General features: G+C 31.8%; 1 protein-coding gene and 1 long non-coding RNA gene across 4 annotated transcripts; one reads left to right on the forward strand and one right to left on the reverse strand.

Moving 5' to 3' along the window:
• Positions 1-2,788: 2,788 nt before the first annotated feature.
• On the forward strand, positions 2,789-3,912 carry LOC114748095 (uncharacterized). The gene is made up of 3 exons (XR_003740431.1): positions 2,789-2,904; positions 3,018-3,246; positions 3,857-3,912. It is a non-coding gene; the product is annotated as an uncharacterized LOC114748095 (long non-coding RNA).
• Positions 3,913-37,833: 33,921 nt separating this feature from the next.
• On the reverse strand, positions 37,834-42,682 carry LOC114748109 (transcription factor bHLH112-like). 3 transcript variants are annotated; one of them, XR_003740432.1, is made up of 8 exons: positions 42,073-42,679; positions 41,421-41,901; positions 41,227-41,328; positions 40,728-40,793; positions 40,493-40,558; positions 40,281-40,334; positions 38,533-39,095; positions 37,834-37,928 (listed from the first exon to the last, which is right to left on the reverse strand). XR_003740432.1 is itself a non-coding variant. In XM_028936466.1 (7 exons), the coding sequence occupies exons 1-7, from the start codon at positions 42,495-42,497 to the stop codon at positions 38,943-38,945; spliced, it is 1,341 nt and encodes a 446-aa protein (XP_028792299.1). In that variant the 5' UTR covers positions 42,498-42,682; the 3' UTR covers positions 38,131-38,942. The 3 variants fall into 3 exon arrangements, 2 of the variants coding, with proteins under 2 accessions (XP_028792299.1, XP_028792298.1); XM_028936466.1 differs by lacking the exon at positions 37,834-37,928 and having other exon boundaries at positions 38,131-39,095; positions 40,499-40,558; positions 42,073-42,682; XM_028936465.1 differs by lacking the exon at positions 37,834-37,928 and having other exon boundaries at positions 38,131-39,095.
• Positions 42,683-72,089: the final 29,407 nt, after the last annotated feature.

The following is a 72,089-nucleotide window of genomic DNA, read 5'->3' on the forward strand; positions in this document are numbered from 1 at the left end:
GGAGGAAAGGCCACGATCAAATAAACCACCTTCTCAGTTCTAGCATAATCGTGGAAATCCATATCATTTCAGAACCAGGGATGATAAGATCACAAAATTTCTTGCGGTGGCCTAACTCTCTGAGTTATTCAAATGATATACTATAATAGTCAATGCCACAACCAGAATTTGAAAACAAAACACATCTCCAGCCACAACCAAGATTTTTCCTACATTCGTATACACACACAAATGCTCTGTCTCTCATTCTCAATTGATGAACAGATTACCATGAAATAAAAGCAACTAACAAAATCAATCGGTGTCAACTAAGCAAGCAACATATAAAGGTGGGAGGAAGGGAAAAAAAGAGAAGCCAGTAGAAGCAAACATAGCATGGTCACCCGGTGAAACCAACCTCTGTTTGGGGGGAAAAAAGCCGATGGTGGGAGGAATTTTGAAATGGAGGGATGGAATCGAAAATGGAGACCTGAGACGAGATGAAGGGAGAACATGCATTGGTGGAGACAATAATGACTGAAGAGGGACTTACTTGAGTTCTGGATCTGAGCAATGGAACCAAACACGGAGACTTGAGATGAGCTGAACAGCGAAGATATCAGAAATGGAGGGATGGATCGAGTAGAAATGGAGCAAAGATCTTCTCCTAGCAAGCTGAGAAACACCTTACTGGCACTGAAATTCCTGAGCAACGGCACAAGACGAATGTGGTGACAGCATAGGACGAATGGGGTGACGGCATAGGACGGTAAAAGATCTCGGTGGCAAGAAATTTTCACAATTTCTTCATAGGGGCCGACAGTCAGGATGACAATGGGAGAAAAGGCGAGTAATTCTTGCTTTATCATGACTGGGAGCCACTGACAGTAAGAAATTTTCACAATTTCTTCACAGGGGGTGATGGCCAAGACGACAGTGGGAGAAGAGGCAAGTAATTCTTGCTTTTTCACGATTGGGAGCCACTAATAGGCGTAATTATTACTCCAACGGCCATCTTTCCTTCCTCAAAAGCCACACCCGGTATGCTTATTTCAAAACTATGGTTTTCTTGGACAAAACCAAGGTTTTGCCTAAAACCTTGGTTTTTAAAAAAAAGTGGGTGGTTGGCCATTTGGATCCCTAAACTATGGTTTGGGGTCCAAAAGCGCTTTTGGAGAAATTGCCAAACACTCCCTTATCAGTCATATTAAAATAATATAATTCAATTAAAAATAACAAAATACATTGACATTAATAACAAAATACAAGAAAATATAATAATAGTTTGATTGTAACAATAACAAAATACAACAATATTGAGAATTTTAATCTTTACAATTAATCAATAACTAAAATTAATAATTATTGATGCTAAAATTATCATTAAAATTCATTTAAATCTACAGTGACTAAGATATTAGGAGTTGAGTGAGAAAAAATAGAATTAATAGCAACATAATTATTTAAACCCATTCTTCATCGGTTCACACAGATTTTTACCAGTTCATCCTGGTTTGACCAGTTCAACTCCTAACTGGTTTAATGCTTAGACCAAATCAGATCACCGGAAGATTCATTGATTTTGTGATTGGACCAGCCGATTTGGTCTATTTTTTTACTTTGCTTTTTAGTATAGAAAAGTTGAAAAATAACAAAAGAATTGAAAATCTATTCGTTGTTGTTCACTTGTTAATTGGAGTGATTTTTTTTGGATGAATCTCAAAAATATACCTTTAAATTTTAAAATTTCAAATCAGTTTTATTTATTAAACTTTAATAATAATTGATAATATTTAAAAATAAAAGACAGCATATTTTTATAGTCTTTTCTTGTTTGAAATTTTAAACTTTTGGAAGCATTTTTTTTTAAATTTTTTTCTTTTTTATTCTTTAGTAAAAATCAATATTCCTTTGACACCATCTAATATTCCTACGGTCAAAAGATCAACTCTTTTCCTATAATTTCATTCTTTAACGTAAGTATCCAACCCTAGTCTGTTAACTGTGCTTCCAGGCTTTAGCAACCTCTTCTTTTCGCAATGCAGTCTTTGCGCTCTTATTTTATTTTAGAGAGTTAAAAATATAAAATGCTTTTACATAAAATATTTTTATATAAATCAAGATAAAACTTCTTTTATATACTTACTTTATATACTTTAAAGTTATTAAAATTTTAGTTTGAAATCAAGTTATGATTTTAAGAGTTTAAATTTTTTAAACAATAAAACAAAATGTCTTGGGCTTTGTAAAAGGTGGAAAGTGGTACCGTAATTTAAAAATTTGTTTGGTCTCCTTTCCTTTTTTTTTTTTTTTTAAAAAAAACAGAGTCTTCCTTGCTTTATCAGGTATTCAGGGGCTACCTCACTATCACAGTTCGAAAGCTTACCTTGTGTCTCCGTCGCAAGTACCCTCCCTGCATTTTTCCCCTCTACCCCGAGGCTCTCTGCTTTCTCATGTCGTGATCCCCCTTGTGCCTCCCGTCCTTACCTCGCCACACCTCAGATTCAAAATTCAAAATCTTTCCCTCCAAAAAGAGAAAGTGATATAAATTAGTACCATGATGTGGCGGTGGGGAATAGGGATGCCGACTATGGCAGCTACGGAGAGGGAAGAGCGAGGAGCTTTACGGTTCTTCTTTTGATAGGAGTGAACTCATCTTCTCTACAATGCTGAAGAGATTTGTAATCTTCCCCCATTCTTTCCTTCGTTTCTGTTCTCTCTACCCTCTGTTTTCATTTTTGTAATGGCATCTTAAAAAAAAAAAATGTTCCAGCTGTTTCCTTTTTGTCCCCATTTTTCATTAGATTGGAGATGCCTCGGCTGAAATTGGAGAAGCAAAGGAAGGCTAAGCAAGATTATGAGAATTAAAGGGATGCCATTGAAGCTGTTCAAAACCGTATTGATGCAGCTAAAGCATAACCAAAGGTACCCCTTTCTTTCTCAACTCATCCTTCTCGACTACCCTAAATTGTTATTTTCCAATCGTTGATTTCACCTTTGTTTATTGTTCTTCAAATTGACTTTTGCGTTTGATCAAGTAAGGAAGAAATATCGGAGAAAGGAATGGCAGAAAGGTTAATCTTTTGATAATAGTAGGAGGACAACTACCGTCTTCAGTTCAAATCCTGGTGGAATCTTCATTCAAAGTTGCGATTTTCGTTCTGCTGCACTTTCTCAAACTCACATCTTTGCAGCTATAGCAGAGCCCTTCACTCCTCGATGTATTATTTTGAATGAAGACCAAGCTCATGTCTCTTATTTGAACAGGTATAATTGTTTTCTCATTACACCGTTAAAAAACATCTATTTGCATCTCTGTAATCGTAAAACGCTTACGTGAAGCGGCCCATGTAATGTATGAGCATCCACTTGGTTGATTTTTATCTCAGATGTAGAGATAATTTAATCTGCTATAGGGCATACCTATAGCTCCTTTATTGGGTTTTCACAAGAGCCCGTTTTTTGTTTTTTGATACATTTCAGAACAGCCATTTTGTTGAAGTGCTTAGTGCTATAGACTTCAACCTAATATTGAAAGAGGTTGAGGGGATCAAAACTTTTATGCGACACTGTTGTGCTAACTTCTTGGAGTTGTCATAATCTGCATGATACATGATAATTTATTAAATTGCATGTTTAAGGTACTTGCAATAGCCACATACATGTTTGTGTGTGTGTGTTTCTAGATTGAAGCAGCATCATTGTCCCCGCCATATTTTGAAGTTTAAAAGGTTTTTATTTTTGGCTCTAACAGATGATGATACGTGGTCTCCAAAATTTCAAGTTGATCATTAATTTCATGCATTTTTTATTCTTAGAATGAGGCATCATGAGAAATAGTAAAAACATTGATATAAGATTTGTTTGAATGTTGCAGCAAATTTCCACAGCATTGATGGATCTATATGTGTGCATGTTTCTTGATGCCATCAACATTGTGGGGTCATATTTGAGTTTTGTGCTTTTATTCAAGATGGGTCATATGAGCCTTTTGTATCATTCAGCTTTATGATTTCAATTGAAATTAACAAATCAATTCTAGCATATATGTCATGTTCATGAATAATGAACGCTGCATCAGATCAGAGAGATGACCCTGAGGTATTACGTTCCTGATGCAAGCCATCTACCAAAAAAGTGTCCTTTAAGCATTAGCTGAACGAAGAAGAGATGTTCAAGGTTTGATAGGAAGCAGTAAATATCACAAGTGGACACATAGGTTCAACATGTCGAGTGAAAAGAATTCAATGGAACAGTAAAAGAAATCAATTCAATGGAAAGCCTTGAAGTTGAAATTTTTGTCACTATATCAGAGCTTATTGCAACTTCTCAAAACCTGTCAACTGTTCTGCCTTTATCCACCTTTGCTATTCAATTCTTTGCTTGACAAGCTCTTATTGGAATTTGACTTTTCCAGCTAAACATGGCTACTAGAGTGTAGGCTTGGTTCCCTTTACTCCCTTATTTTGAAAACGTCAAGTTGTCACTAAAGGGACAGCACATGAGAATCAAATTAGAATGCCACTTCATTGTCTTATTGTTTTGCTTTGTTGTTTCAAATTTCCTGAAGCTCAATCCCGTTGATTTTGTCTTTTTGATTAAAAATGATGGATAAAGATATGAAATTGGAATTGAGGGAAGTATGAATTAATGCACCTTCGAAAAATTGGGTTGTCCTTGTTTAAGATGATCTGGTTGTTAATCATTCACTAAGTTAAAAGCATAACTTTAACCAACTGATTAAATCTAGCATCCTTGGTCAATGTTTTTCCTAGTATTCTAATTAACAATCATCAATTAATACTATTAAAGATGAGAGAATTACCATGAGGTCTTAAGAAAAAAATTTAATTATCAAAATGTCTTAACAACAAGTGACTAGCTTGAATTTATTGTCATTTCTTATTTTTGAACTTGTCATTGTATACTCTTTACTTGTCAATAAATTTTAGTTTATTAAATCCCTTTCTTGGGACCTAACTGTAATTCTCTCATTGAAGACCATTTAGTGTGTAATGAGGCTCAGATCAATACAATTTGATCTTTTATGCAGTAGACATTTAACTTGAGATATTGAACAAGCTCAGTATAGATAAAATTCATTCAAACTCTGAAAGAACAATACAACCGTAATGAACTTAAATAGGATATATATATATATATTTATATAAATCAGTCTCAAACTACACATTCCAATTTAAATCATAAAAGATCAATCCCAAACTAAGAAATACAACTGGTAATCTTAGTAAATTAACTCTATAACATCGGTCCTAATTCAGGAATTCAATTGCAGAGCTTAAAGAAAGGATTAAACTAAATAACTCCTCTAAATGTAGCTCTGGAACTCAAACCCATTCATCCATCTCCACTAGGCAATCAAGTCAGCCACGCATAGCTTCAGAGTTAACTCAAACGAACTGCAGCAGCCAAGCGGCCATGGAAGCTTATGGGAATTGACGAAAATGGAAGGAGAGGTGAGGTAAATGTCGAAAATAGATGAAGAATAGAGTGGGTGTGTGATAGAAGTGGTGAAACGATGAAGGCAGTAGTGAACAGAGACAAAGGCCAACGGTGATAATGGAAAGAGAGGAATCAACGATGATGGCTGGTGGAATGCTGACGGGGGTGATGAAAAGGGGACGAAATGATGAAGGGTGTTGTTTAGTGGAAGTGAGGATGGAATGGCGTCGGTGAGGGTTGGAGGGAATTAATATGGAGGCCGTGGATTCTTGAAGATGATGGTGAATCAATATATCAAATTAAGGAGAGAACCCCTGAGGAGAGGAAGTCTGGTGCTAAACCTTATGGATCTCCATCACCTTTTCTCAATTTTTTGGGGGGTCCTTTTGCTCTCCTTTTGCTTGGTTCTTCAGCAGAATTTTCTTGGACCTTTTACTTTCTGTTTTACTGTAATTTCACCCAAGTTTTTTGCAATCAAAATTTATTAAATGTAATACCAATATTCCACCAATCAGTTATTTAAAGATAAACACAAAAAGATCAAGTTTTTACCCTGTTAGCATTATTTTTATGAAATCACATTTAATTCAAATGAATCACAATAATGCATTTTGAGCCCAATAAACATGATAAAATCCCCAAATAAGATGTAAGATGCTATAATAAAATAAGGGCTTATCATGGTTCACGTGTTCTAAGTATATAAGTTCCATTCTCCTAACTAATCTTCATACTCGCATTTGTACTCACAATTGGTTGCACGGATTTACGTATAGAGGTAATTTATTAATTTATATACTACCTCTAATTCTTAACATAAAAAATAAATAATTAATTTGTGAATATTAAAAAAATTATTTAAGTTAATTATTTGTAATAAATAAGTGTTATTTTTTTTAAATACTCTTGTTATTCATGTGCATTATAATGAAAACCTATTAATATTTATAATTAGCATGGGGATTATTTTGAAAAATAAAAATAAAAATGAGGGACAAAATGGATTGGGTTTTATATTTTGAACCAAATTGAATCTTCAATAACTCCTATATTTAGGCCTACAAGTAGTATACTTTATTAGAGTTATTTATGCTTTTAATTGCACAAACAACAAACATAATAACTGTGCTATTTGTCTATAATTTTGGTATATTATTTGTTGCAGATAATATATGTGATATTGATTATGAAGAAGAAATCATTAATATTTTTAGTGTTATAGAGGAACTTATTAACAGTGAAACACAATCAAATGTCCTTGAAATTGATGATAGTGTTGATGAAGTTCAAAATGATCAGAATGTTGATGTGGCTGAATGTTGACTTTGTGTTTATGTTTATTGTCTTTCACCTAGTGTTTTTGTCTGCTAACTCTTGGATGTTTAGATATATGTGTATGTGATGTTATATTTAACTGTTGGATGTTTAGATATATGTGTATGTGATGTTATATATGTATATATATATCACCTAAAGAAGTTAAGTTCATCATACTCCTTTTAGTCTTTTTTAGAAGAGTCTCATAACTAAATTACACAGGTTAAGAAAACAGTTAAAATTAGTTAAAAGTAATAAATAGATAAAAAATGAATTTTCTTTTCTAAGGACGCCCTTATTTATAAGAGGCAAGTAAGAGAGAGAAAATATGAAAGAGAATGTAGTAAACCTTTTAATTAATGTAATATACTCTTCTACTCTTATTTATAAGCCACTTTTAACATATTTCATACAAACGAAGGAAAAAACTTTAAATTTCATTAACTCTCATGTAAAATTCAACAACTTTTCAACTTTATCCCTATTTAATATACATTATATCTCCTGTAAACAAAGTCAACACGATAATAAATGAAGGGTGAAATTGTACATTTATACAAAAAATGTTTCTTAGTGCCTATAAATAGGATCAAAAAATGTCCTCTCTTTATCCTATAAATAAGACCAAAGGAATATAAAATTAATTAGGGACAAAAATAGTAAAAATACATTAAATGTTCAAATAATCACAAGTAGGACCTTATAAAAATGACCAAGACAATTCAAATTTTAGATTCTTATAAAAAGAATTGGAGAGAGTAGCACATATAGCAAGAGGCTTGACACTAACAAAGACGACAATGGTTAAAATCTTGGGGGAGGAAGTTGTGAAGCCTCTTGTCATGTGAGTTGTGATGAATTTGTATTGAAATTATCACTGAAAGTTTTTGCCCCCCTTGTAATGATGCCTCTTTTTATTATATATAAAATGGATTCTTAACTTCACTAAAAAAAAAAAGGATTCTTAACATTATGATAAATTTTAGTTAAAGCCCTTAGGAATAAAAAATCACTAGTGTGACAATATTTTATCGCTAACATGACAATGATATTTTGTAATGCTATCTTTAATCTTTAATATAAGAACTATATAATTAATTTAAAAATATTAAAAAATAATTAATTTAATTATTTGGAATAAATATATGTTGACTTTCCTCGACTAACATCTCTAATCATATACATTGAAAATAACCCCCAGCAGGAACCTCTTGAATATGTAATATGAATATGAATACTTGGAGGGAAAATTATAAATTTGAGGGACAAAGTCAATTGAAATGTTATATTTAAAACCAAATCTAATAATCAAATAACTTTTATATTAAGAACATGATACAGAAATTAATGAGAACTTTCTTTGAAATTAACCATAACTTAAAGGATTGATTTCTTAATAAAAAGTATAGCAATCTACCAATCTTGACTCAAGTTGATCACAAATCTAACTAGTAAAAACTACTTGATCTTCAAGTGTTCATTATTGTTAACCAATCTTTACACATACATACAGGATGCTCCTATGGTCCTATCTATAATATTAAATTATGAATATATCATTTTGTCTTTCATTTCTTATAGTATAGATAATTATTTTTTTTTAAAAGATGTATATATTAAATAGAAGTAAAGTTTGAAAGTTGTTATATTTTAATAGAGAGTTAATACAGTTTAAAGTTTTTTTTAATTTGTAGAAACATAATAAAAGTGCCTTATAAATATGATCAAAGGAGTACATTATATGAAAATTGGGACAAATACAAAATTTGCAAAATCAACTGTATTAGTTATGCCATCTAATTATGCAACTTGATGCTGTAAATGTCATAAATTGATGTTAATACTACTAGAAAAATGCCTTTTTACACCAACTAATATACGTCAATTATTGCACTAATGGTGTAATAAATGAGGTGTTGGCATTTTTGTAAATAACAATACAATATTTATACAAGTTATTATCACAATCGGTGTTATTATTACCTTTTACATCAAATATTAACCCAACCAGTACAAGGGTACTTAAATGACATTGATAATTGTAAACAATAGGGATTACTAATCGTTACATCAGCCTATCTCTAACCTTTTCATTTACCTCAAAGTAATCTAAACTCGAACAGTCACTAGCCATATCCTATCATCGTCTATTTAAGCTCGAAACCTAATTGTTCTTCTTATTCTCCATCATTTTTGTCTACTATTGTCAGCAGCCCCACAATGGTGAAACGACAGAAAATCATCCTAACCAATCCTCCATCTTTCCCTCCTCCCCCTCTCCACTACCCTTCCTCACTGCCCCCACCTCCCCCTCCTCGTCCTCCTCTTCTCAACCAGCTACTTCAAAGAGTAGTGGTAATTAATCACGGCCTCCACCATATAGTGTCTTATTTCTATGCTCTTAACAGCAAGGTTAACCTCTAACTCGATCATAGGCACATTGGGTATGATGACATGGATGACCTTGTTGCCACCTTCTTCTTATTGTCTGATGAAGAAGCTTCCTCATCCTCTAACTATTAGTTTTTTTTATTGTAAAAATGTAGTCTTTATTTTAAAAACTATTTTGCAAAAGCGGCCTCCATACCCGCACCAAATATAAATAAATATATATGATATTTTGTGATGATCATCTACTCTTGTATTTGTTCCTTTTAATGCATTTTTTTGTTCTCGATCTTTAACAATGAACCTTAAAACTAGTAAAAATTTCATCTTTTTTTTTTTTGCCAGTTTGAAGAAAGAGAAGAACTGCTAATTAGTTACTTTTCTGGGAGTCTTTATGTCGAGCTTTGTCAAGTTCGAGGTAACATTTTAAATTTACATTGGTTATCTTGTGTTCCATGTAAAATGAGTCTTGAACACTAGTTTCCAAGTCAACTGGTGTTCACTCTTTGCCCTAGCAATGAATAAGTCCCTCCTGCCTTTAGCTTGTGGTCTCATCAAAATACTAAGAGGCACGCTCTCAAAAAGAAAGATGGAGATGGCATAGGGTGCTCAAGCTGTCTTCTGTTGCTCGGTATTATCATCACCATTAGTCAATACCCAAAAAAAAGGTAATTTATAGCAGTTAAAAAGTGATTTGTAGCGGTTTTAACCGCTACAAGTGACAATTATAGCGGCTATGAAAATAGCTACAAAAACCACCAATGCAAACGGTTTTGTAGTGGTTTTTATGAATTGCTGCTCAAGATAGACAACCGCTACAGACCGCTAGTAATGACACGATGAATGAGACAACTTTTTGGCAATTTGTAGTAGTAAAAAAACTACTATAAAGTCAAGTACGAAGGCAGGAGATGAAATTTGAAAATTTGTCATGGTTCAATGAACTGCTACTAATGATGGGTATAAATTTTCGTCTAGCGAGAACCAAAAAATTTAATTTGACGACAAAATTTGTAGTGGTTATTGAGGAAATTTTCAAAAAATGGCGTTAGTTAGCAACAATTTTGTAGCGATTGGTGGTAAAATATTATTAAATTTTGTTCATTGTAGCGGTTTTCAAACCGCTACAAATGTTACTTTGAAATTAAAAAAAAAAAAAGAAATTTGTTATTAGATTCGCAATTAATTAAAATTTAAAGATAAAATATAGTAAATTAAGTATTATTTACATATATAATTTTGCAATTAAATTTGTTTTCAGATTTGTAATTAAATTTTATTAAATTTTTTTATATAAGAAAATTGTACTAACATTTTAAATATTAAATAAAGATTACTTATTAGAAGATCTACCATGTTATAATTATCAAAGTTAAAAAAGTTTTTGAAATGTTATTTATGTAGATAAGAAATAAATTAAAAAGAGTAGAAGATAGAAGTAAATAAGTCCTACATGAAAAAATGGAAAAAAATATTAGCAAATATAAATTAAATAATGTGAGAAAATAAAAATAAATTAACAACTGACAAAACTTACAATTTGATAAAATTGTAACAGAGGAGAGGGGAAATGAGTAACAGAGGAGAGGAGGAGAGAAGGAGAGGAGGAGGAGGTGTGAAAAACGAGAGGGAGGGTGAGGGTATTTATAGAGGGCAAGTGACATTTGTAGCAGTTTAAGTCATTTTGTAGCAGTTATAACTTGTAACGGTTTATTTACACTTTGTAGTGGTTAAGAACAGCTATAAATATTGAAATTTTGTATAAAAAAAAATACCAGTTTTAAAAAAATGGTTTGGAATGAACTGTTAAAAATTTAGTCTTCATTACCTTGCCTAAAAAGAGATATATAAAGTCAAATAATAAGAAAGAATTATAACACATTAAAATTAAAACATCTATTGTTAATTAATGTAACAAAAATGAACGAAAATTATATGTAAAAAAGAAATACCTAACAATTGGTAATTTGTTATCTCATTCGGAGAAGAAATTTTCAAAATTCGTTAGTTGGAAGGGTTCACTGTCATAAGTGATGTCATCACCATCATCATCCATGTCATAAAGATCTTACAGCTTGAGGTGAACCACTATACTTTAATCTTTATGTTTCTCGTCCTCAACATAATAAACCTGGTGTGCTTGAGAGGCAAGAATGCATGGCTTATAATTTTCAGATTCTCCCATATGAATGAGCTTGGAGAAATTAACAGATGTGATGCCCAATTTGTCAATAGTGAGTCCACATGAAGTTGTCGTATTTGCCCAGCAACACTTGAACAGAGTGATAGTGAAAAGTCCTTGATAATCTAACTCAACAATATCAATCAGCTTGCCATAGTAAGGAATGTAACAACGGTTATCTCTAACCTATTACTAACATTTTTACTATCCAAAATTTAATAATATTAACCATGGTAGAAAAGAATCTTGGTATAATTTTTGAAAAGACTACCATGGTTATAAAAAGAAATTTGATTAGTTAGAAATGTTAACCATACCTAATAGTATTTTACAACAATTGGGTCATGGACTTTACGAAGTCCAGAACATCACTTTTAACTCTAAACCCATAACATGATATTTCTTAATAAAAGTCTTTCAAACCAACAGTGATTAACTATTTTTGAAAGTCAGTGTGGATCCACAACTTACCAACACAAGCAACCCAGTATCAAAAGTAACTAAGATCATCAGTTTTAGACAAATTAGAGTACATAAAAAGAGCTATATGTGGCAATATACAATATTCATCACACAGTAAAAAGGAGGCTATACAAGATAAACTTGATAGCTAAGCCTCTGACGCCTTCCCTGACGGACCAGCCCTAGAGCTATTACCTGAAAATGTTAAACCACCTGGTGAGACAAAAGCCTCAGTAAACAACAATCCTACTCATCAAGCATAAAAGTAAGTGCTTGAGAGGTGTCAAGTGGAACAGTTACAAAGATCATAACATTCACAATTGTCAAATGGTTATATATATATATATATATATATAGACACACACACACACACAAACAAATCCAAAATACAATATCTCACTCTTTAGACCTTAACAAGGTGGGTGGTCTTGTTCCACAATTATTTGCCCTTAGCATCTAAAATCTACTGTGGTTTCACTTGATACGTCAAATTTTTTCACAGCTCCACCTCTACGGTCTGAATAATATAAGATGGATCCATATGATACTTCTTTAACGGTGACACGTGGAACATGTCGTGTAAACTAGATAGATATGGTAGCAGTGCAATCTGATATACAACATGTAATGTCCCCAAGTTCCAGAGTGCAACCGTAGCCACCCCAGGGTGTTGCTCGTAGATATTGTCCGTTTGGGTGCAGCCGTAGCCACCTCACAGTTTTGTTTCCATGGATGCAGTCATAGCTACCCAGAAAACGTATCTACGAGGGAGAGGTATTCACAACTTTTTAAGGCATGCTTCGTTCTCTTCGCCATTCAATATGGGACTTCACACAACAGGTCCAATCTGCTCCAAAATCTCATAAGGATTCATGAATTAGGGTGTAAGCTTTTTGCCTTTGATGGATCTATTGACACCTATGATAGGAAAAACCCTTAGAAAGACATGATCACCCATTTTAAACTCTAAAAGTCTTCTCTAATGATCCGCATAACTCTTCTGTTGACTTTGGGCCATCAACAACTTCTACTTGCTAAACTCAATCTTTCTGGTGGTGATGTCCAATAAATTTGGACCGATAACTGTCCTTTCACTTAATTTAGTCCAACAAAGTAGAGACATATACTTGTTCTTGTATAAAGCCTCTTTCAAAAATGGTCTTCTTAATCTTATCATCATTCTGCAAAATTTCTTTTTGTATTTTTAGATTTCTTCTTCTCTAATGTTATAGTCTGGCACATCCCCATTTTCTAATGCCTCTTGAATACTTAATAATTGGTCATCTTTTATTTGTACTACCTTCGACTCCCTGAAGAATTTAGAGTCAACCAAAATTGACTGTAGAGTAGCTAATGTCTTAGGCACTACCTAGAGATCTTTCAATTTTCCCAAATATGAATACTCCTTCAAGCTCATATAGATCACATGCATTGTCTTCCTACTCAATGCATCAGCGATTGGGTGAGTGATACTTAAGTTTAAAGTCGTAGTCTTTAAGGAATTCCATCTATCTACATTGTCGATATTCAACTTTTTTGTCTATTTGATACTTTAAACTTTTATGATCACTACAGGTCTTAAATTGGGTACCATAAGGATAGTATTTCTAAATCTTTAAGAAAAACACTATTAATACAAGCTCAAGCCCTCATATCTCACAATCCACAATAACTCCAAATATTTAACTATCAATCCTATTTCAAGTCCTTAATCAAAGGGTATAATAATTATTTTCTCTACTTAAATAGCCCATTAAATCCATTAGTCAACCTTAATAATAATCATTCATAACAATCCCCAATTTATATTTAGAACTATTAACTTCGAGCATACCAAATCCTAAAATATTTGGTCAAACAAACATAAATTAATCCTTAAACTTTATTTCAAAATATCATATTGCCAATTTCCAATAAAGACTTTCTTCTAACAACAAACCATAACTCCAAATCACCAAAAACCTAAATCACAACAAAACTAAATTGACTAAATATTTTTATACAAGCCAGGTAACTACTTTAAATCCATTAAAATTTTCATATTCCAAGACTACTCTAAATGTTAAAAGATATAACCTCAAATCATCATTCGTAATATCGCTAATCCTCAAATAATCATTTTCATTATCACTAATCCTTGAATAACCTTAATCAAGAGTCATAACCCTTAATTTTCACACAAATCTAAAATTTAAAACACTACTATGTTCATTATAATTGAACCTTATGATACTACAGTAATCAATACCTAACCTCAAACTATTATCTTTCTTCTTCACAACAACTCCTATGAACCACATGGAAAGACCAGAGGTATGATAAACACTTTTTTTTTTTAAAAAAAAAAGGTAGATCCTCAATCTCTTTTTCCAACTTTTCCAACTTGGATGGTGACATTTCATAGAGAGCTTTTCAATATGCCCTATTCCTTCACCTAACTCAATAGAGGACTCCACCTCATGTCTTAGGAGTACACTTAGCATTTCATCTACAATTACATCTATAAATCTATCTAAAATATCCATTTGGTCACTTTTCGAATCACGACTGTCAATACACAATTGTATGTTATAGTCCTCCTTTCTTACTAATAGTACTAGTGAATCCTGTGATTTAACACTTAGTTGAATGAATTTCTTCACCTTTATCTATTCAATAATAATCCCATTGTCTCTACTAACAGAGAAGAATGTCATACGTGTTGGCAAATTCCTTAAATACACTTACAGTTATTCACTTGAGTAGGCAACCAGGGTGTGAAACCTATAACAACCTCAATAGACATAGTATAAAAGGAAATCACAAATCTCTTACACTTGAGGATGACATCATTAGCTAACAACTAATCCATGCCCATAATCACACTGATGCCCTTAAGCGGCAAACAGAACAAATCAATCACACATAAATTAAACTTTTAGTACACTCAACAGATAAAAAGGAATACCTAGCACCCGAATCACCAAGATAATGATATCATGTCTTTGGAGTGAGTTATACCTTTAATCAGATTAGGGGATTCCTCGACCTCCTCTTGTGTCATCCTAAAGACATGTCCTGAAATAGTAGAATGATTATTCTGAGGAATCTACCTAGCCTCTAGGCAGTTACGGACAATGTGCCCTAACTTGTGGCATCAATAACACTCTCAGCATTGCCCTGAATGCATTTTTCCACAATTCTGGTAGGGTCCACTAACACTAGAATGGGACGTAGAAAAATAATGATAGGGGTTCTGACTTCTCCCAGCGTAGCACTTCTTAAGCTGCTTCCTTTGAAAGCAACCTTGTTGTGCAGATTGTTTCAAGCTCTTATGGCTCTTCTGAGTCTGCTTCCTCTGTAAGTAACCCCATCGTGCAGATTCTTTTTTGCTCTCACTACTATTCCTCTGTGAGCTTCTTGAGTTCTGATTTACCCTCTTACCAACTCCTCTAGTAGGCCCCATATGAGCAGAGCATTATCCCTGAGCATCTCTCCACTCAGTCTTTTTGGTACTTACTCCATCATGACTAGTCCACCTCCCCGAGTTTTCAACACTCACAACCTCTTGTCCATTTTTATTAGGGCTTCCATTATTGCTGTTTGCATCCTCTTCTTTCTTCCTAGCCTTGTCTTCTTCAAATTTTCTTCTCCATTTGTCCTCTCCGATAGTCCTCATCTCTTTTATTTGAGTCAAAGGAGTCTCTCCTCTTTGGTGTTGAGATTGTTCAAGTGAAGGTGATGCCCGATTTTTAGTATGATCAATCCTTTCAGACCTTACCATCTGTCCTCACCTAAGAATACAAGCCACCATAAAAGATAAGCACTACAACACAAAACAAAGAACTACAGCTAATAAGGAAAGATATGTGTGAACCTTGTTTATTGCCACTACATGTAATGTAACACAGATTACAAAATCTTCAGCTTTGATTTCAAAATTGTAACAACGGTTATCTCCAACCTGTTACTAACCTTTTTACTATCCAAAATTTAATAATATTAATTATGGTAGAAAAGAATCTTGGTATAATTTTTGAAAAGGCTACCATGATTATAAAAAGAAATTTGATTCATTAAAAATGTTAACCATACCTAATAGTATTTTATAATAATTGGGTTATTGACTTTACAAAGTCCAGAACATCGCCTTTGACTCTAAACCCATAACATGATATTTCTTAATAAAATTCTTCCAAACAAACAGTGATTAACTATTTTCAAAAGTCATTATGGATCCACAACTCCCTAACACAAGCAACCCAGCATCAAAAGTAACTAAGGTCATCAGTCTTAGACAAATTAGAGTACACAAAATCACTCACAAATATCATACAAGCATACATAATAAGTGAAAAGTGGTTACTTTTCACCAAGGCTATAAAAAGGATTACGATAAAGTCAACCCCATGTTCAAACCAATAATCCAATAATTAATCTACACAACTAATAGAACCATAAATTAATATATGTTAATTAATTGCATATATATATAGTTAAATTTCTAATTTAATTTTGATTCTAAATTCTCAGACTCTCATAACCCAAAATTAAGCATTTTTAGAAATAACTTATAATTCTCTAACAACCCAAATTATTTATTTACATCCTCCGAATTATTTAATCTAATAAAATTTTTTCTAAAATTTCTAAATATGAACTTATTATATTTTAAACTGTAAAAATCCCATTTAAAATTTAAACCTCAAAATCAAACCATCAAAAATTTAGTAGTAACTTAAATATTTAGAGATACATAATCTACTTAAAATTCTAATAGTATAGCTATCAAATTTCTTTTTCTTCACAAATAATAAATTCTTTTAGTTAAAATAATTATTTTAAAACCTCCAGTCACTTGATAAAATAAAACTAAACCGATTAAAAATTCAATAATATGTTAAACAACTCAAATAAATTATTTAACTTAATTTTGATTGGTATAAGTATGATATATTTCGTAAATAATAGATTTTTTTAACTAAATAAATTAATTTAAATACTAAAAACTAATAAATGGGCAAATCTAAACCGATAAAAAATGATCTACTATAATAGATTTACAATACTATGGTTAACACTCATCAAAACTCAAAACTTATCCCATATATAAGTTTCAAAATTTTCTCTAATGACTATAATAATACTGCCATTAGGAAGCTTAAAATATATAGGAAATATTTATGAAGAAAGTTTGATAAAAAGAAGTAATTTTATGTACCTAAATTATCTCCAAAACTTGTCTTCTCCCTTACAATGACCGCATCTATGTCTTTCTCTTCCTCTCGCTCTCTCTTTCTTTCTTTCCTTCTTTGCCTCTCGCGCCCTCATCTTCTGCCTCCTACTTCCTCTTTTATTTTCCATTTTCCAACCACCCTCTTCCATTTTTTCTTCACTCAACAAATGACCCTTCCTCAAATGACCCATGCCAGCCCCTACAAGATCTCAGTCCAATAGAAAATAGAATCCCTTTCCCTTTAGCTTTGGGTATGAGAAAAGCTAGTCCTCAAGCCCCTCCGCAGTACCTCAAATTTCTTTCTTCCCCAAGTCAATGCCCCATCTTTCCACTAAATTCGGTGGAAAGATGACATGATCCCCTTTTCTTTAATTAAAATATTATTATTTTATATTACATATATTTTTTACTTTCTCTTCTTTTTTTCTTTTAAATCCTAAAATAAAATTTAGGATATTACAAGGAATGCCTCCAAATCACATGTCACTGTCACTGGTACTAGCATAACTCCTCATTCCAAACATGCCAAAATCTTTAGAGTTTTGTGTGAGTAAACCTTGATCACATGCTACTATACGAAACTTGAAACTATTCACATTATATGCAGTAAACATCCTGGCATCATCAAACAGACCATATGCAAGACTTTGGAGTTCAGCTATGTGGGGATTGTTGTCATTACATATTTAGCATGTAAACCAACTCGAAAATTTTCTGTGGACTCTCTTGTCAACCTTAACAAATGTTTTTAAACGAACCCGTAGTTGTCGCCTGACACATCTTCTAAATTCCCTATGGTGTTATTTGTTAGAGAAGGTAAGGATGAAAAAAATTTAAATATAAGAAAGAAAATCAATGTACAACTTACTAGATAAAAGATTCAACTTGAGTACAATTTATCAAGACATGTCTGTGTGCTTGTAACTTCTTAGTAGGAGTCAGTTTGAAGTATTCAAATGCTCTAACTGGTTTCCCAACAGGAGGGAAGAAGTTGCTTGAATTGGAAGGCCTCGGTGGAGAATCGTCAATGTGTGGGAGGTGATTGAAAGATATCTCGATGTTGTCAAAGTATTTAGAACAGAAAGTCAGGACCTCATCTCTAGCATAACCTTTTGCTATTGTTCCCTCTGGCCACGCCTTATTCCTGACATAGGATTTTAATTTTCCTAAATATTTGCATGTTTAATTAATTAATAATTGTCTATAATTGAGATTAAAATGGGGAGAATGGAAATAGATAATACAATGCACCTTGTAATAGGGTACATCCATTGATATTGAATTGGGCCAGCAAGTTTTACTTCTTGAACAAGATGGACTGTAAGATGAACCATAACAGTGGATAAGGATGAAGGAAATATCATCTCCAAATTACAAAGCGTCAAAATTATTTTATTCTGCGGTTGATCTATCTCCCCAGGTATCAAAACCTTCGCACATAACTTTTTAAAAAAGAAACACAACTCCACCAAAATCATAGAGACATCAGGAGGGAGTATGTTTCTAAGTGTCAAAGGAAGTAATTGTTGCATCAAAACATGCGAGCCATGACTCTTCAACCCAGTAACCTTTCGAGCCTGCAGATCAATACACCTTGAGACATTGCTGGAATATCCATGAGGGATTTTTATTTTCTTTAATGTTAACAGGAAGATATCCTTGTTTTGCTTCGTCAATGTGAATTTAGCTGGTTGAAACTTTTCTTTATCATCAGGCCAAGCATCTGGACGAATTCTAAGGGCCCTTAAATCTTTCCTAGCAGAGAGGTGGTCTTTCGACTTTCCAGGTTCATTGAGCAACATGTATAGCACATTATCACACATATGCTTTTTGATGTGCATGACATCAAAACTGTGACGACTCAAATTAAATTTCCAATAAAGAAGGGTAAAGAAGATACTTCTTTTCTACCATTGTATTAGCTGACCATCAGATGTGCCATGAGAACGTTGTCTGGCTACCGTGGAAAGTTAGATTTCCACGGCGGTTACAAAAAAAAAACCGCCGTGGAAATTTAACTTTCCATGGCGGTTTTTTGTTAACCGCCATGAAAAATGTTTTTAACGGTGGTTATACATATAACCACCGTTAACATTTTTTTTTCTTAAATTCTGCTCAGTTTTCATTTTCACCACTCTGCAGTTTACAGTTCCAAATAAATGTAGGCAGTGCAGAATACGCAGAACAAGATCAATTAGCTAGTTAATATATATACAACATTGAAATTTCTTTTACATAAAGCGAAAATAGAGAAACCGGCCAATAGAACTAAGGGGTTAAGACCAAAGAACACGTATAGTCTAGGACCAGCAATTCTGAAAAAGAAGTAACTACTTCTCTGTACAATAGAAATTATGAACATGTATAAGAGGGAACCAAGAGAAAACATCTAACAATGAATTTTTTGAGAAATGACCTAACTATTTGAAAGCTAAATTTCAATAGTTTGTACCAATGTTGTTGACAAAGTGTCGCTTATCAAGTTGATGTCATCCATGAGATATGGCGCAGTATTTTGAAATACCTGTTAATCAAAAATAACATAGTAAACTTAGTCAAAAATGTGAAATGAATTGAAGAACGTCATGCAACGTAACTCATCTTTGCCTCGTCTAATTTCTCAGTCGTTCCTGTCTCAATGATGTCATTCATGTAGCGGATGACATAATATCCACATTCAACATGTCCTTGTTGACAACGGTACTAATAAAATGAGATATAAAATTGAATATTAGACATTATTGATTATAAACTTTAACTTTAATTCATCTAAAAATGTTTAAAAGTTAGTTCAAAACAACATATACCTTTGGAAGAATCCATCTTGGTGCTTGTCTATTTTGTTTAATCGCCACAACATTAAAACTATGAAAAGCCCTATCAATAGTATAAAAGAAAATGATATTAGAGCATGTTTTTATAAACTTCACAAGTAATAAATATATAAACATAAACTAACGTGTCGATGACATCTTTGGTTTCTTCGGATGGACTTCCACAGAGTGAATCGAACCAGTAAACTTTGTTATCAAAAGGGACACAAACAATTAGAGTCCAATGATAACTGCAAAAGACAAACCATGTTAATTATAATCCGACACATACAACTTGTGTATTTCAAATACAATAATACACTTACCCTTCCGCGTAAGGTGCAAAATATATTGACTTTCTGGTCTGAGTCATTGTGGTCATCATGTAGATTGATCTCGCTTCCACAGTATTAAACTCTTTATGCACCCTTTGAGGACACATAAAACCATATGTTCCTTCAAGTCCTCCGTTTCGACAGATTTGAAATAAGAAAATGATATTGTAACTTACAAAATAGCGAGCTGCATGAAGACTATATCAAGCTCCTCAAAGTTGAGGAACTGAACGAGGTCCCTCTTGTCAATGGTAAAGTCGTATGTTATATCTAAACCCACAATCCCCAACGACATCTTGAAAGCAACAGGCTTATCCATGTTTGGTACCATGGAATGAAGAACCTCCAAACTGGAATACATAAGCGCAACATCACCAGGAAGAGGCAAGAGTACAGGATCTGATGATGCACTCGTTGTGGCCTTCTTCACTGCCGCCTTCTTCACCATTGGCTTTGCAATAAGTCTCTTTGGCCACAAAATGGAATGTCCTTTAGCTTGGGCCAAGAGTCGAACCTCATCAGTAGGATTGGGTACTGGTGTACCCCCTTGACCACGAATAATTCTCTCTACTGTCACCCTTGCTTGATTGCTCAGAATTTTGTTACCGTGAATCGTTGTGCCCATGAATGCTCGACCACTAGCAACATGAATAGGTGAATTTTCATAATCCACATAGAGAGTACACAGCATCCTATTGTCTTCGACAGGGTCAGGGCTAGGGTTAGGGTCAGACACTGTCAGTTACTGTGTCTGATTATTACTGCCCTTCTCGCTTTTTATCACAGGGGAACCCTAAAATATAATATGAAATTAGTTAAGGAACATCAAATAAGTTTAAATGGATCAAATGAACTTTTAGAAGATTTAAAAAGATGTGTGATTATTACCTGGGAAGGTTCAAATGCCGGGGCATCTGGAATCCGCTCGTGCCCATCATCATCAAAGTCTGTTGAAACTTGGCATCGCATTCGTCACGTATCTTTTGCATCTCTGCCATGTGTTGTTGACTTAGTTAAGCTCGAACTCTCCTGTTTCTTCCTTTAGTTGTTGGTCGAGCTCCTCTTTAGATACCATGTTAGCGGAGGATGATCTAGTGCTTCTTCGTGAAGTAGAGCCAAAAAATTCTTTAATACCAATCCCTTTAGGGGTCCCTCTGACTCTGCTGGGATGGTCAGCCTTTCCAATAGCAATGGCCAAGATATCCATCCATCCTTGAGGGATGAATGTACCCTGGGATAATTGCTCCTCAAGTGTATCCTGTAACATTAAAGCAAAAAATTCAATTTAAGATAATTGAAAAAAAACAATTAATGAAGCATAATTCTTAAATATTACTTACAATCCTCTCAGCAACAGCAGCAGACTGTAGAGTAATGTATTGACCCTTTTTAATCCTCGCCACCTTCCATTTTTCTTGGCGAGAAGGATGCTCAATGGGTGGAATGTAGCTAGTAGGATCTAAAGCAGCAGCCATCTGTACATTCTTCATTCGTTCCTCCATCATACTTCTTTCCAACCCACCATACCCTGCACAAGACATGGTATGTGGGTATACATTCTGCTCAGATATTTGTTTGTTCTTCTGACTCAATGCCTATGACAATGAAACAAATTCAACAAAGTTAGTTTAGTTAAATAAAATATGACCTGATTAAAAACTAAGTTTGAAGAAACCAAACCTGAAATGCAGGGTCTTCACGTTGCTTCACAAAACTCTCCCATGCCTCGTTACTAATAAACGAATATCGTTCCTTAGGATGCTCACCTTTTCTTTTTCCACGAATATAATGTTTTGTAAGAGTAGCCTTAAAATCCCTCCACCGTTCATCAAGTTGCTTAAACAGACGGTCTCTCATTTGCTCAGTGGCAGGAATATCAAATGTCAGCTGCAATACAATAATAGTATAGAGTTATAAAGTAAATAAGCAACTATAATTGAAACAAGTAGAGAAAAAAAATTCACAATATACCAATATATCCTCCTAAATGTTTTGCTTCAAATCTTTGTCCACCTTCTTCCAGCTAGGAATGTCAATGCCAATCTTACTGCGTGCGACATAACCCACATAACTAGTAAATTGAGCCCCAGTCTTTCCTATAGGCTTCAAATCATCATCAAACTCCATTGTAATCCCCATAGGTTGTATGGTCTCATCATGTAAAGCTAAATGCCTCATACGGGTTGGCCCTCTACCCTTTCTCCGGCTAGTAAAAGAGCTGTCGTCACCAGAACCCTGTTAACCGGATCCGTCCATTTCCTGTTTAAAGAACAACGAATTAATAAATGTAAGAATAAGAAATATCAAGTTGATATAAAACATTATTAAGTATATTTAGCAAAAAAAATCAAATAATTCATTTAAGCCTTACAACAATTATCCTCCCAAATTCCTTCACAATAATCATCTCTAACAGCATAGTCATCATCTACCAAATCTAATTCAACTGTTTTAGGTTGAGTAGCTGTGAAAGGCGGGGTTTCATCAAGATTAAGCTCTAAGTCACTATCATCTCCACCAACTCCTTGCCTTTTACCTTGAAGCACGATAGACAATTTCTTTTTTGCTAGATCGGGAATGAAGAACACTTGTTTTGCTTGACTTGCCAAAATAAATGGCTCGTCTCCATATCCAAACCTCTCAAGATCGACCGAAACAAATCCAAATTCTTCATCCACTTGCACAGCATTACTATTAACCCACTTACATTTGAAGACGGGAACTTTAAACTTGGTATAACTAACCTCCCATATCTCTTCTATTATTCCATAATAGGACATTGCCGCCAACATTGGGTTTCTGTCTTTAGAACTAGCAAAATGCATAGCTTCTGCTACTACCATCACCCTACTATTCTGTATAGTACTCTTATCGTCTTGGGTTTTGTGTAAAAAGAATAACCATTTATATCATATCCACCCAACACAAAACCTCAAAAGAAGGCCCTGCAGCTAGCCTCTGTATTGTCTCAGAAGGATTGCCATCTTTTAACACTTCTCGCTTGAACCACTCTGCAAATGACTTATTATGTTCATTAGCTAGTTGCATATCATTCTTTCTTGGATTCAAGTTCTTCAGCATATTCTTGTGAGCATTCAAGTAAGGCAAAACTTCATCCGTGTTGTTTAAAATGTATAGATGTGCCTGCATTACAACTTCTCTTGACATAGACCTCACTATGACACCCCATGTTCCCTTGCTTCTTCTCCCCTGATCATGTCGAGATTGAGGAAGACCAACTGCCTTTACCCTATCAAGATATGCGTTACAAAACTCAACTGCCTCCTCAGCTACATATCTCTCAACAATTGATGCCTCAGGCTGATAAGGATTCTTAGAGTACCTTTTTAGGATTTTCATGTATCTCTCAAAAGGGTACATCTATCTTAAACACACAGGGCCACAAAGTCTTATCTCTCGCACAAGATGAGCTATCAAGTGGACTATAATATCAAAAAATGATGGAGGAAAATGCATTTCCAATTGAGAGAGGATCACATAACCTTCATTTTCTAATTCATCCAACTCAGCAGGATCAATGACTTTGTTGCAAATGGCACTAAAAAACATACAAAGTCTTGTAATAGTATTTCTCACATCGGTTTTCATAATGCCTCAAATAGCAAGTGGAAGTAATTGTTGCATCAACACATGACAATCATGAGACTTCATTCCCGTTATCTTCAAATCTTGCATTGAAACAAGTTTGCTTAAATTAGAAGAATAACCTTGTGTCATCTTAATACTATTGACAAAACCATAGAAACTTCTTTTCTCTTCTTTTGATAATGTGTGTGCAGCTGGATATAAATAAGCCCTCTTACCATCTCTTTCTTGTGGGTGGAGGACATTTCTTATTCCAATTTCGACTAAGTCTTGTCTTGTATTGATTCCATCTTTAGTCTTTCCACTTATATGCAAAAGTGTACCAATAGGCTCTCACTCATATTCTTCTCCACATGCATCACATCTAGACTATGCCTCACATCAAGACTTTGCCAATATGGAAGATAAAAAAAGATAGATCTTTTTTTCCATATATTCCTCTCACCGGCAGTCTTCTTCTTCTTCTTACCAAAGACCGTATTAATTCCCTCCACCCGCTGATAAACTTCTTCTCCAATTAATGGTCTTGGAGCCATTTCATATTCTTGTGAGCCATTAAATGCCTTTTTCAATCTACAGTAAGGGTGATACCGACTAAGAAACCTTCTGTGACCAAGGTATACCGTCTTCCTGCCATGTTTAAGTTGCATATAGTGGGTGCCTTCTTCACATATTGGGCATGCTTTATGCCCCTTAACACTGTATCCTGACAGATTTCCATATGCCGGAAAGTCATTTATCGTGGTGAAGATCATGGCACGTAAATTGAAGGTCTCTTGTTTATATGCATCAAACACATCAACACCTTCCTCCCATAATTTCTTCAGATCCTCAATCAAAGGTGCCAAATACACATCGATATTGTTTCCCGGTTGTTTTGGCCCTGAGATCATCAAAGATAGCATTATATACTTTCTTTTCATACATAACCAAGGAGGCAAGTTGTGAATTACGAGGAGTACTGGCCAAGCACTGTGTGTGCTACTAAGATTACCATATGGGTTAATTCTGTCCGTACAAAGCCCTAGCCGAAGGTTTCTTGGCTCGCCACCAAATTAAGGAAATTTTTGGTCTATTGTTTTCCATTGAGGAGAATCTGCCAGGTGAGGAAGCTTTCCATCACATATTTTTTCATCAAATGCCATCTCAAGTTCTTTGCATCTGTGGCATTAGCAAATAGACGCTTAAATCGTGGTATTATTGGAAGATACCACAGAACCTTCAAAGGAGAACCTTTGGTCATCTCATTATAATCACCATCATCTTTCTTCATTTTGTATCTTGAAGTCCCACATTTAGGGCACTTATTCAACCCTTCATAATCATTTCTGAATAATATGCAGTCATTAGGACACGCATGTATCTTCTCATATTCCAAACCCATCGGACACAAAATCTTTTTGCCTCATACATTCGTTTCGGAAGTGAATTCCCTTTGGGAAGAATATCACTCAGCAATTCAAGCAATTCCGTAAAACTAGCATCGGTCCAACCATTTCTTGCCTTCAAATTCATCAGTTTCAATACGGTTGTCAACCTTGTGTAATCATCTTTGCATCCTGGGTATAAAGGCGTCTCTGCATCACTACACAAAGTTTCAAAGGTGGGAGAGAACCGTGTAGAGGATTCATACCTTATATCACGAAATATATCCGAAATTCTATCACCAAAGTCTTCATTCACAACCTTCTCATTTGCAAACAGTGTAGTCTTTCTAATTTCTCCATGCCATATCCAATTTGTATACCTCAAATTTATCCCATCACAGATAAGATGCTCTTTTATCTCAGAAATACTCCGTCGACTATTGTTTAAACATTTGACACAAGGACAATAGTACAATCCATCTCTTTTGCTAGGGGCATTTCTCTGAGCAAACTCAAGAAACCTTTCAACTCCATCCTCATATTCCTTGCTAATTCTCTTAGCTTTCATCCAACTACAATCCATTGTTCTACAGAGTCAATGAATATAGTTGTCAAGCTCAATTCTAATTCCTTAATTCAAATATTGAAATAATAAAATCATTAAATGTTAGTCAATAAATTAAAATTGACTAACACTTAATTACAAATTAAAAGGAATTTCTCTTTTTTAAAAATAAAAAATTTGACAAAATTTCCCCTTAACAACTATGTACAAATTAAACACCAAATTAGAAAAAAAAAAGCTCAAAACTTTAATCAACATGAATCCAAAAATATAACAAATGAAACAAAAGTAAAAATAACATATTTCAATGTTGAAATAGTTAAACAAAAATTATTTTAATAAACAAAAAAATATTGTTCATAACATATTTCAACACGATAAATTTGAAAAAATATAACAAAAAAACAAAAAAAAAAATTCAATTTCAAACCAATTCAATTAATAAAGATTTTTAAAGCTAAAACTTCTGAATCAAAAAACGGGAACACAAATGATATTTATTTACAGTGAAATTTTAAACAACACTTTACTATCAATCAAAGTTCATAACGAAGGAAAAAAAAACACAAAAAACAAACAAATTATTATTACTAAATTCTTATATTTATTACAAAAAAATTACTAAAAATTCGAAATAAATATCAAAAAATTATAAAAAAATTAAAAAACTTCACAACTAATCAACTTCAACCATTTAAACATGTTTCTAATACGGTATATAAGAAGGAATTAAGGTTTTCTCACATCCAATGCCCACCAACCAACGGTTCAACCGCATAAAAAAGCAAAATGAACAATACAAGCCAACCACAATGTAAAACTAACAAACCCATTTCAAATACAACAGATTTTCATGGCCAAAACATTCAACAAACCAAGAAAAATTGAAAAGGATGAAAGAAGAGGATACTCACAGAGTAGAGAATATTCAAATGCGAAATGAGGGGCGTTCGAACGGTGGCGGACGGCGGACAAGACACCAAAGCTCAATGGAGGAGTTTAAACGGTGGGGTAGTGGGGGGAATGGCCGGTAATGGCAGTTTCTTGGTGGTGGAACAGAGGGGGACCACGGCACACGACTGAAGAACCGAGAAAGAACCGAGAAAGAATGACCCGAAAGCGAGAGGCATAGGGTAAATGAACACACTTTCCACAGTGGTTTTCTTAAAAATTGTCATGGAAAATAACGAGACATTCAACTTATTTACAAAAATGCCATCGCCTTTTTTTCCACGTCGTTTTTTCTGCTTAACCGTCGTTATTTTGCGATGTTAAAAGTTTTTTTCTAGTAGTGCAAGTTCTATAGAAAGTTCTTGATATGCTCTTTAGAAGAAAAATACTCATTGATATCCATATCTCACACATCAATCCCAGCTTTCGTTCAAAGTAGTACTATTTATTTTGTCATTTTTCAATTTTTCAGGATTTATACCCAACTTTGAAAGGGCATATCTTTCTGTATAAAACTCCAAATTTAATAAATTATCACTTGTTTTAAAACTAAAAATAAGATCTATAAGCATGTCAAATTTCAGATCCAAATTCATCCAACTGCTCAAAATCACATTAGTCAAACTTTGCTCCTGTCAACTTTTATCCTTTTTTTCATACCATTCTTGCCTTTTCTCTTTTTCTTTTCCTTTCATCTAGCTTTTCTCAATCATGTGACATGTACTCACACATAATCTTTGGTCAATTACTCACATGTAATTATCCTTAATCATTGACATAATAATTCAACATAGTTTACAACAATACATAACAACATATAATTACAAAACATTATTTCAATAACCATAAACTCCCTCATCCTCCAAGTGAATTCCTTTCTTTTCTCCTTGCCCTTAGTAACGCCACCTAGGCTTCCTATTATTGTTTATATATATAGGGGAGGGAGATTTTATTGAAATCTCAGTAGTAATAAATTACAATCATCATATAAATCAAGCAAGGTATAATGTGCATGTTGTAAAACTTCAAGATATCCTCAAGGTACATAAAATCATATTTTGCATCAAATCAAAAGAGGAATATCAACACTTTCACATTGACATGTTTCTATGCATTTGGCCAAAGCACATTCAAATGTCATCAAATCAACAATTACCACAACATAAGTTTCTCAATTCAAGTAATCAACATAATCACATTAAACAAGCAAGATAAACAATCAAATTATAATTCAAAGCTACCTCTTAATCCTTGATACAATTTGGCCTCTTCAAGGGCTTAATGTTCTTCTTGTTTCTTCTCCACAAAACCTATCAATTTATGCATAAACACATTTCAATTTATCAATAATTCAAGCATAAACACCAATGCTTGACATTAAGCTTTATTAAACCCTTTTTTCCTTGATTTTTTACATAATTATTCCCTCTTTGCTTTCATCAATATTATGGCTCATTCCTACACAATTTTTGGTGTAGAATCCAAATATCAATTCAAATTTATCAAAATCACACTTCTCCCCTTTCATTTTAGCTTGGCCAAATAGGGGTATATAGGTTTTTAAAAAATTTTATTTTGATTCCAATGATTTTAAACACTTCTCTTTAGTATATCCCTATACAAAAACACATTTTAAACTCATTAGAATGATCAAATCAAGGTGAAACAAACTCCTACCCCAAGAACAAGTCATAGCTGAACTGAAGCATTCAAGACCCTATCTTGGTTTTCTTCCAAAAATCAATCCAAACACCATTTAAACATGCTTTTTCTACATCATATTTAAGGTTTTTATCCTTCCCTAAAGCATAAGCATGTTTGACGAAAAATTACGGCATCTCCCAAAAACCTAACCGAACAAGCTTTAATCTCAACCATAGTAAAGCTTAGACATACCTTGGTGAATCCTTGATTAAAGCTTGATGATTTCTTGTCTAAAAGCACTTATCAAAATCAGTTTCCAGCTCAAGAAAACAAAATGGCAGCACCTCCCCTTATTTTTCTAATTTTCTACCTATTTTTGGGTATTTTGAGGGGGTATTTATAGACAAAATAATTTTCCATTTCCCCCCTTATTTGGACCACCAAATGCCACCTAAGGGGGGTTATTTGGCTGCCATCCAATGCAAGATACCTTCAGATCATGCCATGTGGATTTTTGCTAGAATATTTTAAGATTTATCCATGAAAATTGGGTTTTTCTTTAATTAATTTGAAGGCTCCAGGATAGTCACGAAATTGGGCATGAATTGGACTCAATGTGGGGCTCACAAATGGTTTGTGATGGCCCACAAACTAAATCACAATCCCAAACTATTTCGAAACTTTATCGGTTACTATTATGTAGTAACATTCTATAATTTTTCTAGGCCTCTAAAAATTCATTTCTCTCCATAAAAATCCTCTTTTCATATAAGGACATGATCTAAAATTTTTAGAATTTTTCCTGATTAGGCCTTTATTGATAAAATCAGGAAAAATAATTTCCTAAAAATAATTTCCTATACTTCCAAGACCTAAAACCAATTTTATAGATTCCCTTAAATATTTAGATAATTAGTTCATACTTTTTATAAAATTATTGAAGCCTCTAGCTATCAAAAATATTATTTTTCTTTCATTTTTCACTGTTTTCCTGAAAAATCTCTGTATTCAAAAATTCCGTAACAATTCATTTTCACACCTATTTCACCTCTAGGGCCTCCATTGAGGTTCTAAACCTCTAATTCACCAATTTTCTATTTTTAGGAAATTTTTCAGAATTTTTCTCAAATTTTTCTATTTTGCCCTTCCTGAACCGATAAATTTGAAAATATCAATCCAAACCCTTTTTGGGTCTCACACCATACCGTATCTTCTTAGCCAATCTTCTTTTATTATTGGCCCTTAATCAAATTTTTTATCCTTTCTATCAATGCTAAATTCGGGAGGATGTGACAGCAGGGATGCAATCTAGCACGTTTGCCTACATCTCCTCCAATGTCTCGTCCTATCGCCTTTTTTTTTGCATTGTACAGGCAGACCCTCCTATTCTTCCAACCCTTCCCTAACTTCTTCATTGCATATGTCTTCATTTTATTCCTAACAATGAATTTTTCCTGCAATTAAATAATGAAATTATGGTTTAATCACTAAGAAATCAAATTCATAATGTAACTCATAATTATTTTAAGAAAAATATTTGATTGTAAATTTCAATTACTAATTAATTACCTTCGATAGCTCCCAAGTGTTGTTCTTGTTCTTCTATGACATGCTCTTCTAGTTTGACTTGTAGATGGAAAACAACGTGTACTGCCCATCTAGATAAGCAAGATACCAATTGAACAGATGTCCTCCCAACTCAATCAGTTGACCGTGCTCATTCAGAGGAGCTGTGACATGTGCATCCTGTATGTAATGCATGTCCTTCATGTTCAGTCTCCTCGTGGACCTATTGCTAGCTTGGTCTGCACAATAAAATTGATAATGAATAATATTTAATTATTAATATTAAATAACTTATTTCACTTACCCATAACCTCTACCTCCCAACGGCTTAACTGTCTACTAGGTCGACGCAGTTGATTCTGCTGTTGCTGCTGCTACTACTGGTGGTGGTCCTCCTCCTCCTCCTCCTACTCCTCTGAGCCCAATACCTCTCCCTCCACATCATCCTTGAATCCGCCCTCATTCCCCTCCAAGTTGAGATTGAAATGCTCATCGATCATGTAATCTTCACGCTGATCATGGGCCCCTCATCCTCCTCTGGCTCCTTGGAAGGCCTAGGTTGGTCAGGATGCCGGGGGGTCTTGTGGGCTTAATGGGGTCTTTACCTTGTTGACAAGCCATGCTATTCAAACCACAAATAATTAATTAAACAATACAAAATATAAAATTATTTAAATATGACTTTAATAAATCCTAAACATTTTAAAATTACCTGGAAACCATAAATAAAAATTTAAAACATAAAAACCAACTTCAAGTTTTTGAAATTAAATAAAATACTAAAAAATGTAATTAAAATAATATGAGTTTAATAAATTCTAAAAATTTTATAATTATATTTCAAACCATAATTAATAATTAAAAAAAACCAACTAGTCCAAGTTTCTTGAATTAAATAAAATACTAAAATTGTAATTAAAATAATATCACTCCTAATGTCTAATAAAATTAATTAATAAATAAATTTTATCATTAAACAATTAAAAATAACATGCAAACTAAAAAAACATTAAAGACAATAAGATATATAATCATCACAATTAACTAATTCAACAATCTAAATCACATATAACTAATTAAAAAAAATACAAAATACAAAATTGTCTAAATATGAATTTAATAAATTCTAAACATTTATAATTATCTTTCAAACCATAATTAATAATTAAAAAAACCAGAAAATTCAACTTTCTTAAATTAAATAAAATACAAAACATTGTATTTAAAATAATATCACTCCTAATGTCTAATCAAAGAAAATTGAATCTAATTAAACTAATTACTAAATAAATATATTTTATTATTAAATAATTATAACTAACATGCAAACTACAAAAATTAAAAACAATACCGTATATAACCATGAAGTCAAACAATATCAATGTCATTAAATCAGCAAACCAAAATAAATATTAAATTAATACAACACTAATTAAATATTTACATGCTGTAACTATTAAACAAATTAACTAATAAATGAACATACATTCGCACCTAGGTAACTAGAACTGGATCTGAAGCTATAGTGGAATTCTGGAAAAATTTTAGCAGAACCTTCCTACGTGCACGTGCCAAAAGTGAAAGAAGAAGGGGGCAGCACTTATATAGACATTGACATTTTGTAGCGGTTCCTATAAAACCGCTACAAATATCATCATTTGTAGCGGTTTCGGACAAACCGCTACAAAATTACGACACGTGTCGTGTCTGCATTGAATAACGCAACACATTTGTAGCGGTTCACCTATAACAGCGACAAATTTTTGAACTTTGTTGTGGTTTTAATGTAAACAGCTACAAACATAAAACGGTTCACCTTTTGCTTTTTGACCAACCGCTACAAAGGAACCTTTACAAACATTTTGCTGCTATTATTATTGCCAAACCGCAACTACGAAACAGCTACAATTGTGGTGCCAATTTCCCGCCAATTGGTGCGAAGCTGGGGCCAAATTTGTAGTGGTTATTTGACCGGAAAACCACTACATTATGTGACACAAAATGAGAGTTAGGCAAACCGATGCAGATTTGTAGCAGTTTTATTTGAAACTGCTATTTTCTGTGGTTTGTAGTGGTTTTTCAAAACCGTTATAACCGTTACAAATAAACCGCTGTAATTTTTAGTTTTTTTTTAGTGAGTTGTACTGCCGTTCTATTCTCATTGTAGGCAACATCATCTCTATCTTGTTTCTGCACTGAGCTATTTGCCTAAATCTTAATACAAGTCTCTTTTTGTTCAATACCAGCTTTGAATCTGTCCATTAAAGGTTGCAATAAGCTGTCTGAGGCTTGAGGCATCGTCACTATATTTTGTTTGTTAAACAGGATGAGGAACATTGCTAAGTATTCATCATTCAAGTATGATCAGATCTGAGTTACAGTACCTTGAATGATCAAGGATGAGGAAATCTACTTAATATTTGTCATTCAAGTATGACTAGAGAACTAGTTCATTCTTGTGAGAGAAAAAAACTACCCTTCACTTTCTTTCTCCCTGATGACCACTAATATCACATCTTCCTTCATTTGCTTTCTCCACACCGAGCTATTTTCCTAAACCATAATATTAGTTAGTTGTTAACTATTAGACTATTTTGTGTTTTCACAGTTTTTTTTTGTTTGGCAAAAAAAATTCAGTCATCAGAAGAACTAGCTAGTATAAGAAAATTAAATAAAAAAAATGTCCACTGTTTAACCACTATTTATTTATTTAAAATTTTAATGTTTACACTAGTTGGTACAATAACCACTATTGAAATCACAGTTTTCTACACCAATTTTCTAACCATGTAAAAAGTGCAAACTTTTAACACCGCTCATTTCTACACTAATCGTCTTTCTGATTGCAAATCTATGTTCTAATAGGTGTAAAAGACCTTTTTTCTAGTAGTGTAACTTAAAGTCTGGAATAGAGTAGGTCGAATAGTTGTATCAAAAAAATAGTAGCTATTCAATTACCTTTATATGTGTGTGTATTGTTATAGTCAGCATAGTTTTAAGCCGTGATAATTGAGTTTAGTTAAGAGAATTTAACCTTTTTAAGAGAAAAATGAATTTAAATCTTTTGGATTTTTTTTTTTCAAATCAAATTGGGAGATTTTAGGAAAAAAATTAAAATCTAAAATGTTGAAATACCTCAATCTCACGTGTAGAAAAAGAAGATAAGGGAAGAGGACGAGAAAGCATGCAAGAGGAGAGACATCTCCCCCAATACTATTGGTTGCTAGTTAATGTTCTCTGCAATCTTAAATATAAGAGTTGACTAATAGATTTGTTGGTGTAGGATATTAATCCATTTTGTTTCTCGAAATTACAATTTTTCTCCTAATTATTCCTATTGACAACACTTGTTAAAGAAAATTTTATTAATGAGAGTAGCTTTTCATACAAACGATTAAATGAAATATTTTAAATTACAGAAATATATATTTTTATAAATAACCAAGTTAATTAATTTTCGTTGTATCTAATACGTAAGGAATATTATATTTAACGCTGGATTTTTTTTTTGAAAAAAAGAAAGAGTCAACATAGGCTTAATATTATAATAATAAATCAGTATAGGTACCTCTTGCACCCTTAAGTATCTTTGTATCGCTGTCGAATGGGAACATTTAATTTTGGTCAAACAGCTTGACAACACTAAAGTTGCTAATTAATTGTCATCCCAGCTAAGGAAGAATCAGACATGAATTGCTACATCAATGTTTGTTCCCAAATTGCTCTTACTTGAATATATTTCACTTATATTTTTGGTGTGTGTGTGTGGCTGGCAATTAAGATCTGATTCAAAGTGACACCGATTTTTCTTTCTTTATTTCTTTTTTTCTTTAAAGAAAAAGAACGAAGAAGAAGAAAGAAAGAAAGAGGCCTTTTCATGACCAAGCTGGAATAAAAACTTGTAGTACAAGATATAAAAAAGGGGAAAACACAGAGACTTTAATTTGCCACTGATTAGCCAAAACAAGGAAAAAGAAAAGAAAAAAAGGTTTATTTGTACCAAAGGTGTCTCACGCAGTCATAATTATTCATATACTTTATTAACATCACAATGATGCTTCCATAGGTCTTTTTCTTTTATGCTTTTTCAAATTCCTTTTTAAGTATCTTCTTTTACATTATTAAACCATACCTTTTATAAAGAGAACTCATGAGATTTGAAATTCCCATATAATGTGTGTGTGACTCTCTCTCTACATATACACATATATATATATATATATAACCGTAACTTTGATGAAGATAAGTAAGATTTGAAATACTGTCTCACACACGCAACATTGAGTACAATTAGTGAGTTTTCAATCAAACTGTTCCACCACTCATAAATGGGTGGTAGTTAAATAACTAATTTGTAAAGATTAAGAAAATTAGTTAAGTTAGTTATTTGTAAGAAATGTGTGTTAGTTTCCAAGAAATATTTTGTTAATCATTTACATTAAAAAAATAGTGCCTCTGGAAATTAAACCATCTTAATAAATGCAATTAATAGAGATAATTTAGAGAACAAATTATAAATTTGGGAGACAAAATATATTGGAATACTACCCCTGATTCATATAAAATGTATAAGAACGAGATAACTAATTTGAAAATATTAAGAAAATCAGTTAAGTAGTTTATTTGTAACAAATATGTGTTGACTTTTTAAAATTATTTTCTTTAATTATATGCATTAGAACTATCCCTTAGCTCAACCCCTAACAATCAATGGGGATATTCTGGGAAAAAAATTATAAATTTGGAAAACAAAGTGGATTAAGGTCTTATATATTTAAGACCAAATTCAACCATCAACTAACTTTTACTGGAGGTAGCATTATACTATATCCCCGGTACTAAATATAAAAGATTGTCGGGTGTTAAATTTAGACCTAAATATAATATCTCAATCCATTTTATCTTCTAATGATATAATGTTTTATTTTCACAATATCTTTATTAATTGTAAAGGGCTTCTACAAAGGGTTAGTTCTAATATACATGATTAAATAAAGTAATTTAAAGAAGTCGATATACATTTGTCACAAATAAGCTAAGCAATTTGATTAATTTACTTAATCTCCTCAAATTAATTATTTAACTATTATATTAAGGACTGGAGGTAGTATTTGGTACTAAAACAAACCTTTTTACTAGCGCCAATATTTAATACTAAACGAGTAAATTAGAAAGATATCTACTACTTGTTTAAGTTTTTCACTTGTCATTACATCATGCCATGAACAAATATAGCTGATGAAGATTACCTTAGAAATAATGCACATGTTTGATAATGTTGCTTAAAACACTATCGTTTTGCTAAGTGTAATGAATGACACGACTCGATAATGACGGATCAAAATGGACAATGGAATGAGAGATGGGGGGTAGGTAATGAGCCTAAGATGCTTGAAGCTATGTTATAATACTCATTGTCTTTTCAATTTCAAATAATTAAAAGTCATGTGAATAGGTTTATATAAGAAGGGAAGGCCAACATATGCCTATCAATAAGATTTTAAATTAATAAAGTTGTAAACTTTTTCATGATTAGTCACTTCTCATGTAAACGATTCTTCAGCTTTAAGCTTATTCTATAGAGATGCTTAATAATTGATTACAATAAGCTCTTCCCATTGGTCCATCTTTGTTATATAGGACAAAATTTATACCAAAGTCTAGTCTTGTTTATTGAACAAAATTCTTCCGTTTAAATAAATTATGGCATCTCAAGAAGTTTTATCTTTTTAAGTCAAGAATGTGATGCACCGTTTAATTATAAAAATATTCACATACTATGATTTTGGAAAAATTAATCTATCGGTTTCTATCGTTTTATCTGGTTTTTAATCAGGTTTTTGTAATTTTTTTCCTTTTCATCAGTCACTTGAAATTATAGGGACTTGATTATAAATCAGGTCAAATTATAAAAACTTGATGAAAAGAAAAATAAACTATCGGGATATATTATGCTTATTCTTTTAATATATGATGCCTTTTTGCGCATGCGTCTTCATTTAGAATATCTCGTTATATATATCTGCAGGGTTTAGATATACTGATTTTCTTTCATTTTCACAAGTTGAAATTAATTAAAATAGCCCTTTCTCGTGAAACAAGTTATTCCCTAGAAAGATATGTGAATCTATGCAAATCTTTTGATTATTGAAGTTTCATATCTCTACTGATCACGAAGAAACATTATCATTTTTACTTTTTTATATCCCTACAATTTCAAATCACCTTTGCCATAATATTCAAATTCTGGTTACGCAGACAAATATAACGCATAGAATACGGGAAAATAAGACATGAAATGGGCTGTATAGATTTCTTAGTTATCTCATTTTCTCAAAACTTTTTATCCACAAACTTTTATCCCAATAACTTTCTAACGGAGCAGTTTAATTATTAACGAGGTCAGGGAAAAAAACCTTGATGGCATTCATAATGATATATTGTTATGGTTCCTTCCAATTAATTTATCTGATTCACTGTGCAAAATTGAAATATCATTAACCAATGAGACAAACATATATTGTACAGTGTTTCATCTTTCAATAAAATAACACTTTCACATTTATTTCTGTAATTTTTAAGTTCCAAAATCAGTTTTTCAGTTTTATATATAATCTAGTAATCATCAACTGGTAATATAATATATTTATGTCAATTCATTCTATCTTGTTAATCTCAAATATTACCTTTAGTCTTTAATATAAGAGTTAGATGACTAATTTGTAGATATTAAGAAAATTAGCTAAGTTAGTTATTTATAATAAATAAATATTGTCTTTCCTGAAATATCTTTGTTAATTATGTGTATTATAATTACTTCTTGATAGAAACTCCATAATATATGTAATTACCATAAAGATTACTTGGGATAAAATGGATAAATATAAAAGATAAAATATATTGAGATATTATATTTAGGTAAATTTTCAATCAATTCTTACATTAAGGATGAAAGGTCGTAAGATTTAAGCAATTTTACATTTAAAAAAGTTTCGATTCACTTGTGTCATAATGCTGAAAATTAAGGAAGATATCACTTAGCTAAAAAAGAAACTAAGAAGGCAGTGAGCACAGCTTGTCATGAGTGTTTGAGGAGTTTTATAAGAAGTTAGGGATAAAATCTCGTGAATGAAAGATTTACAAGGTTGCAAATATGAAGACAAAATCATGAGAATTGGATCAAGTAAGATGAATATAAATTAAAGGATGAATAAAGCAAAGTTTTGGTTACTAATAGGGATATTATTATTAAGACAGATGTGAGGCATGCTTTTTTAAAGTTATTCAATAATGGAAGAGGAGGTTCGACTTGAGAATTGGAGGATTTGACAAAGAGAAGGTGGGCACAATTTGTTGTTTTCTTGGAGGATTTGCGTTTCGATGTCAAGGAAGCTCTTAAAAATAAAAATAAAAAAGTAGTAAAGTTGTTGGACCTAATAATATTCGTATTAAAATTTAGAAATATTTAGGCGAAGAGAGTGTAGAGGATCGAACTCACAACTTCTTGATTAAGTCATGATTTAAAGAGGTGTTTGATGTCAATTGATAAGTCTCACAAAGAAAAAGAAACCTCTAAGAGCAAAGATACATAACTTTAAAAATTCTAGTCTGAATAATCCTCAATCCTCAACAATTTTCATGCCATTTGTATGTCATTTAGATGTTAATTTGATATTAACAATTAATAGTGCGTGTGGGTGTGTGTTGGCCTTAATTGTTCGTGACAAGGACCCTATGTTATTCTGTTGGAGAATTCATAGGCTTTAGCGTAAAGACCAATATTATTCTCAAGTACATGTAAATGAAAGGAAGGGACAATGATTAAGGCATATCCCAGTGAATTTAATTATAATGAGGAAAAATTATTTTAAATTCTCGAAAATGTCTCGCCACCATAACCCAAAAAAAAAATAATAATAATTCAAATGCTTCGAAATGAATAGTCCATGATTTTTTTTTACCAAAGAATAGTTAATGATGTAAAGTGATCCACGCGTGCCCTCGCGCACAAGCCTTCTATTTGTCAAGAAGAAAGCAAAAGAGAGCCACTCCCACTAACCCTTCCAGTAAATAAGCTAATCAAATAGAAACAAAAGAAAAATTAATTAAACTTAATATAATCAATTATTAATTAAGCCCTACTTGCCCACTTCCTTTTTTCAATGGCAGTTTTTAGTATCCGATTAAAAGTAAATATCTCAACATATTTATTGAATTAAATTTCGCTTGTAGAACTGTAGATATAGTAAAAGTGGGACTCCAAACTCTTCAAAAAAATTATTTTTTCGAGCAAAAAAGCTCTAAACTTAATTAACGGTGCAAAAATACATTAGATATGATAATAATGTTGTATAATAAACAGGAACAAAAGCCATATACTAGCCTCTTCTGCTAAATTCAGCTATATGATTACACATAAAATCTCTCTAGCTAACAAAACACTTGAACCCACAAAAAAAGAAAATCAAAATGTCTAATACATAATAATCTAACAAATAATGTGAAATCCAGCTGAATTTAAACTTGTTCCTGCCCCTTAAAATAAATTATACTAATTAACACCAAATATAATACCCTGTGTTATTCATAAAGCACCTAGCTAGCTGAGCTAATACATAAAAGATTTATATAATTAATCATTTGGTAGTCCCTACATCATTCTCATATACGCGCTTGTACCTGGCCCAGCATTGAAGGGTCACTTCCTTTTCTTTCCTTTCCTCGCTGCTTTTCCTTTTGTTCTCTTCAGCTTTTTTCTCTTCAGTCTCCTTCCAAGTCTTTGGCCATTTACTTTTCCTCATTTCTTTTCTTTTGTTTTTGTTCCCAAACTCTAATTAATTAACCAGAGAGATAAATATATATATATATATAAGGGGTAATTTTATGAAAATATGACTAATTGGGGTGTGAGTATTTGGACTATTGAATTCACTGAATTCATGATTATTATATATAATCAGTTGTGGGAATTTAATAGTGAAAATACTCAACCTGCTCAGGAAAATAATGATAATGATAATAATAATAACTAAGTCTCTCTTCATAAAATTACCCTCTTTTTTTCTTGGGGGTTTAATTAATTAGTTGTTTTATCTGATGAGTGTCCCTCCAAATGACGGCGTCCAGAAATCCACAGGTGTTTCGTTTGTCACTGGGAATGTGCTTGAAATAGGAACCAAACACAGCCCTCGGCTTTTCAAGTCTTGTTTTGGCCCTTCCGATGACTCCTTCACTTCACAACCCTACAATAATCACAAGTAATAATAATTATTATTATTATTATTTCCCAACCAATAAATAATATTGCCGAAATTAATACGTAACTCTTCTGAACTTTATGTCATGCATAAACTTTTTTAAGCTTTGAAACTTTACAATAAATCCTCCTAAACCCTTAAATTTATGTACATAACTAATCCTCTAACTACTGGTAATTTTGGCCATCACTTGTCCACAGACAAATATATATTGAAGCTTGGGAGGTTTATACATATGCACATAATTCAGAGCTTGGTAGATTATGCATTCGCAAAAATATAATTTAAGGGAGTATATAATTGATGTTTAGGATTCGTCCACAGAAAATTGAATGTATAGACCATGGGTTTGCTATAAAGTTTCACACATTAAGAGAATTATTTTATATAGTTCAAACACAATTTATGGTTAAAAACAGAGTTCAGGGCAATTTGTTTTGCGTAATTTAGCCTATAATATAAAATTTAGCATATAACATTGTATGCACTATTCAGGAGATTATGGGGAAAAAAGAAGGGGAAAGTGTGCATGACATTTTATCCCGGATTGTGCTTCTTTAGAATAAAGAAATACCACATGAAATTTAATAGAGAAAGTGAGAGAAAATAATAGAATTAATTATGATTGGAGTTTGATTTTTCCATTTCTCTGTTTAATTTTTGTTAAATCCACTCTTTATTCTCTCTCTATCTCTTTAAATACATATACTGTGCATTCAATAATAGAATGCACAAGATTCAGACTTTAGAAACTTGTTTTTGATATCTGTACAAAAATACAATTTTTGATAGGGACTTGTAAAGAGACTTTAATCAGTATATCGATGTATCATTTGCCAAAAAGAAAAAAGAAGATAATATCAATATTTCAATATGTCAAAACTATATATAATGACATTCATATCATCAAACAATATTTAGGCTCAAGGCGTGAGCAAATCATAATGAATAATGTGTCTAGTTATATTTCAGACTCTCTAAATTCCTTCGGAAAACGTCTATGTAACTTTTTGGGGGGTGGGGACCATTACGTTAACCTCTTCAATAATTTTTTCAACTTATTTTGAACTTAAGGAACAACATGCCAGGAAAGTTTCACCATTCCGACAAAAATTATCACTGAAAATCTTAACTTTTCAGAAGTTATGAGAAAGTAGAGGGCGGAAGTACCTGCTGGCAGTGTTGGATGGGAACTCCATTTTTCATGTAAGGAGTGCTCAAAACCTGGGATTGGCATTTAGAAGAAAAAGCTCAACTTGTTAGATAAGTAAATTACTTGTTCATGAATAATTATTTAAACTGTATGGCTTTATCAATAATTAGGGTTTGAAAGTAAGGAAAAAAGGAGAGAGCAAAATTATCATTAGAATAATGAAACATACACTGACTTGTTCATGCAGGAACTTGATGTAGTCGATGGCTTCGTGAAGAACAGATGCAGTGTCAGTCTATGAAAATACACACAAAAAGTGGGTTAGTTTATTTCTTTCTTTCTTTAAATCTAATCTTCAAAGTTTCAACATTTAAGTAAAGCAAAGGTTGTTAATTTAACTCTTCACAATACCACAAATAGTAAAAAGTGAATCAAAGAGAGACACTTCGAGAAACAAAATTCACCTTTCCGAAAGGCGACACCAATTGCTGAAGAGCAGTGATTCGGTCCCCTAGCTTCTCTTTCCGAACCTAATCATCCATAAACACACCTAACTAGATTAAAAATCCAAGCAAAATTATATTATGAAGATTGAACAAATCAAAATTAAAACCCCTTAACTTTTTGTAACCAACACAAGTTCATAAGAGAATCACACTCGAAAAGCTAACTATTAGAGTTGGAGAGCCCAAAACCCTATAAGATTGTTTTTCTCAAGGTAAATCCCAATGTAGGACTCCTGACTTTTTTTTTTCTATATTAAATCAAAATATATTTGACATTCAAAAGTTAGATTGGATTCCAACTAATCCTAGTTAAGATGGAAATATAGGGCCACAATAACAGGAAAACTATCCGAATGAGTTTTAAACACAATTGCATACTAAGGATTCAAATAAGCTATAATACAACCTCTTACTAGTCAAGCTATGTATTTGTTAGTGAACTTTTACACTAATGTACCTTGAAAGTTGGTAATGGCGATGGGGTTTCAATCCTTTGCTTCTTGATTGCAGGTTCACACGAACCTTTCTTTGCCGACTCCGAAACTTCTTCTCTCTTGGGCTGTACTCAAACCAGTCAGGAACCAATATAATAAGAAAAACCATCATAAGATTATATAGAGAGTTACATATAAATACAGATAATATATATACCTTGGGTACGAGAGAGCTTGTGAAATTGGGTTTCTCAGTAATTAAAGGAGCAAAAACATGGGGTGTTGTTTCAGCAGAAGCATTCCAGAAAGGAGTACAGTTAGAAAAGTGCAAGCCACCACCACTAGACTTCAAGAAGGGATTGTTATTATTAGAGGGTCTGGACCAAGAAGAAGAAGAAGAAGAAGACGAAGTAGTAGTAGTAGTAGTTGGTGAAGGCATGAATTGATCAGTGGAATTAGATATTGCGCCATAATTATTTGATGTACTTGAAGAATAGGCCATGGAAGATGATTGTGGTATAGGAGGGTTGGTGAAAAGTGACTGTGCTGCTTGAGGAATATCATACAAACTTTGAATCAACGTCGAACTTGAAGAAACTGGAACTGACCCAACTGAGAAATTACCACCACCACATAAATCTTGATTCTTCATCGACATCTCTCTCTTCTGATCTTGGCTTTGTGATACAGAATTGCCGCTGAAAATTCAAAAATATAAAGGATCTAAATATACATATATAGATATGATTAAGCTGAGATCTTTTATCTGATAATTAAGAAAAAGAAAGAGAGGGGAAAGAAAGAAAGAGAGAAAGAGAGAAACTTTTTGAAGCTTGGGACCAGAGACCAGACATGAAGAACAAACTTACAAGAGAGAATGATTCCAACCCATGATCATTTCCAAAGAAGAGGAATCCATCAAGATAGAACCATTATTATGATGATTGTCTGCAATATCAGGTTCTGCAGTCTGATGATGATGATGATGATGATGATTCTGAAGCAGTGGCTTCGTCGTCGTGGTTGCATCGAGAAACCCCAGAGAGGTGGCCGGCGCCGTCGCCTCCGCGGTGTCTGGGGCCTTCAAGTCCACCGTATCCGTCTGCCATGTGCTGTAGCCAATCATACCTCCGCCTCCTCCAGAAAGATCGTGGTTAGCTGTGAGCACAGAACACGGAGATGAACTCAGCATCGAAGGGAAAACACTTCGCGTTGTTGAGTTCATCATCATGTTGTTATTGATCCACCAGTAATTATTCCCACCACAAATCCCAGCTTGAAATTCCTCACCCATCTCTGATTATAGTTTCTCGCTCTGTATATTAGAACTCTCTGTTTAATCTTCTGATGAGGTTTAATTCTTCTGACCTGTGTGTGTTTTTGTTTGAGGGCTTATAAATGGGTTTGTGTGAGAGACATTTTATATATGAAACGGTTCAAAAGGGTACGGACGATAGAGGAGATTACCAGAATCGGATTGACATTGCAAGGGAGATGATTGGACAAACGAGGGGGAGAGAGAGTGAGAGAGAAGAATTTTGAATCCTATTCTAATTCTCTCACTATTTTATTTTATTTTGATTATTTTTTCCCTCGGGATTTGTCTTGCTTTTGAGAAATTATATAATAAGATTGGGAGAATTATTATCCATGTCTTGTGGGAAATTTGTGTTGTTCCTTATGTATAAAGGAATAGGGAGGGTATGATGATGTTAGATGAGGATGATGGTGATAGTGGTGGGGTTTCATCTTAAGGCCATCAATCACCAGATATGTATTAAAATTAACAGATGAAGTTTTCTTATTTTTAATTCAAAAGGGGAAATAATTATAATAGAAAAAATTAAACTATACTCAAAAAATAGTTCTCTGCTTTTTATTTCAGCAAAAGAAAATTTATTGTTATTTTTTGAAAAAATTCTTCAAAAGTTTTTGTTTGAGAAGCATTTTCACATTAAAAAAAAACTTGAATTTAGCAGGTACAACTCATTTTTAGTGAATAAATAAGTCTATTTTAACTGTATCTGTACAACATATTTTTACCATGTGGAAATGTCTTGCTTGCGTTTTTCACAAGTTGAAGATAGGTTACACCTGGCTGAAGATGAGTTGCACATAGGTCTATAAACAAATTTAAAGGAATTGCATATATTTCAATGGGTGATTTTTTTTTCCCCAGCAATTTTTCTAATTTTTTGTAAAAAAAAAAAACCTAGATTGTGGTCCATGCAGCCTGCGTTAATTCGCATTGTCCTTAACATTTGCTCTTTAGCTTTTAAGAGATACAGAAATTATGATTATTTAGTTTTTAAATATTATAAATATGACAAAAAGAATTTAGTTTTTATCTCCAATAGCATAATTAAATTGGATCATTTGAAGACCAGTTTAAATGAAAAGAATTGGAACCCCAAAAAAAAAAACTTAGAATTAGGTTGAAATACCCCTACTATTAAATTGTCTTCCAAATCAACATAAAACCATCAAATTCCTCCGTCATTAGATATAAGTCCTAATTTTATCACTCTCCTTTTATTCCCAAATAAAACTCACAATATAAATTTATAGATATAATTAATATTTGTCTCCAAACATACCTTTTTAGAAATAACTGATACTCTTGTTTCTAAATAGTCAAGGTTTAAAATATTATGAATTAAATAAAGGGTGAAAATAAAAAGGAAAAACTATTTTTTTATAGGCATAGTTATCCTCTTGTTGGAGACAGCTTGGTTTGAGGCACTGTTGAGTATTAAATATAAGTCTTGCTATATGAGTATTTTTGTATATTGTCTTTTCTTTTGCCAGAATTTTATATACTGTTTGGAGGTATTTAATTGTGGTGATGAAAATATATGAAGTCTAATGAAGAAGAATAATTAAATGACATACAAATGCAACTAAATCCTTGTGCAATTTTTTCATGAAGTATATGGATAATTGACATTATTTTATAATGAGAGTGTACGCTTTGTAAATATTAAAATAATGGAGTTGAAATAACTCACCCAGGAATTATTCGAATAAAATGTTCAGTTGTTAGTGTGTGTGTGTGTTTGTGTGTGTCATGATTTCTTAAAGAGAATTTACAATTATTTTTCTTTTTTGACGCGCGCGTTAGATAGAAATTTATATAAACCTTCAAACTATCAATTAGTTTGTTGGTCGAGAATTATTATAATGCAAAAGAATTTTACCCTTTGCTAAAGATGAAAGGTCCATTCAAGTGGTCCAAGTTGATCATTACATTGTGTGTTTTATATATATAATTTATATGTATCTGTATGTATATATGTGTAATATTATATATACACTCTATGCGTAGCAGGTAATGAAGCAGAGTTGTATCAATTTTTCCAAAGGCCACGCTGGATGCCAAAGCGCAGGATGGAGGCGCGTGATAGACACGTGAGTTGGAGAAACTAAAACGCTAACTAATGCTTGACCTAACACAACTGTAGCATAGATCAAGATTAGATTTCATGTCAACCTCTGGTCAAAGGCCTTATTATCCTCTTGATTTATTTAAATTTTCTTCAGACAGTTAAAATGTTCACGTCCTAATAACTAATATTAATTTAATAATTCAACTATGTCTTTTTAGTTGAAATGGTAACTTCTTTAAAATAAGGAGAAATTAATGCTCAAAAATGCTCCTAAACCGAGCCTGTAAATCCCAAGAAAGAACACTAAAATAGTCTAATCATTATAAAGTGATGAGAAACTAATTTTGGGATTAAATTTTTTGGAGAAATTATTTAAATACTCTTAGTTTGAAATCTAAAAATCAAAACCATAATAACAATGGTATACAAACCTAGACCGAACTAGTCAATTCAGCCCAGAAACCTACGAACTAGCTAGGTAACTAGTCCAGTTGAGCAAGTAGACTGTAGTGAAATTGATCGAGGTGACCCAATATAAATTGAACGACCTAGTTAACCTGGTTGCTTTTTTTTCCCCAAAAAAAAACTATTTTAAGCCAAAACTTTTTTCTTTCTTAAGCTATTTATAACTATTAGTTTAGTGATTAATGGATTGTAGATAGCAATATTTTATTATCATATATCTATTTTGATATTTTGCTAGGATTAGTGCACAGTGAGTTTTTTAATATGATACTATAATATCAATTTGTCAAAGGAATTATAAAGAAGCTTGGAAAAAAATTGTAAGTATATGATTTTTTTTTTTGTAATTCAAGGTATTAAATTAATATTTAGTCTTTAGATGGAATGATAAAATTTAAATTTTTTTTAAATTTTTTTATTTTCCACTAGTTTGACCCCATATTGATTCCGACTTGACCTACTGACCCTTGATCCGCTATCTTAACTAGTTTTGTTTTCAATACCTTGACAATAACAGTTTAACAAATAATAACTTTGAATTATCAAATGATGATACTAATAATAAAGATAAGTGACAACTAATTTCATAAAAATGTTTGCTTATGCATTGACAAGTGTTAGTAGGTTGTGAATTTTAATAACATAGTTTAATAAGGGCAACAACTTTAGATGGCAAAAAACGGGTAACAATTTTAACTTATTAAATAATAATAATAATAATTAAGGTAGTAAAAACTAATTTCACTGAAATTTCAGCTTCTACGTTGATAAGTGCCTGTAGGTAATATCACGAACAGCACAACTATCTAAGACGTAATAACTTTAATTTCAAATAACAAGAAAAATAAACATAATAACAATTAATCTTATCAAAATTTCAGCTTCTGCATTGACATTAAACGAAATGTGTATCCCGTTGAATGTGGACATACACATCCACCGCACCTATTAATTTTTTAATAAAATATTTTTAAAATTCTTTTTGTAAACCATTACCTTATTGGTGTTTTATTCCCAAAGGAACAGGATATATACACTTATTCCCCCGGGGGGGGGGATGTCAAATACTTCGCAATTTACATTGATTGGGTTGTTGGCAATGTGGACTTTTTAAGTTTTGGAAATACTAAATCATATGAGAAATACAAAAGTTGTGCATGATTACAACGTATAACAAATGGTACTAAAATTTGAGTCAACAACAAAATTCCAAGTTTATTATTATAACTTGCACGATAGGGTGAGGGCTATGACCAGTATTAGTTTATTGATGGATTATATACAAAAATAAGCTGATGGCTGGTTCATTTCAAAGTATACTCCACCAAGTTTATTTATAATTAATTATGTCCATATTTTCTATGAAGTTTAATTTCCTTGAAATTTCAAAGACGACACTGAAACTTGCATCCGACCTAACTTGGTTTAATTGGATCCAAGTCAACTCGTTTTATTTATTTATTTATTTCCATTTTGCCTTTTCTTTATGTCTTTGTCAATCACATTTTCAATTTTGTAATCTTTTTATTGTTTGATGGTTATGCATGAATCTAATTGTATTTGACTTAGGAGTAAGTATTTGAAGAAGATAACTACAAAATACAATATTATTATATAAGTCCTCATATATTGCTCTTTTTTATTGGAAAACTTACAAAATTATATGGGTGAGTGTATATATTTTTCTGATTTAGTTTTCAACTTAAAATTTTGTTATTAATTAACAACTCTAGATAATTAGAATCATGCACATTACTATAGAAAAACACCATTTAATGTGATTATTTACGCAAGCCTTTTCAATCAATTTTCTCCCATTCAATTTCTTAATCTATCAACAAAGTATAACTAATTGGTTTTTAAAACCAATATAACAATATTATATTGTAACCCTTTTTAGTGTTGATAATCATTACGACGTTAATTAATTACTTGTAATTTACTACTAGTACTATGAAGTGTTTCATTGTTTGTTTCTAGCTACTCGATATCAAAACCTTCATCAGATTCTTCATACTATCATCGTATAATAATGTGTGTGTGTGTGTGTGTTCATTTCTTAAATATTTGTTAAGGAAGTATTGTGATTATGTCAAGTCATTGACAAATATTTGTTTATATTAGTTCAACAAAGCCATCATTTTGGGGCCTAAAAATCCATACTGACCCAATTAGGTGATTGACTTATTAAGGGTACAACCAAATTGTTTAGTACATTGTTTTTAGACCTTAGTCAAAACGATGACATGCTTCTATATCACAATTTAATCTGAAAAAAGATTGAACAAATTAAGCTTCAATTAATTGCCAAATATTAGGGTTGACATTTTGAAGAATTTGATTAGGTAAATGGGGTTTCCATTCTTTTCCCTTAAAAAGTATCATAAGATAATTTATTAATATAGGAGTTGACTTTTGATTAAATCTCATATATATAGCATATGTGTATATAGCCCAACTTTTGAAGACCAGAAAAAATGCAATAACTTAAAATTTAAAACTCTCTTCATAAATTAAATTTAATGTGAAATAATATATACATTAAAATTTTGAATGAATTTTTTATATAATTAAGTTGACTCCAAAGTCGTGATATAAAAAAAAATTATATTTGACAATACACTGAAGAATTCAAATACAAAATAATTAATACTCTACTAATTAAAAAATCATTGATAACTCTTGGTTACCACACTTTTTTTATGCAAATCATTTAATGGTCTCCATATTATATATATATATATATATATATAATATCATATAAAAATTATATCAATAATGCAACTTAATTTTTTAATGCATGCCTTTGAAAAGTGGTTATTGCAAGTTAGGAGCTTTGCAGCAATGAGCGATCTAAAAGCTTTAGCCCGTTCCCCACGCGATGAAAGTAAAGCGTTAAGAAGAGTCAACGTGGGACCCACTAAGGACGCGCATGCCCTCGACACGTGGGCCCTCACTGGCACTTGAAGAGTCAAAATGTTGACTCTAACATTTCCTTCCTTTTACGGTTTAATTTTTTTGGGTCAAAATATGCAGAAAATTTTGAATGAAAAATAAAAATAGTACTACTTCTACTTTTTAATATAAGACCTCATTTGACTTTTGTTTTGATCCTAATTATAAGATCTCAATTCACTTTGTCTCTTAATTTATGCATTTTTTTCAAAGTAGTCCCTCTAATAATGGTAGTTCTAACCAATAAACTTAATTAGCAAGCATATTTTAGGAAAGACAACACATATTTATTATAAATAACTAACTTAACTTATTTATTTAATCTTTTTAAATTAGTCAACTAACTCTTATAATTAGGACTGGAGGTAGTATTTGTTTCCCTTTTCAAATTGGATTCTTAAGCACGTAAGGTCCAAAATTATTATGCCCGACAAAATTCATTATTATTTGAAAAAAAAATTATCCACACATAAAAGGTATTCTCAATTAGATCCCTCACAAAATTTTATAAATAATCGTATATATTTTTCCTTCATATACTATATAAATGAAAGTAGCTACTGAAATATATTATTAATTTGATTTATGATAAACTGATAAAAGAGCATTCATGACGTCTCATTCTGTGAGTGATAGAATTGGAGAAATGTATGAATCAAATTCAACATGTAATCTAATGTAATCTGAAAACCAAAAAATGGGGGTCAAACTAAGTAGCTTTCCGTCTATGAAGGGCCAAAATGAAATTCTAGTCACATACGCATATAAAATTAAATTAAATTAAATGTGTGCCTATCGTTAATAATCAAAACTTTGTCTTCAACCGAAATGTGTCCTTGTTCTAATTGTGAACCGTTAAACTTGATTTATCATGTCTTGACTAATCAAAGAAAAAAACAAATAGTTAGGAGTTTTATAGTGTTTTCGAAAAAGAATTAAATGAAGCGACCACACATGAATTTAATAAAAGAAGCCATGACTTTCTTGTGTTTAGGTCATCGCTGTCCAAATCCTTCTGGAGTTTTTCTCTTCGTCTTCATTTGCTTCATAATGTTCTCTTCAACTTTGAAATGACCTTTCTGGACCCATTCCTCATCCCCCCAAACCCCTCTCTCACACACATATCTATTCACATAACTATTTAAGATAGTAAATCAATACTCCTTATAATCCTTAATATGGAAGTTGAAGGTTGTATTTGGTTGTAAATGTAAGAGCTTAGTTCATTTTATCTAGCATATTTATCATTTTTTTGACAAACTAATTTATCAAACTTACAAAATAAATGTAATGATATCTAATTTATCCCGAATATGACTCATCTAATGTGCTCAAATTTAGCTATTAATATGAGGACATTATTAGTAAGTAATATGAAGTTATTCTGTAAGATTGTTATTATTTATTAAATGGATTATAATTTAATTTTTCCTAGAAAGTTTTGACGTACGAACTCTAGATATTCGAAAAATTTTGTTGGGTCAATATTACCCTAAAAATGTTGAAAAAAACAACAAAATAACTCCAACTGTTTAAAAAACTAATATTCATTGTTAACACTTTTAATTATTAAAGGTAATACTGGTCCTTTTTTAATACTTTTGGGGCAATATTAATCCAAAAAAAACTTCTGAATATACCCACAACTCCTACATGAAAACTATCAGGACAAAATTGGACATTAACACCCCCATTAAATTGTATAACATGTGGTCATTCTGATAAAGCTCTAGAACCGCCCACTTCACCCTCATGTTTGTTTTATATAAAAAGGCTCCATTATTACCTTCGATGTATCACGTATGCATTTAGATTCAATATGGTTCATAAATGTTCATAGCTCAATTATGTTCTAATTGAAAACATCTACAATTTCTTTATAGCATGTTATTAATTTTCCACGTTATTAAAGGTTCAAGAGTTACATTCCATCTCATCTAGTATACCAAACAATGAATATCTTTCTCTTAAGATTCGTGTTTCTGTGTGTGTTGAATTAGTTGTGTGTGGGCATAAATCAATACCATGAGAGTAATTAACTTGCATCTAAATATGCTTTTCATATCACATTACATTTAAGTTGAAAAAAACTTTGGAGTGTTAAGTTCACAAACCTTCTATCTTGTTAACAAAAAAAGAAAATAATTGAATTTCATTTGTTATTTAAGGCACTGTTAATAATTACTAGTTTTGAAATGCCATATATCTTTCCATGAGACCCCAATGGCCAATATATATATAGTGTACAAGTATTTGTAGATATATCGACGTAGAGGATACGTAGGCATAATATGGTGAGGTCATGCATGCGTAATAGTGAGGTGTAGAAGGTGACAAAATGAAAATTGTGGAGTGGACAGAGAGTTGATAATAATAATGATGAAGGAAGGCAGGAGATGGTAAAAAGCTTACAGAAAATGAAAGGCAAAGCAACAAACGGAGTCACGTGTTTCAAGATCTCATCCATCTACATCATTTGGACGATACACGTGTTATCTTCATAATCATAACTAGTAATAATCATATAAAAGCATCTCTTTTTTTAAATAAAAAAAATTGAAATTTTATAAAAGAAATTGTCCTTGAATACATGTTCGAATAACTAATTGGCCAATAATACTTGATAGTTTTTTTGTTCTTTTATCCATAGCTTGCATCAGTGAGTAATCTCTTATACTGTAAACTTACTGAAAAGGCGTTAGTGCTGACTATGTTTTAGGCAAAATAATTTAAATTTAGCCTGAAGATTAGGCGAGTAAAAGAATTAAGAATAGATTTAAGGAAAAGAAAATGAAGAATAGCCTCTTTTTCACAAATAAAAAAATTATGCTAACATACTAGAAACACTTACTCAAATGGAAGATATTCATTCAATGCTTAATCAAGCTAGAAAGCTTCACCTCATTAGAGTCTAATAATATTTAAATATGGGTTGATTAGCAAACGATACCGGGTACTATAGATAGTTATCTCAAAAAATATAATGTATAAATTAAATTAGGTACCTTTACCATCATAAATGAAATTATTCTCTTCATAAAACTCTTATAGTTTATGCAAAAAATGTTAAAATTTTAAAAATCAAAATTATATCATTTGAGTAAATTTTATAAGAGTTTTCTATACTTTTAACTTCAAAAAATATAGGTGATTGAAATAAGGGAAAATTCCCAAAAAAAAGACTATTGAATTTCAAAACTCTAAATCAGGAATTATTACAAAAATATGTTGTCATTGGCTTTTCAAATGTAATCATTTTCTTTACGAGTGTAGTAACTAATACTGATTTGGAATTTTGAAATTCAAAAATCATTTTTTAGGATTTTCCCTTGAAATAATTAGGATGTTAAAAGAGAAGGGTATAAGGAGAAGTTATGGGAAGTGGGTGAAAATTGTAACATCTACTTGTTAGAACAGATAGCCATGGTGAATGTTGACGTGGCCACAGCGAACACATAAAACATGGCATCTCATTAAAATGAGGTCGCCAAGATGATGTGCGTCAGTCATTGTGACGAAAGGCTGAGATTTTAAATACAAATGAGGGTTGCACATTCGGCATTAGGTGGAGTTTAAAAGTTTTAAAATAGGATTTTCTTTGCTAGGGAAACCCTGGAGCAACCTTTTGGAATTTTGAGAACTCTATTAGTGACTATAAGCAACTCCGACCTTCCTATTTCTTTTATTCTGTTATTTTCTTTTCTTACTCGCCTAGTTGGGAATTTTGGGTACCTTATGGGGATCCCTAACAGTCTTTATCTTAAGGTAGTTTTAAATGCTCGAGGAATGTTTTTGGAGGGATGATCCAAGAATGCCAGTAACTACTCTTGGCATCCAGGTAACATGAAGTCTTATTTGTCTCTCCGACTAGTTCTTCTAAGAGGGACTCTAATTAAAAGAGTAGCCTTTAGATTAGATTTTAAATGTCCAAGAATACAGAAATTAAATAAAACAACCTCCAAAGTCACTGGATGTATTTAGGGTTTAGTTCTGTATGGTTGATTGTTGTAAAAACCTCAATTTTCTAGTACTCTAAGACTAGATAAAAGCCCTAAATTTTGATTTCTGATTCTACCTTTATTTATCACAATACTGTGATCATCACCACTGTAAAGCACACCGAAGGATGCCCCGGTGAGGATTTTTCTCTCGACAGCAAAGAACACTGTCACCGTGGCAAAGAGCTCAGGTTTGTATGTTGGTTTATTCTTTCTTTATATGATTGTGTAATGCTTTTACCAAAAATGAATATGTGATATAGCATGCTAGCAACTAGTAGATAAGGAAATTGAATATCTTATGTGATAATATGTTGGTAATACCTTGTGAGGAAGTGATACATGCCATAATTATATGTGAATTGTGTAACTTAAGAGGAGATATTATGATGGAGATGTATTGTATCAATACATGGTTCACTTTCATATAATGCACTATGGCTGGCACTTTGGAAAAGGCAGTGCACTCTTATTTGTGACACTCTAGAAGTGTCCCAAGGTAATATACCTTGAGGGCATCATGCCTGCTAGAATATTGGGCAGTAAACCCATTAGGGCAGCATACTGTTTTTTTTTTAAGGAGCCTGTGGTCCATGTGTACCCTGCTGACTTTGGTCGGTCTGCATCACATGTGAGGAAAGCTTGTAGGAGTCACAGTCACATAAGAGGACTCAGCCTATAGGTTTAGGTTAGTAGATATAAAGAGGATATAAGGCAGGAATTGAATTTAAATAGTGATTAATGATTATGACTTATTGCTTGATCACCTTTTGCTACTTATTTTCCTGATGTTTGATATTTGTAGCTTGTTGTGGAACATGATTATAAATGATAATTACTTTAGCCATTAGTCCTACCCGAGTACCTCTTAGCAATGCCTATAGGTAGGGGTGTTCAAAATGTCTCATCCTAGCCATTTCGTCCTAGTCTTGATTGATTCAAGACGGAATGGGACAAAAAAATTTCAGGACAAGACAAAATAGGTAACAAGACGGGACAGGACATGGGACGAGATCATCTTATACAGTCCCATCCTGTGGTATTTGATTACTTTTTTTTTTAAATTTGCTTGTTAAATTATTACTAACTTATCAATTCCCCTTTTTTTTCCTTTATATGTGCGTGTTAGCTGGTTATTATATTGTATTTTTAAGTGATGTTAATGGCTAAAAGTTAACATTAGTATTTTTTTTTTCAAGGTGGTTTTCACGTTTTCAAGTTTTTTCAACATTTTTTTATAGTTAAAATCCGATTTATTTGCTTATAGTTGAGCTTTTTGCAATCCACAAAGCAAATTTTTTAGGATGTTCTATCTTTCAAAAGCCTAATAAAAACAACACATAAAATATTAAAAAAAGACCCAAAATGCTAGCCCAAAATTACAGTTGTTTGGGAAAAAAATGATGAAATGTCCCATCTTGGTCTCAATAGGACTGAGACAGAGAGGGGATGAAAATCTCGTCCCATCCCTGTTCACCAGGCAGGCCCATCTCGTCCTATGAATACACCTACTTGTAGGCATGGTGGGTATGAGTTCTGTCACTAAGACATTATGTCTCACCCTGTTACTTTTTGCAAGTGAGAGCAGCATGTGAGTTATGGCTAAAAAGAAACATGAGGCTAAGGGTCACTTGGAAAAGTGACCCTGCCTGACATATCTTTATATTATGTTGACTTTTGTTTAATTGCCACCTAGGACATCAGTATTCTTTATTTTATGGAACTTGTTGGATTGGTTGTTGATTCTAATTTGGTTGTATTTTTTGGTTTAAATTGCATTTTTGTTGAGTAGCCTAACTAAAAGCCCGATTTGGATCACTTCTAGCAACACATTATAGAGCATTTAAGCAGATTCAGTTGAGGATTTATTTTGTTTCCATATTTATCTATTCTACTATCTTAACTGTGTTCATCAGGTATAACACAAGCTCCTTATTGCCATGTTAGTAGTCCAATTCTTTGTTTATCATGGTTATGCAATCTGAGATAAGAGAAATATTTTATAACCATAATATGGTATGACCCGAGCAATGTTACATTACTCCTTTTATATCATGGTTATGCATTGGATAATTGTTATGTTCAGTGGAAAATTTTCATGAGGTATTACAAAAATCAGATAGGTGTATTTGATTAGTCTTCCCAAAGCAAATAAACCAAGTTATGAATTTAGTTTTGGGAAAACTACTAATACCCTAATCCTTATAGTCTTCAGTTTTGATTCAAGTCTTTATGTTTTTTTTTTGGCCTTTTTATTGGATCCGTTAGTCCTTAAAGTATAAAACTATTAAATAAGAACTAAGGGTGTTGTTAGTTATTGATAAGTTGACATCTAGTCAGTTATATGTTGTGGAGGTGGATCTGAGTAGGCATTCAGCTAGACAAATTTAAGCAGTATCTAAAGAGAAATTATTTTTTGCACATCTGAAAATAAATTTCCAAATAGTCGGGGTTATTATTCATTGGGTCATCTTGGTCCTAAGGTTCATAGATGCAGAGAAGGCAAGGAAGAACAAGAAAATAATTTCTTTTTGGATGTAGCTTAAAATTCTCCAATTGGATGCCTAGTGATTTGAGAATATTCTAAGTTATATCAAGAAACATAAATGATCGAATAGAAAAGGGAAACACACAAGTAGGGCTACACAACGGATAGATCGGACCAAACCAGACCCCAACCTGAAGTTTGGTCTAACTTTTAGTCAGGCTGGATTTGGCAGTCCATGGTCTGGTCTAGTCCAGTAGTGACGCAAGGTTGAGTTATACTGGACTTGGTCCACCAGATTGGCGGACTGGTCTAGGCAGTCCAGGTTTTGAATTTTCTTTTTTTTAAAAAAAAATTTCTTTATGGGAAGCAAGATTTCAACATGGTAGATATGATTTAAGATAATAAAGAATACCTATAATCATATAAAACTCATCCTAAAATATTAAGACTTCATCATAAATACATAAAAATCTCTAAAAACATTAAAAAAAAATAAAGGTAACATCTAAATTACAAATTATTTAAAAATAAAAAATCCACCTAGACTGGACCGGATCAATCTAGGGGGTTTAATCACTTGGTCCAAAACCCAGTCTAGCCTGACCAACCAATCTAGTATAGTCTAGTCTAATTTCATTTTATAGTTTATTTGGACTGGACTAGACTGGACAAGACCACTTTGGGTTGGACTGGACTAGACCGGACCACTAGGTTTATACACGCCCCTACACACAAGGACTTGAATTAAAACTTGGGAAAACTATAAGGATTGGGGTATTAGGTTTCCCTTTTGTTTCTTGTTCATTAACTATATTGAGAAAGGTTGAACTTTTTGAAAGCTACAAGGAACGGATTCTGCAGATCATGACAACATAAATTGTTCTCCCTCAAAATATAGACCCTTCATAAATAGATTAATTATCATATAATACATAAAGGTTGGGGTTTAAACCTTAATTTCACTTGTTTAAATAACGAGAGCTCCTATTACTCACCTTAACTTAAATTGATTGTTTCAAATTTGTTTTTAATCTACGCATCATTATACGTTTTATCTTATATATATTCTTCTTATTGATCTGATCTCCCAAATTAAATAACTGGCTTTCATTATGCTTCACTAAAAAATAGTTTTTTTGATGTTCTTCTTGTTTTTTTCCCCATTCACTTATTTGTAAAGTTTATAGCAAGTGAAACTGTCTCTTGCAGCTCATTGGAAAAAAAAAATTATATAAGAAATTGCAGCACAAGTTTAATAAGCAGGACACGTGTAATCGGAAAATTTAACATAATAAATATAAAGAATTTGATTTTAATATTGTTATATTATAGTTTCATTTTGATTTTGTTGTATACTTTCTAAGAACTTGTATACTTATATTATTTTTAATTCTTGAAGATGAAAAGAATCACATCATTATAAAAATATTCTCTATCACTAGCTACTTACTACATATTTAATTTGTATAATAAGTATATTATCGATCATCTTTCATATAAGAGCTAGTTTGACTTTTAATTTGATCCTAAATATAAGATCCTAATCTACTTTGTCTCTCATATTTATCTATTTTTTAAAAATAATTCTTGTAATAATTATATATGTTAAATATTTCATCAAATTGTAGTTCTAGCTAATTACATTATTAGCAATTATATTCTAAAAATAATAATATATATTGATTACAAATAACTAATTTAACAAACTTTTTTAATCTACTCATTATTAATCAACTAGCTTTTATATTAGGGACTAAAGGTAGTACAACATTAGAGAAGTTTGCCTCTCCTATAATTAGGGTTAAAAAATAACATCAAATTAAAGTGGAGAGTTTAATTTGTTTCGGTATATTTTGTTGTTTTCCATAATTACGAAGGCACTTTTTCAAAATTCAACACAGATCAATATGCGGCATTGAATTCTCCCTCATTGTGACCTAATTAACACTCCAAAATTGTCTTATTAAAACACACACACATCGAAGCTTAATGGGACCCACTTAAACTCTTCGAGAGCGTAACTTGTCTTCAAGAACAAGAGTCAAATTTAATGATTCATAAACTCTTATTTTAATATTCGTAATGGGATGACCACCACATAAATTTTTTAATTCAAGTGGTAATTAAATGTTGTTATCTATGTTCATATATACGTCCGTATGTGTCAACCTTTTTTTTAAAAAAAAAATAGAATTAGATTTGGCGTGCGCCGACGAGGAATGACTCTATAATACAGTAGTACCATACAGTTAATTTTATGTGATGAGCCTGCTTTTGATCCTTACCGTCCTATGAATTAATTTTTTTCCTCCTAGGATCAATATTTTCTTAATAATATTGTTATTCTTTTACATTTATATATAGACTGGACCTAGACAATCCAAAAACTTTCACCATTAATTATGGATTAATTTAAATTGATTTTTTATGTATTAGTTCAAATAGAGTCAATTAATTTAAATTGACGCTGCTACATCTATGTAAGTCTTGGAATTTGTCTTTGATTGTAAAGTATTTATCATATGAAGAACGTTCACTGGATAATCATAGTTTGCTTCTGATCTACAAACATTTAATTAAATTATATTTACCTAACTGGAATGCTTAATTCAGACAAATTGATTAGTAATTGGCATAATTTACATTCCTTTATGCGTGATAAGATTTTAACTAAAACACTGCAGTTAAACTACATATATAGTACTCTATCAGGTCCAATATAAAAATAAGGGAAAATTTCATTTAAGGACTGCAATTGAGAATTTATATCATATAGCTCTCGAAACATTCTGAAATATCATTGCAGGATCAAAGGACCAAACTGAAATTAAAATTAAGAGTAAGATTACAATAATACCCCTCACTTTTTTTAAAATAAATATTAATGGTCGCCGGAGTTCCTACCACCAGGAGTGGAAGGTCTGGCCACCAGCACTCAAGTGGCTGTCGCCGAAGGTTGGAGCCCCGGTGGCTGGAAGATTTTTTTTTTTTTTTCCCAAACAAGGTTGCCAAGAGAAGGTTTGAATCCATGAGCCCTTGACACACCAAAAGTGATGTAAGCACTAAGCGAAGCAAACCATTTAATCATGTAATGCAAATAAAAGTATATATAACAAAACAAACGCAAGTGTCCAAGTATAAGTGAATAAGTGAAATTTGACGATTTATAAGTGAAATTCAGCAATTTACAACGAAAATTTGACAATTTACAAATAACATAATGGAATTCACAACTCCAAATGCAAGTGTTTAAGTGCAAATGAGCAAGTGAAATTTGAAGATTTACAACAAAAATTTATGGATTAACAACCTAAATATGGCTATTCATAAGAAACACAAGAGAATTCATAACTAAAAATGTAAGTGTTTGAATATAAGTGACCAAGAGAAATTCGACAATTTACAAGTGAAATTTAGTAATTTACAACAAAAATTTGACAATTTACAAATAACATAATGGAATTCACAACTCCAAATGCAAGTATTTAAGTGTAAATGAGCAAGTGAAATTTGAAGATTTACAACAAAAGTTTATGAATTTACAAGTGAAATTCAGTATTTACAACAAAAATTTCATTTGCTCATTTACACTTAAACACTTGCATTTGGGTTGTGAATTTCATTATGTTATTTATAAATTACCAAATTTTTGTTGTAAATTACTGAATTTCACTTGTAAATTGTCAGATTTCACTTGTTCACTTGTACCCAAACACTTACATTTTGGTTTGTGAATTCTCTCGTACTTCTTGTGAATAGCCAAATTTGGATTATAAATCCATAAACTTTTATTGTAGATCTTCAAATTTCACTTACTTATTTGTACTTAAACATTTGTATTTGGAGTTGTGCATTCTATTATGTTATTTGTAAATTGTTAAATTTTTGTTGTAAATTCCTGAATTTCACTTCTAAACTATCGAATTTCACTTATTCACTTATACTTAAATACTTGCGTTTGTTTTGTTATATATATTTTTATTTGCATCATATGATTAAGTATTTGCTTGACTTGATGGTTACTTCACTTTTGGTGTGCCAAGGAGTCAGGGGTTCAAACCTTCCCTTGGCCACCTTGTTTTAAAAAAAAAAAAAATCTTCCAGCTACCAGAGCTACAATTGCGGCCACCGGAGCTCCAACCTCTGGCGGCGGCCACTTGAGCATCAGTGGTAGAAACTCCGGGGACCATTAATATTTATTTTTTAAAAAAAAAAGTGAGGGGTATTATTATAATTTTACTCTTAATTTTAATTTTAGTTGGTCCTTTGGTCATGTAATGATATTTCAGAATGTTTTGGGCCTGTCTGATATAAATTCTCAACTGCAGTCCTTAAATGAAATTTTCCCTAAAAATAATAAATAACTAACGAAGATAAAAAGAAAACATTAGTTGAAAACTTACTCTTCATAAGTATGTCGCAAGTGTAATTTTTTTTTACAAAAATGCCACAATTAATTTTTGAACTTTTATTAAATAATTTATATTTACAAAGTCAGTTTATATTTAATGAAGGGCATGATGGGGACTTTCTAATAAATAAGATAGAAACGCAAGGAGTAGTAGGTATAGGAAATAAGTTATAAACTGTGAGAATAAATTATCCTCTATTATTTTGTCTTCAATCATTATAGGTTTGAATTGATTAAAGATAGAAGAAACGTAATTTAAATTCTCATCTGGAGATATTAAAAAAAAAAGTAATCTAAATCCCCAAAGTCAGCATGTTGACTTTGGGTTGAATCCATCCATTGGCTCTTCGCTCTAGGAAGCTTTCAATGTATGAAGGGAAGAAACTTTTTCCCACAATTTATTTTAGTTTAAATGATGGTGATCATGATGATATCAAATCTTCAATTATCATAGTTTTGTTTGTTTTAAAATTCAAGTTTACTTAAACTTCCTCATGAATCATGCCTTAGATCACAGTCCATATGTAGCAAAATAAATTTATTTTTCTCAATGTTTTTCAAAGTGAATTTTTACCATTGTAAAACTCCAAGTAAAATAATTAGCCCGTCATTCATCTTTATTTATTCAGTTTTTACTTTTTAGACAATATTTGGTATCATGTGAGAACTTAACATAATTATGTTAATTTGACTATCAAGTAAAAATTTATGTATTCTTAATAGATAGAGAGATAAACCTAATCTAGACATATTTGGTTATAATAATTAAGATATATACATAATTCTAAAGCAAAAATTAGGGCTTGTTTCCACTTGATGAGAGCAATCCTTATCAGTATTGACTTGAATGAGATGACAATGTGACATGCGTTTACATTTCACACGCAGAGATCCCCACGTTCTCAAATTCCAAAGGAAAGAAAGAGAAGAGAGAGAGAGAGAGACAGAGAGAGCGCTCTAAGTTTAATGATTGAGTTTGTGGACTAAACGAAATGTCACCAAACTAATCAACACAGTATTGCTTATAGTCCACACATAACATAGCAAAAGGGTTGACGGTGGAGGAATTGACCCTTGTTCATTAATCTACTCATTCCTAATTCCTTCTAGTCCACACATTGCTAGGGCGGGTCCCCCCCATAGTCTATTTTTAAACTTTTTTTTAATTCAAATCTCTTTTTCCTTTTGAAGTCTCAAGTAGATTGATTTCCACCCTTTTGACATTCAAATTGATTAATATAGATTTGAAATTTAGAAGAAGAGGATTCATGGAGAGACCGTAAAAGTTAATCCCAATTGTCTACATTCATAAATTGTATGTAAAATAAAAGCTAAAGTGGATGTTAAATCGGAAAGATTAACGATTTATGATTCTCATGATCCAACTAGTTTGACAAATGATCAAACCGATGATATAATAATTAAATAAAAATTAATAGAAAATAATTATATCCATACATAGTAATATATGTATATGAGAAATAAATTTACAATAAGTTTAATAGTTAACATAATCACACTACAACATGTGGAGTTAATGAAATAACACCATATGTGCCTGCAAATGCTCTAAAATATATTAGGTTTTCCAAGAAGGTCAATTTTTTCATAGATTTTTTTTTTTTAGCATTTTTTCATCAGGCCCAAAATTCATTTGGTTTTCTAGAAATTGTCCTAATTCCTGTTCTAATTTTGGATTATATTTCGGCTTAATGACGGGTCAACTCTGGTTCAATCATATAAATGGTTTCCTCATTCAAACCAAATTGCTAACGATTCTAGCTGTCATCCTGTCTAACCATCTAGTTCTTTAATCTTTATTATAAGTTCTTGTCATTTCTTGTCTTAGGGATGGCTATTGACCTATATGAAAGATGGACGATGGGTTAAGATGAACTTTTACTGTTCGTGAGTACTAATTAAATTTGTCTTTTTATGAATCTATATCTTTGAAACACAGTTTCATGGAAAAATTGCATCGCGTACAATCAATTTTTTCTTTTTAATTTGACAAAAACCCAAATGTTGTCTTATTTAGAGGCATTTCAAGGCATGTTTTTCTTATCTCTTGTGTCTGCCACATGGCTCATTCACAATATTTAAGCATCGTGCACGTTTTTTGCTAAAGTAGTTGACTGAGATCATCACTACATCATAGAGTGATAATTCTTTGAAATTAAATTTCAGGGGTCAAATTCGAATGACCATATGATTTTCTGGTAATATTGGATACGAAAAATGATTCAAACTCGAATATTGTTGGGTTTTGACTATGGATTAGCTCTCAACAAGATATTATTTTTTATCAACATAGTTTAATTCAAAATCTTTGTTTAAGGACATTGGATTTCTCTTACTCAACTCAATTGTGGTTGATCTAATCAGGTCAATTTTTACTCCCAATGGATCCAAACATGGTTTTGATCGTTTCACATTAGATTAACTGGATGTAGTTGAGAAAAGTAAGAATTGGACCTACTTATTCTATTTCATTTCTATATGTCATTATTTATCTCACAAATGTTATTCTAGATATGATAAGTATTGTGTCATAATTTTATATATAGCCCCTTCACACTTCCTTCCCAAGTCTTCTCAATTGCCAGTTAATTAGCAACTCTTAAAAGTGTAGAGAATGAAGACATAGAAAAGTAAAACTTTAGTAAAAAGTTGTGAAAATTTGTTGTAGATTTCTTTGAAGACAAAAAGGAAATGGGAAAACTAATGCACTTTGTTTCATGGGACTGATGTTGTTTAATTTTACTAGAAATTGTCGTGGCCTTGACTTCTGAGATTGCAAATTGTGGAATCAAGCAGTAACTTTTAAGTTGTTATGAGCTTTTGAGAAGAGGGAAAAAAGATACAATGTAGGCAAAATGGTTGAATTATGTGTATCCTTAGGTACTTACGGGAAACTAATAAATATAAGAAGTAGGTTAGAGCAGGGTTTCAAAATGGTCTTTGGCTAGCTAACCCTATTGGCATATACATATATAAAAATATATATATATTATCTCTAGTTCTTAATATAAGAACTAGTTAAGGTTGGATTTGGTTCTAAATATAAGATTTCAATCCACTTTGTATCCTATTTTTCTCAAAATATCCCTACTAATTGCAAGAAGTTCTCATCAAGGGATAATTCTAACCATCCAATGCATACATATGATTGAAGAAGATAATTTAGGAAAATCAATACATATTTGTGATAAATAATCAACTTAACTAATATCCTTAATATCCCTAAATTAATTTTCTGGCCCTAATAGTATATATATGGTATTCAATAATAAGAAAATATAGAAACTCTTTTTTTTAAAAAAAGAAAAATAATTTGGTTGTATTTCCTTATTGTAAGAAACTGGTATACAATTCGATAAATGCATATATACACAACACAACAACAAAGCAGACTTTGGTATATCCAACAAACTAGCTAGCCAGTAGTATTATCAGATGACAACACTAATTAAGCATAACAAGGTTTACAGTAAACTTTATAACCCTAAAAGTAGAACCCTAAAAGTAGTGACATTCTAATTTACTTAAACAAAAACCTAAAGCTAAATGGACCTCAATTCTTACTCTAGTTTGCTATCATGGGTCTCATTCTCGTTATGGGTCTTTCTTCCAACTCATTCTCGACCGTTTTATGAGCTTCCCATTGTGGGTCTTATCCTTCTTTTGCCATGGGTTTTGCTACGTTGCCTTGGCTCTCGTTCTCCACAGTTGGTGTCTGCTTGGCCATTGCCTCTCCTCCTTTTTCTTTTTCCTTCCAGATCTATCATGCCCTCTTCTTCTTCTTCGACTATATCAATCCAGATAAAATTTCTCTTAATGCCTCCTATTTTAGTGTGCTCAAGATTTTTAAAATATGATCTAGATTCTATTTTTTCCCTCCTTTATTGTGTTCAGCTCCAGTGGCCGTCGCCTCTCCTCCTCTTTCTTTCAAAGCTTCCATGCCTTCTTCTTTTTTTTGCCTCCATCAACTTATTTGGGTAGGATTTATTTATTTTTTCTTTTGTCATTCAGTTTGCTTAACTAAATCTCTACATAAAATTAAACTTATTTATATAATTCTCTTTGTAGAGCATCTTAGCAGCACAAACTAAAGGTTTATTAGACCAATTAATTTTTTGTAATAAATTTTTTGTGCGATTTTTGTTATGAAATGATAAGTCGAGAAATTCTAAAGAATGGACTTTAACTCCTATAAGGTGTCAACGGTGCCTTCAAGCCAGGTATATTAATAAAAGTTGGGGGTGTTAATGGTGGTAGGAAGATAAGACTCATGGATTTATCGGCTAGGAAAGATATCGATATAGGATTGCGAGGTTTTGAAAGTTGTCTATTGTAAATATAATTTATACTAGTGGAGCTTAACATACATAGAAACTTAAAAATGCTGTATTCTAAGCAATTTTTCAATCAATAATAGTTTGTTTGTTACAAAATTGTTGATTTTTACATGGTTTGCCTATGTAAATTGATATTCATTTCATATAATAAGAATATTTTAAAAAAATACTTTTACTTGACCGTTATTGTAAAGGATCTTTACATGATGATTAGAAACTATCAAATAATAACTATTTGATAAGTTTTCCCAAACAACCATCAATAATTTGAAGCTTATATTATGACCTTACTTGGTGGTTATATGAATGAATGTTCACATCACAAGTGCATGGGTTGTAACAAGTAACTCATTAATGAGAAAAGATCATTTCTACCAAAATTTGTGTAAAAATATTAACCAAGCATCCAACAAGCTGCAGTTGAGCTCGTAATTCAGCTTCACCCTCATGAGAAGGAGAATGCAAGTTTGAACCTCAAGAAGCATATTTGTTAGGAGGGCCTTAATCTTAACATTCTCAACCCGACAAAAATTAATCTTAAGTTCAAAATAATTTGAGGATACTCTAAGTTACACTCAAAAGAAATTAGCCAAGCAAAAGACTTTAGGGAATTCAGTTAAGTTAAAGCCAAAGAAACGTTTGCACCTCCATTATTTAGTCTCTTTTTATTTTCCATCATTTAATCTCTTTTTATTTTCATAATGTATTTCTTATTCTTTATAATCCATTTACAAAGATCAAAGAATTTAGCCACATAAAAAAAATGTAAATAAGGATACAATACGCAGTTTATACTTAAATCAATTTAAGATTGAAAGTAATGACACTAAACTCAGTGACCATATATAAATAAAAATATGATAAATGAGAGACCAACCCACCAAGATTTTTTTTTTTTTAATTTGATTTCGCACCGTCCATGATGGTTAAACTGCTTATTCACATCCATAGTATGGCTTCATACAAAATTGACCAAATGAAGCAAATCTGCCTAAAAGAAACAGTTATATATAAGTGGACAGCAAGGAGGAACTCTTTTTTCTTAAGAAATATAATTATTTGTGAGGGGTTTCTACTGAATTGACTCAACATTTTGTGACAATAAGTAAACTGTTCTTAAAGGTATAAAAAAGATGGTTTGTTGCATTTTTCCTTTTGTTTGGTACTGTTTCTGCTTCCCTATTTAATGCATTAAATCAGGTTTAGCCAATAAAGTTCATCAGTTAAGCTACCATATATTACACATATTTTGGGAGGAAAAAGAGATGATTAACTAAAGATCATATATTTTTTAAATTAAACTTGCAAGTACCATTCGTTTCATTATTTAAATTATTATTGACTTGCAAAGTTGGGGAAGGTTCCTTCATTTTCAAGGTTTGAGTTTAGTATGTTCTTGCCGCTAGTTCCACCTAATCTAGATATTTAATCTGGGTGTATCCGATTAAAAAAGCATTTTTGGCTATATTAATTTGGACTTTTCTATTTGCTGAGCTCTTCTTGTTGCTTGAGTCAACTATATGACCTCATGAGATTTTCAAAATAAAAATCATTAGCAATTGTGGAACTTCGTTAGATGGCTAAAAGTCACACTGTCAAATGGTAATTAAATAAATTTAATAGTTTTATATGAACTCTCAAAATTCATTTATATTTTTAAAAAAATTTTAAATTAACTTCATAAAAGGGAAAATGACAAAAAAGAATACCTGTTTAACGTTAAAAAGACAAATAAGTCATACTAACTATTCTTGTAATGGTTTTAAAACATCAAAATATGTCAAAATTACTTATTTATTATTTTGAAATTCAACAAGTACTTTTTTCATTTTTCCGTACAAAATGTCAGTTGCGAATTATGTTTGCAGCGGATTTTTGTTGTTATTCAACAATTTAAAAAAAAAGATGTCTTCTCTTTTTTTTTAATTCATGCAAATTCACTTCTTGCAAATATTTTCGGTTCATTGAAAATTTCTTTTATTTTTTTTGTAATGACTTCAGCAGTGTTTTTGGCTCAACCTAAGCAGACTTGGTGGGTACTTCTACAAAATAAATCATGCTGAATTTACACCCAAAAAAATCATGTTGAATTAATATACTAGCGTCAATATTAATCAAAAAATCAACATAAATATAAAATATAAAATAAGGGCAAATAAACAATATTATGGGCTCTTGTAGCCCATTGAATTTTACTGGATTTCTTTTTATTTGGGCCCAGAAGGTCATGAGATTTCCATGTAGCCAATAGTTGGGCTCTAGAATCATGTATTGGTGTTCAAGGCCCGGTCGAATCCAATATGTATTCATATCCCAAAAAAAAAAACAAATCGTTTTTGAGGATTCCCTTATCTAGAAAATAAATGTTAAAAGTATCCTTTTTAAATTTCAATTTTTTAAAAAAATTTCATTCATTACATTGAAATTTTCTTCAATTGTTTCTTTTCTATTTATTTAGAGAGGCAGGCATAACTTAATGTTACCGGTGAGATTAAATATGTGATCTCACCCACTTAGAAAGATGTCATGCTATTAGGACACCAAACCATTCAGTTAAATTGCTTCTGGCAATACAGAGAGTGTCAAGATTTGATTAGGTGAGCACTCGCTTATATTACTGCTATTTCAGCTCTAAAATATATGATTTAAGATTTGGGCGTTGATGTTCATTTTTAAAAATTGAAAATTAAGGGATAATCAACATTTTTTTCATTAACTCTACAATGAATGTTGAATGAAATTCAAAAGAGGAAGTCGAATTGAAAATTGGTTGGAAGAATTGATATTGTAATTTTCTTATTATTAATAAAAGAACAACGAGTGGTATGAGGGTTTGTTTTCAGTGAGACATTATTTATTAAGCACATCATAGATTCTTTTTTAAAAACCTATATGCCCTAACACATTTACCTTGAATTTTGTAAAATTACTTGTAAAAAGCTAATCTAAACACCCCCAATTACAATGAAAAAGTCAAATCCCTTATTTGATTCTAGCTTTTTTCATCGAGTTCTTCTATATACTTTCTGATAGCTTATTTATGGAAGGGTTTTGTGACATTTAATCTTTAGATCTTTAGATTCCCCATTCAAATTTTTTTATTTATATTAGTCTCAAGTTCAAAATGACTTGAAGATACTCTAAGTTACATTAAAAAAAGAAAAGCAAAAGACTTTAGGGAATTCAGTTAAGTTAAAGCCAAAGAAATGTTTGCACCTCCATTATTTAGTCTCTTTTTATTTTCCAATATTTAATCTCTTTTATTTTCATAATGTATTTCTTATTCTTTATAATCCATTTACAAAGATCAAAGAATTTAGCCACACAAAAAAGTATAAATAAGGATACAACACGCAGTTTATACTTAAATCAATTTAAGATTGAAAGTAATGACACCAAACTCAGTGACCACATATAAATAAAAATATGATAAATGAGAGACTAACCCATCCAAGACTTTTTTTAAAAAAAAAAAAAAAATTGATTTCGCACCGTCCATGATGGTTAAACTGCTCCTTCACATCCATAGTATGATTTCATACAACTTGACTAAATAAGGCAAATTTGCCTAAAAGAAACAGTTATATATAAGTGGACAGCAATGGAGGACCTTTTTTAAAATATATATATATATATATATATATATATTATTTGTGATGGCTTTCTACTGAATTGACTCAACATTTTGTGACAATAATTAAACTGTTAAAGGTATAAAAAAAGGATGGTTTGTTTTATTTTTCCTTTTGTTTGGTACTGTTTCTACTTCCCTATTTTATGCATTAAATCAGGTTTAGCCCATAAAGTTCAGTTGAACTACTGATATATTACACATATTTTTGGAGGAAAAAGAGAGGATTAACTAAAGATCATATATTTTTTAAATTAAACTTGCAAGTACCATTCGTTTCATTATTTAAATTATTATTGACTTGCAAAGTTGGGGAAGGTTCCTTCATTTTCAAGGTTTGAGTTTAGTATGTTCTTGCCTCTAGTTCTACCGAATCTAGATATTTAATCTGGGTGTATCCGATTAAAAAAGTATTTTTGGCTATATTAATTTGGACTCATCTATTTGCTGAGCTCTTCTTGCTGCTTGAGTCAACCATATGACCTCAAGAGGTTTTCAAAATAAAAATCATAAGCAGCTGTGGAACTTCATTAGATGGCTAAAAGTTACATTGTCAAATGGTAATTAAATAAATTTAATAGTTTTATATGAAACTGTCAAATTTCATTTATATTTTTCAAATTTTTAAATTAACTTCATAAAAGGGAAAATAACAAAAAAGAATACCTGTTTAATGTTAACAAGACAAATAAGTCATGTTAACTATTTTTGTAATGGTTTTGACATGTCAAAATTACCTAGTTGTCATTTTAAAATTAAACAAGTATTCTCCACTCCTTAATATAGGACCTACTTGTTAAGTTAGTTTTAGTCCTAAATATAAGACCAATTTCTCATATTTATCAATTTTTTCTAAATTATCCCTATGGATATACTCTCAACCATAATCAAGTAGAAGAGGAAGAGAATATATTAAGAAAGATGATTATGGTATTTTAGAAAAAAAAACGTGTCACATTTCTTATAATTAACTAACTTACCTAACTTCTTTAATCTAATCAAATTAATTAAATGAGTCTTATATTAAAGATTGGAGGAGTATTTTTTTTTCACTTTCCCGCACATAAATGTCAGTTGCGGATTATGTTTGCGGCGGATTTCTGTTGTTGTTCAACAATTAAAAGAAAAAAAGACATTCTTTTTTTTGTTTTTACATTCATGCAAATTCAATTATTTTCGGGCATTGAAAATTTCTTTTATTTTCGTTGTAATGACTTCAGCAGTGTTTTTGGCTCAACGTGAGCAGATTTGGTGCGTACCTCCACAAAATAAATCATGTTGAATATAAAATGAGACACTATTTTATACTATCTCCTGTTCTAATTATAATATCTTATTTATAGACTATAAAAGAAGTCTTATAATTAGGACAAGGCAGTTGTATTTCTTGAACTTGGTTTGTTTTTTCAAACTGTGTTTAATATCCAAGATCATCCAAGATCTGTTCAGATTAAATTGTCAACAAAGCCATATTATGGGCTCTTGTAGCCCATCAAATGTTACTGGATTTTTATTTGGGCCCACAAGGTTATCAGATTTCCATTTAGCCAACAGTTGAGCTCTAGAATCATGTATTGCTGTTCCAGGCTCAGTCGAATCCAATATGTATTCATTTCCCCCCAAAAAAACAATGTTTTCCGAGGATTCCTTTGTCTAAAAAATAAATATTAAAAGTATTATCTCTATTCCTTGTATTCATTTACTGCTTTAAAATCAATCCTTTTGAAATTTCAATTTTTTTAAAAAAAATGATTCATTACATTGAAATTTTTCTCCAATTGTTTCTTTTTACTTATTTAGAGAGGCAGGCATAACTTAATGTTACCAGCGAGATTAAGTGTATGATCTCCCTGACTTAGAGATGTCATGCTATTAGCACACAAAACCATTGATATCACTTAAATTGCTTTTGGCAATACAAAGAGTGTCAAGATTTGATCAGGTGAGCACTCACTTATATTATTTTGGCTCTAAAATATATGATTTAAGATTTGGCCGTTGATGTTCACTTTTTAAAATTGAAAGTTAAAGGATAAAATCACCATATTATTATAAAATAGAATAAATCAACATTTTTTTCATTAACTCTAGAATGAATGTTGAATGAAATTCAAAAGAGGAAGTCAAATTCAGAATTGGTTGGAAGAATTGATATTGTAGTTTTCTTATTATTAATGAAATTAACAACGAGTGGCATGAGGGTTTGTCTTCAGTGAAATTCAGAGGAAGTATACAGAAACATTGTTCATTAAGCACGTCATAGATTTTTTTTCTAAAAACTTATATGCTCCAACATATTTATTTTGAATTCTGTAAAATTATTTATAAAAAACTAATCCAAACACCTCGAATACATTGGAAAAGTCACATCCCTTGTTTAATTCCAGTTTTTTTTCAATGAGCTCTTCTATATACTTTCTGATGGTTTATTTATGGAAGGGTTTAGTGACATTTGAACTGGTTTAGGTTGAAAAAAATTTAAACTGGTTTAGGTTGAAAGAATTTGAATTGGTTTAGGTTGAAAAATTGTAGACAAAATATGCGGAGATAATATTTGAAGAGAGATTTTTGGAAGAGTGTAGGAGGGTAGATTGGGGAAAATTTAGTTGCTGAAGATTAATCGAGATTTTTCAAACGTATAAGTTACTCCTTATCACTTATCTTAAAAGTGCAGTAGAAGGATAAAACTATGATTTATCGGGATTTTATAAAAACTACCTAAACAAGACAAACATGCTTCATAATCACTTATTTAGATTTAAACAGGCTTATTTGAGATCCTACCACTTAACCAAATAGGCTCTTAGTTTTCAGATTCCCCTTCAAATTTTTCTATTTATAGTAAGGGTGTTGAGTGGTCTCCCCACTTTGTTTGGAGTGTATCTCCATTGTTCTTGGTCCTTCATTGAGGATCTACCATCATTCTCTCTTGTATCCTTGGTCCTACATTTGTAAACTTCTTTCCTTTTTGTCTTCTTCCAACATGGATTCAGCCTTCTTCCCAATACAATGGAGGGATCCGTCATGCATAGACCCTGCCAAGTCATATAAATGTTTTTCCTTACTTGTTCGAGTTATTGATGACCAAATGTTCGGCTGAAAAATTTGCTTAACTCGTTGACATCTCCAACAGTTATATACGACGAGGGATGACGATAATCTTTTCATTGTTTAGTTCTTGGGACTTATCATTCGTCTAACACAATAGTCCCTGCCCGATTGGCAATGCTCTCATGGTTGTAAAATCATGGCGTCCTTTTTGTCTTGCTACAAAAAGTTGCTTAGGGTTTCATCAAACTTCGGGTTCAATTCCATGTTGTACCTTTGGAGTTTATAAGTGATGTTGGTGCACTCATGTTTAGTAGTAGAACTATGCACAGAATCAGAAATCCATCCTGACCTGTCTTGGTTTGGTCCAACTCGATGAAGTAACTAAATTGACTAGAGATCTAAGTCACTGGGTTAGACTAGGTTTTGTGCTAAGCATTAAAACCAATTGATCCAATCCAGTCTAGTTCAACTTATGAGTTTTTTTTACTTTCTTTTTTTTAGTTTTTCGATACAATTTTTATTTTTAGTTTTAAGTATGAAGCATAAAACAATTTTATTAAATAAGAAATAAAAAATTGATCTATTTTTTATTTAAAAGTTATTGAATAAGCAACTATTAAATGGATAAACATAGGAGGTGTGCACAAAATTTTGGCAAATTTATTGAGTAAGAAACCAGTAGACGCATAAATAGGGGACGTGTGCATAGGATTTCAACTTTTGAAAAACAAGCCAATTTATTTACATCTTGGTGAAGTCACGTGGCGGCATCTAGTGAGTCCTACTTCATACATACTCTACTTTTGCATATTATTAATGAATTTATTGAATAAGCAACTACTAAACGCATAAACAAGCGAAGTGTGCACAAAATTTTGGCAAATTTATTGAGTGAGAAACCAGTAGACACATAAATAAGGGACGTGTGCACAGGATTTCAACTTTTAAAAAACAAGCCAATTTATTTACATCTTGGTGAATTCACGTGGCGGCATCTAGTGAGTCCTACTTCATACGTACTTTACTTTTGCATATTCTTAATAAATTTGTTAAATAAGTAAGTACTAAATGCATAAACAAGCGCAGTGTGCACAAAATTATTTCAGCAAATTTATTAATAAGCAACCACTAAACGCATACACGAGGGAAGTGTGCACAAAATTTCAATTAGGGATGAACAACAGGCGGGTTGGGCGGCCTGGCCCATAACCCATAGCCTACCCATTAATGGTTACTTGGGTACGAGCTAGCTCGTACCCGTACTTAGCTGTTTAAGCCCATTCTTAAATGGACTGGGTTAAATGGACAGGTTTATGCGGGCTACGGGCAACCCGTTTAACAAAAAAAGGCAACCTGGAGTCCTGGATAGTTGAAACTTAAAAGATATTAATAATTTAATCATAATTAATCAAAATTCATATTCCATAGTGCATATAATTAATCAAAGTCCATACTCCATAGTTCATACATTACAGTCACAATCCATCATGTTAAATTTTGAACGTTCAAGCTTTAAGCAAAACAACCACAGGTATGGAAATCTAAAGACTACAAGGTTAATCATGACTCATCATCATCGTTATGATCTTCTTCTTCTACTTCAGAGTTACCTGAAGAGGTGGCTACATTTGGAACTGCTAACTCTTACTCTACAAAACAAATTAAAAGAAATTCATCAATTCATTAATATTTAATAAGAAGAGAAAATAATATAAATTGAAAATATGATTGAAATTTTAAATACCAGTAACAATATTTGTACTCTAAGCAAAATTATCAAGTTCAAGATCATTGAGTTTTGGGGTATTATTGGATAGTCTATTTTGGGCACATACGAGTGCCTCAACCATCTTTGCAAATAAAGAACTCCTGAAATTATCTAGTACTCGACCCCTAGTACTAAAAACTGATTCAGAAGATATTATAGAGATAGGTGCAACTAATAAGTAACGTGCTATCACACTGAGAACTCTATACTTGTAAGCATTCACTTTTCAACATGTCAAGACATCAAATTTTGGATCACGAAAACTACCTAAATCTACTTGAAAATATTCATCCACCTCAAAAATCTTCTCTGCACTAACAATAGTGTCTATAGTACCCATGAACTTTTGAAATGTAGAATCAATATCATCATGAA

The sequence above is a fragment of the Neltuma alba genome, unplaced genomic scaffold (assembly GCF_004799145.2).
Source record: "Neltuma alba isolate B1F8T4 unplaced genomic scaffold, ASM479914v2 tig00005608_pilon, whole genome shotgun sequence".
Lineage (NCBI taxonomy): Eukaryota > Viridiplantae > Streptophyta > Magnoliopsida > Fabales > Fabaceae > Neltuma > Neltuma alba.

Bases quoted from the DNA above. Each gene is read 5' to 3' on its own strand.
- LOC114748109 (XM_028936465.1), bottom strand. From the start codon at position 42,497: ATGGGTGAGGAATTTCAAGCTGGGATTTGTGGTGGGAATAATTACTGG. The intron at 40,794-41,226 runs GTACATTAGTGT...ATGGATGATTAG, and splicing joins CGCCATTACCAACTTTCAAG to GTTCGGAAAGAGAAGCTAGG. The intron at 39,096-40,280 runs GTACTTCCGCCC...TGATTATTGTAG, and splicing joins CCATCCAACACTGCCAGCAG to GGTTGTGAAGTGAAGGAGTC.